The sequence below is a fragment of the Daucus carota genome, chromosome 3 (assembly GCF_001625215.2).
Source record: "Daucus carota subsp. sativus chromosome 3, DH1 v3.0, whole genome shotgun sequence".
In the NCBI taxonomy this organism is placed as follows: Eukaryota; Viridiplantae; Streptophyta; class Magnoliopsida; order Apiales; family Apiaceae; genus Daucus; species Daucus carota.
In genome coordinates, this window is record NC_030383.2 from 21,749,591 (window position 1) to 21,821,679 (window position 72,089).

Consider the following 72,089-nt stretch of genomic DNA (forward strand, 5'->3'; position numbering starts at 1 on the left):
ATGGAGCACTTCTTTAATAGATATCCAAATAACAGATTTGAAGGAAGTGATTTGGTAAAATGTTTATTTGCCTACTAACATATAAAAAAAAATGTTTAGTTAAAGAATAGATGATTATACGATTAGGACTATTTATGCATGACATTTCCAAAACTTCATGACTTGTAGCTGTTCTTCCCATATGCAAATAGACATTTTTACTTGGTCTGCTTCAACTTAAAGAAGCAAGCATTCGAAGTTATAGACAACATCCGCCAGGGGAAAAATGCAGCAAAATATTATGGGCCAAGAATTAGACTTTTGGTACGTTTTTTGTTTTTGCAACCACTTAGCTAATAATCATCACTATAATTACATTATACATTTTGTTTTTGATCATGTTCGAACTGCTCAGTGTACCATATATATCAACTATGCTTTTGACTGATAGATGATTGAGTAGACAACGGAAGCAAAATCAATTGTTTTAGTTTTACAAGTTACAATAATGATGCTTTTTCTACGAACCCGAATTAATTTTTTCTCTTGATGTCAGTTTAATGTAAGAAAACACAAGCTTAACTACATTGAACTAATCTGGTGATCAGTAGGTCTAGGGATCCAGCAGGTAATGTACTGGCAACATGATCACTGATGTTTTCTTACTGTCAAAAACTTTCTTTAACAGGTTTATGGTGTGTAAATTTAAATCACCACATAATCATCACATATGTGATGATTATGTGGTGGTTAAAATGTGCCAGATCTCTTTTCTCACTTTTGTAATTTGCAGTCACTTCTTCTTGGTTAAACGTATGTTGTACTGGCAACATGATCACTGATGTTTTCTTCCTGTCACAAACTTTCTTTAACAGGTTTACGGTGTATAAATTTTAATCACCACATAATCATCACACATATGTGATGATTATGTGGTGATTAAAATGTACCAGATCTCTTCCCATTTGGTTCTTGAACGTAAATGACTTCACCACATAGCAATATTCGTATTTGAGAGAAATTTATTAGATGACCACTAATCTTTGTTAGTGTTAGACTTTTGGAACATTTTTTTTTGTTTTTGCAAACACATAGCTAATAATCATCACTGTAATTGCATTATACATTTTAATGACAGTAAATATTTATATATTGCAGCGTCGACACTTTGAGAAATACTTCTTGGAGAACAACTTAAATTTGTTGGCTAATTTGGTGAATAATTTAAAACCATCTTACTTGGTAATGCTTTGGCAAACAATTAGAAATGACACGCATTGTGGATTGTTTTTGATGAGGCACATGGAGACCTAAATGGGGGATGCGAAGACCTGGACAAGTGATTTGAAACCCGAAAATGTGAGTAAACTTTAACATGTACTTTCACATAATCATGCTATATACTGTCATCTCTCTAATTCAATTTGAATGTGCCTTTTTTAATTACAGTATGGACAAACAGCACAGTTGGATAAGATTCGTGCAAAGTATTGTCATGCTATTTTGGCTTCTCCGCTGAATGAGATAAGACAAAAAATCCTCGATGAAGCAAAACTTTTATACAACAAGATGGCATCCGAGACAGTCATGAGTATAGTGATTGAAGCAAGTAAAGGCAAGGGTGCATGTTACATATTTGATGATGTCACAGGTATCTAACTTGTTTAGTGTGCAGAAGCAAATATCAGAGTTTAGCTGGAAATCAGAGTTTAACGACTGCCAGCTGGATCAGAGTTTATCGATGATCAGAGTTTGCAGGCGGCTGATTTTCAGGAGCGGATCTGGCTAAATAAGGAAGATAAAGATCAAGGGAGATTGTGCAAATTAGGACAGCAGAAGGATAGCTACTGATTAGATTATTTTAGGAAGTAGATAATTATAAATCAATCAGTAGATATCATGTAACTGTGTATATAAACACAGATTAGGGTTTACTCTATAAGAGTTAAAACATCGAGAACATTATTCTTGTAACCCAGCAGCTCTTAGTGATAAGTTATAAATCACTAAGAGAGTTTTTGTAACCTACTGAGTTTTGTGAATAAGAGTTTACTTTGTTAATTCTCTTATTTGAGTATTCTGTTATTGATTGTGTTCACTATATTAATTCATATAGTGATTAATTTTGGCCTAACAAGTGGTATCAGAGCGAGCTCTGTTGATATACCTACAGTGAGATCTTAATCACACAATCATGTCTGAAAAATCACAAGCTTCAAACAGTAGATATGAATCACTTAGGGTTCCAGTCCTCAGGGCATCTGAATATACTATCTGGAAGGTTAGGATGGTTATGTTTCTGGAATCCACAGATCCAGAGTACCTGGACGGGATTTATGATGGTCCACACATGCCAACAAAGCTCTCTGTTGCAGTTGGAGATGAACCCCAGAAGATGATCCCCAAAGAAAAGAAAGACTATACTCCTGAGGACATCTCATCAATCAGTAAGGATGCAAAAGTAAAACACTTGTTGCATAGTGCTTTAGACAATGCTATGTCAAATAGGGTGATTGGATGCAAAACTGCAAAAGAAATATGGGATGCTTTGGAAATCAGATGTCAAGGAACCAAAGCCATCAAAAAGAACAGAAGGACCATACTTACTCAAGAGTATGAACACTTTGATTCAAAAACTGGTGAATCATTGACTGATCTTTATGATAGGTTTGTCAAGCTGCTGAATGACTTATCTTTAGTGGACAAAGAATATGACTTGGAAGATTCAAATCTCAAATTCCTACTGGCTCTTCCTGAAAAATGGGATTTGAAAGTAACCACTATAAGAGACAATCATGATCTTAAAGAGATGTCTCTTGATGATATCTTTGGAAGATTGACAACCTATGAACTTAAGATGGAAAAGCAAGGGAAAAGCACATGTCACAAAGTCTGATGCTGAGTCATCAAACTCTGATGATGACTCAGACACTGATGACAGTGATACTGAGATGATGCAGCTGGCAGCATTGATGGTTAAAAGTTTCAAGAAGATGGCTTACAAGAACTTCAATAAAGGGAAGAAGTTCTCAAGGAAAGATAGAAACTCTGATAAGAAGGTCTTCAAAAGGAATGAAGGCAAAGAAGAAAAATTTGGAAAAGCTGATAAGTCTAAGTACACCTGCTTCAATTGTGGTGAGAAAGGTCATTTTGCAACTGAGTGCAAGAAAGCAAAGAAAGAAAAGGAACAAGCCTTTATCACTAAGAAAGAAAGCTGGGCAGACTCATCAGAATCAGAGGAAGAAGTCAACTATGCCTTGATGGCAAACATGGACAACAACACTGAGGCTGTTGAATCTAAGGTACCTCATTCCACTCTTGCTTTTGACACTGAAGATATAACTGAGTTAAGATTGTTTCTAAAAAATATGCATGTTAGTTATAGAGATCAAACTTTAGAAAATGAGAGACTAAAATCTGAGATCTTAGAAGTTAAGAAAAGGAATGATTATCTTGAGAAAGAACTAGTTCAGATGCTAGAAGTTCAGAAGGAAAGAGATGACTCTGTTTTTGTTAAAAATGAACTCTTAAAGAAAACTGCTTATCTTGAATCAGAACTTGCTAAGGAAAGAGAGATAATCAGAACTTGGACTAACTCAGGAAAGACCACTCAGAATATCTTAGAAAGTGGAAACTGGAAGAAAGGTTTAGGATACTCTGATAAAAATGAAGCTGAATCACAAAAACAAGAAACCATTAAAATTGAGAGACCTAAGGTAGCTCCAGTAAGATTTGTTGCAGAATCAAAGGCTCAGGACAAATCAAAGACTGATAAACCTAAACAGGTCAATATTAGTTTAATGACTCAGAAACAACTTAAGCATAAGCTCAAGGAGGTTAAGAAAGAAAACAGGATTAAGGAACCTAGGAAAAATAGAAATGGGAAGGTAGGAATAAACAAAAGCAATAATTATATGCCTATTCTAAATGCTCCTAGGAAAACTTGTCATAATTGTGGTAATCCTAATCATCTTGCTTCTTTTTGCAGGAAGAATAAGGACATAAATGCTATGTCTCCCAAATCAGAAGTTAAGACTAGGAATACTAGATTTAGACCAGAAAATCCTTGTTTTCATTGTGGTAGTTTATGGCATTCCATCTACACTTGTAAGGAATACCATAGTTTATACTATAATTATTATGAATTGAAACCTTCTTTGAAGAAAAAGATTGATTCTCCTGGTTTAAACTCTGTTAAAAAGTCTGATAGCACAAACTCTGATTTAAACTCTGATAAATCTTCTGCTGCTAGTGTTAACAAACTTAACAAGAACAAAGGATCCAAGCAAGTCTGGGTCCTTAAAACTAATCATTAGTTGTGTATGTGATTGCAGGGCAACAGGAAAAACATCCTAGTTCTGGACAGTGGATGCTCAGGACACATGACAGGAAATAAAGCCCTGCTACAGACTTTGTGGAGAAGGCTGGCCCAAATGTTTCTTATGGAGATGGCAACATAGGGAAAACTTTGGGATATGGCAATATCAATCTTGGAAATGTCATCATTCAATCTGTAGCTCTGGTCTCAGGACTTAAGCACAATTTGCTCAGCATAAGTCAAATCTGTGACAGAGGGTATCATGTTGATTTCTTTGAAGAACACTGTGAAGTGGTTAGCAAAAGCACTGGGAAAGTTGTTCTGAAAGGATATAGACATGGAAATATCTATGAATCCAAGCTCTCTTTAAACTCTGAAAGCTCTGCAATCGGTCTACTTGGCAGAGCTAGTATTGAAGAAAGCTGGAACCGGCACAAGAAACTATCTCACCTGAACTTCAACAATATAAATGAGTTAGTGAAGAAAGATCTTGTGAGAGGACTTCCCAAATCAGTTTTTACTCCAGATGGACTCTGTGACTCCTGTCAGAAGGCAAAACAGAGGAAATCCTCATTCAAAAGTAAAACTGAGTTCTCAATTCTTGAGCCATATCATCTGCTTCATGTTGATCTTTTTGGACCAGTAAATATAATGTCCATTGCAAAGAAAAGATATACTCTGGTCATTGTTGATGAATTTACAAGATATACTTGGGTATATTTTCTACGCAGCAAGGATGAGACATCATCTCTTTTAATTGAGCATGTCAGACAACTGGACAAAATTTCCAAAGATGCAGTCAAGATCATCAGAAGTGATAATGGCACTGAGTTCAAGAATTCTAAGATGGAAGAGTTCTATAAAGCAAATAGAATTAAGCAGGAATTTTCAGCACCTGGAACACCTCAGCAAAATGGTGTTGTGGAACGAAAGAACAGAACTCTGATTGAAGCTGCTAGAACCATGTTGGAGGAGGCAAAACTGCCAACTTACTTCTGGGCTGAAGCTGTGCAAACAGCTTGTTTCACACAGAATGCAACTCTGATAAATAAGCATGGGAAAACTCCATTTGAGATGGTCAAAGGCAGAAAACCAAATCTCAAATACTTCCACATATTTGGATGTAAATGCTTTGTTCTGAAAAATCATCCTAAACAGTTGACCAAATTTGATTTAAAAGCTGATGAAGGAATCTTTGTTGGCTATCCTCTGTCAACAAAAGCCTTCAGAGTTTACAATCTGAGAACAAAGGTAGTCATGGAATCCATTCATGTATCCTTTGATGACAAGAAAATTACTGGAATGGAAGATTTGGATGACCATGAGCAACTGAGATTTGAAGATGAAGATGCATTCTCTGACTCCATAAACTCTGACTCTGAGATCATATCAGAGTATGTCACTCCAACTCACCAACCTCAAGCACATGTTGAGGGGGAGCACTTTCACAATGAAAATCTGGATGAAAATGTTGAAGACTCAGCAGTAAACACAAACTCTGATACTGACTCCTCAAACTCTGATCATTCTACATCAGAGAATCATGAGAACACATCTTCAGGGGGAGCATCAGAAACTCAGAATACTCATGGAGATAACATGAATAATGGGGGAGAGGCATCAGAGAATCAGAATGACACTAGAAACAGCATGGATTATGGGGGAGGATCTAGTTCCAGAAGTCAACTGCCACATGAAAGGAAATGGACAAAGTCTCACACACCAGATCTGATAATTGGAGATCCAGATGCCGGAGTACAAACCAGAACTGCAACAACAAATGAATGCTTATTTCACTCATTTTTATCTCAGACAGAACCAAAGAAAGTTGAAGAGGCTCTTAAGGATGCTGATTGGGTAACAGCAATGTAGGAGGAGTTAAATGAATTTGAAAGAAATAAAGTCTGGACACTAGTACCAAGACCAAAGAACAGATCAATAGTTGGTATTAAATGGGTGTTCAGAAACAAGACAGACAGTGATGGAATAATCACCAGAAATAAAGCCAAACTGGTAGCCAAGGGATACTCTCAACAAGAAGGAATTGACTATGATGAGACCTTTGCCCCAGTTTCCAGATTAGAAGCAATCAGAATTTTCTTGGCCTATGCAGCACACAAGAAATTCAAGGTTTTTCAAATGGATGTGAAAAGTGCCTTTCTAAATGGAGAGCTGGAGGAAGAAGTATATGTTGAACAACCTCCAGGTTTTGTAGACACAAAATTTCCAGATCATGTCTACAGACTGGATAAGGCATTGTATGGACTAAAGCAAGCACCAAGAGCATGGTATGAAACTCTGGCTCAATTTCTCTTGGACAGTGGATTCAACAGAGGTACAATAGACAAAACTCTGTTTTATCTCAACCATGGTAATGACCTGCTTTTAGTTCAAGTTTATGTAGATGATATCATTTTTGGATCTACTAATCCTAAACTCTGTGAGAGATTCTCAAAGCTTATGCAATCTAGATATCAGATGAGCATGATGGGAGAGATGAGCTATTTTCTGGGACTACAAGTTAAGCAGACTGATGAGGGAATTTTCATTAATCAGTCTAAGTACACCAGAAACCTGCTAATGAAATTTGGTATGCAGGATAGTTCAGCTGCCACTACTCCAATGGCAACAGCCACTAAGTTAGATAAAAATACTGGATCACTAGTAGAAATTATTAACTACAGAGGTATGATAGGCTCACTTCTATATCTAACTGCTAGTAGACCTGATATCATGTTTGCTACATGTCTCTGTGCAAGATTTCAAGCAGATCCAAGAGAACCACATCTGATAACAGTCAAAAGGATTTTCAAATACCTCAAGGGTACAGTTGAGATGGGACTCTGGTATCCCAAAGAATCAGACTTTACACTGATTGGTTACTCTGATGCAGATTTTGCAGGGTGCAAAATAGACAGAAAAAGCACAAGTGGGAGTTGTCAATTTCTTGGAGGAAGACTGGTGTCTTGGTTCAGCAAGAAACAAAAATCAATTTCCACATCTACTGCAGAGGCAGAGTATATTGCTGCAGGAAGCTGCTGTGCTCAGATTTTATGGATGAAAAATCAACTGTTGGACTATGGGTTATCTCTTACTCAAATCCCTATTTACTGTGATAACCAAAGTGCTATTGCCATGACAGGAAATACAGTACAGCATTCCATGACCAAGCACATCAGCATAAGATATCATTTCATCAGAGAACATGTGATGGAAGGAACAGTAGAACTTCACTTTGTTCCAACAGATCAGCAGTTAGCAGATATCTTCACCAAACCTTTGGCTGAAGCAACATTTACAAGACTTGTAAACGAATTAGGGATGATATCTGGTCCTCTCTAAACTCTGCTATATTTCGTAATAAAATATCTGTTATTAATCACTTTTATATACCTGATCTACATCTGCATCTGTTATTCTCTGATCTAAACTCTGATGATTATGCTCTGATTTGACAAACTCTGATGTTTATACTCTGACCTGACAAACTCTGATGACATGAATTTTCACTGATAAGAGAATTTCCTGTGAAGAATATGTTGCAAATACTTGAATTAAGTCATGAACATCTCTAAAGTCTGATTTTTGTGATATTACATATGTGGAAATCTATGATACACAAAACATGATTTAAAGTTGTTACCTAGATTGCCTTACTTCTTAAATATTAGACATGTACTCAGTGAAGAATTTGCTTTACTCCCCTTATGAGCTAAGAGTGGATAAGTCTCAGATATGGATCAACAAAAATGTGTTTCTTCTCAAAAAAAAAAGGGTTATCTCAGGTACTCCTTTGAGATCTTATAAATTCTGTGAAAGGAAAGATCCAAGTGCACTGCTGGTATTAAGCAAAATGCATCAGAAAAATCGTATTTTTCTTGGAGACCTTTCGCATTCTCTGATTACTGGAGAAATACACTGAGAAATAAAAATCTGATGAAGGTTATGACTCACTTACCATGAGAAGTTTCCTTTCAAAAGATAAATGTCTTACAAAAGAGAAGAAAACTTATACTCTGATCCGTATTATGAGAAACTCGGCTTATGAGGTGGTTAAAACATTTTCAATTAATCTGATTCTTTCTAATGCTTCTTAAGAAATTTGTCAATCTCTGTGACAATAGAGGAATCATGTTAACACACACCTTTCACTCCGCATTTGTGATTAACAAATTTTATGACATCGAGTGATTTTTGATTAAATTCAAATAATCGTTTGGAAACTCTGAGGAAAAATTGTTATTCAGACTTTCAATGTCTATCTCTCATCAGTACGAAATTTCATGAACAATCTCTGATTTGTCTAATAGTCTGCCATTTAATTAAACTCTGGTCAATGGTCAAACATCTGATCAAAGTCGGAGTTTAAAATAAATGATTTTTGGTCAGGTGAATATTAGATTTAATTGTCAAACGGTACAAAATCCATTTGAATTCCTGAGTGGAGTAAAACACCGTAAATAATTGTATTTTCTCGGAACTTGTTCTGCAAACACAAGTTTACACGCCTCGTTAATTATTACCTCTCCACTATCTCCTTTTGTTACCGTTAGTCATATGCCACGTGTCCCATTACCTCTTTAAGTCAGTAAATCGTGTATATACATATATATATATATATATATCCGTTTTAAAAAGTTTTTCACTTTTTACACACGATTTTTACTGCTCTCTCTCACACGTTCTCCATTCTTTACTTTCACTTGTGCATTTCATCGAACATCTCACCTACACTACACATTTCTTGCATTTTTCACAGAAAATGTCTACTAAAGCCTTCGAGTCTGATGGTGCCAAGTTCGTCACCAACAACTATGCTGCCCTTCTATCCAATGATGATGCTCCACGTGAGTTTCATCTCATTCAGGATTATCTTGCACACAGTGATCTCATGTATGCTCTGACCCAGCCTGAAGTTTTATCACCTGTTCAAATTCTCACATTCTGGCGCTCGGCAAGATATAATGATGGAGGTGAACATGGATCCCCCTCGCTAACCTGTACCTATGAGGGTCAGGAGTATTTGGTAACGCCTGAAACAGTTAGAAAGGCGCTTCATCTTCCAGAGCATTCCAAGTTCTCCAGCTCTTTCTCCACTCAGACCCTCAAAGATATGATGCAATTCTTTGGCTATTCAGGTAACACTGATAAAATGGGGGAGCTCAAGCGTCCACATCTCTGCAAGGAGTGGAGCTTCTTCTACGATTGCATCACCAGGGCATTCGGCAACAAATGTAGCAACTTTGATGCCATCCCTATTTTCAGTCAACACATTGGGTACTCTCTTATTCATAATCTCAAGTTTGATATGGCTCCTTATATTTTGAGATTTATTGGAGATAGAAAATCAGAAGATGAGAATATTGTTTATTTTGCTCGTTTCTGTCAATTAATATTCTCCTATTGCCTTCCTAATGTACCCCTGCCTGACTCTGGTACTGAGTTACCTTTTAAGATCACTAAGCGTGCGTTTACTGATCTCATTAAAAAGGATAGCAAGAAACCCACTGCACCAGTGTTTGCTATTCCCGTAACAGTACAGGATAAGTTAAGGGTAGCTATGCCAGATAAGTATGGACCATTATTCTCTGATGAGAATATACCACAGCCTCCCTCTTCATCTGCTCAACCAGATGCTCATCCAACCTCTGATCCTTCTCAGCAAAGGCCAGTTGTAAAATCTGATCAAACCTTAACCTCTGGTCCTTCCCAAAAAGGGCCAGTTGAAACAACTTCACCAAAAAGGGTTCTCAGATCTTCAAAGTCTCCAAGTAAACCATCTCCTCCTCCAAGAAAAAGAAGATTCTTGCAGAAAATATCAGACTCTGACTCTGATGAAGCACCTCCACCTCCTCCACCAGCTAAGAAAAAGAGAAAGAAGATCAAGCCAACTGATATAACTGACCTGACTGTTGAGACACCTCAGTCAGAGGATCCCATACAGGCCTTGATCCAATTCTCTGATCAACCTTCAGGTGCAGAGCCAGTCATGATTGAACCTATTTCTGCAGTTCCACTTGAACCGTTGGAAGCTGACATTCACATGTCAGAATCAACATCAGAATTTAATGATCAACCAGCAGTGGCCAAATCAGATGAAGGGTTGAAGTTGAATCAGGAATCTCTGATTCAACATGAAGACATTAATGCAGCTGATACTCATGTGTCAGATAAAACTCCTGATATTCCGAACCAATCAGAAGATGCACATATAGAGGTTGTACTGCAACTGATTCAAGACTCTCTGATTCAAACTGAGGCTAATGTTGCAGCTCCTGTTCAGGAGGTTCCTACAGCTGAAATTTCTGATGCAGCCACAGAAGCTCTGGCATCTCATACTCTGAGTATATTTGTCAATGATGATGATGATGATACAACGGAGGTCACCTCTGTTCCAATTCTAGCTTCTGCTTCTCCAATCTCTGATCCAATCAGAGAATCAACTCCAGTTAGAATTGATTCTCTAGTACATACACTGTCACCAGTCAGAGAATCTACTCCTACTCTAGTTAATGCTTCTCCAATCCAACATCCCATTTCTGCACAGAGAAAAGTATGTCAAATGTCATATTTCAAGAGAATGTGCAGAGGTCCACCTCCATCTGTGGAAGACAGACTGACCTCTATTGAGGCCACCCAAACATCAATGCAGCATACTCTGGCTGATTTGAGCTCCTCTGTAGCTCAGCTGGTTCAATTTCTTACCTCTGCTGATGTCAAAAAGGGGGAGAAAATATCTAAAGACAAATGCAAATCTGACCAGCAAATGACAAAGAGAAGGCCAAATGGTGATGAAGAAGGTAATAGGGAGATGGCTGACAAGCAGCTAAAGCTGTTACAAATCAAAGAGAAGGAAAGGAGTAATAAGGAAGCAAACTCTGATAGACCCAGAGATTCTCAACAAAAACACAAGTCTATGGAGTTGACTGTTATGTCTCAAGTTCAGAGCATAAGTGAAGCAGTCAGAATTTCTGATGATATATCTAAAGAACTTGCAGTTGTGAACTCTGAGGTTGAGAAGAAGAAGAAAGAAGATCTGATTCCTGAATCAGATAAGTTGATTGAAGCTGGAGATCCTGAATCTCAGAAGTTCTGTCAAACTCTGAAGTTCAGAGGCAGAGAAACTACCCTATTCTACAAATCTCCTTCTTTGCAAGCTATTGATGAAGCTGTAGCAAGGAAAATATTTGAAAAATAAAATCCAGGAGTGGACATAGAAGCCATCAGACTTGAGGAAGAAAGACTAGCTGCTGAGAAGAGGAAGATCAGCAAGACAAAGTCCGATGAACAAAAACAAGTTATTGATCCCTCACAGATGCAGAAGAATCCAAAGCAAAAAGGGATAGTAATTAGTGAGGTAAACTACACTGATATCAACAGACCAAGAACCAGGTCTCAAACTCAATCTGAGTCTGATTCAAAAGACAAAGGAAAGAAAACTGTTGATGGAGTTCCTCCTATTCCTCCTGTGATCAAGAAATCAATTGTCAGAATAGCATCAGAGAATCCTTCTCAGAGGATGATAAAGCTAAGCAGGAATGCAAATATAATCACTGATGTCTCTGATCAAATTGAAGAGGAAGAAGCTGGATTAACCAGAAGAAGAATGGGTGAAGTGAAACAAATCTCTGATATAATTTTAACCTCTGACAATGCTCAAGTTAAAGCTCCAGTAACAGAAGAAAAGACTGAAGATGCTAAAGTCTCTTGGCTGAAGATAAACTCTGAGAAAACTCAAGATCAGAAAAAGAAGAGTCTCTTTGGAAGCCTTGGTACAAGTCTGTACAAGGAAAGCCCAACGCTCACCAGGATCAGAACTCATGGAACCAGAGGAAAGGAAGCTTATGATACTACTGGTCTAGGTCACAGAAAGGAGAAAATTCAAACAAGTTCAGCAACCACCTTTAGAGATCCCTATCCTCTGACTGAGAAAGTGGGGGAAGCTGTCACTCAAAAGGACTTAGATAAAGTAGAATCAGTGCAGATTCTCATGGATACATATTGATGGCCCAGGAGATAAAGAGAAGATTGCTATATTTCTGGAGTCTGGCAGAGTTTACAGAGTCACAGAAACTGATCTATTGCTGAAATCTCTGAGAGAGCTTGAACACTTTCACTATATGCTGGAAATCAAGAATGAAGCTACTCAGAGATGGTCTGATCTGATGAAGAGGACTATTAATGAGAAAAGAAGATTCTATGGGATAAAGTCTGATGAAGAATACATTCCAAAGATAGCTCAAGATGATGGTTCTGAAATATGTATGGAGAAGAATAGCTCTGTGATGGAGACTATTGCAAACACCAGAATCTTGGGTTACAACAATGATGCAGACATACCAAGGGTGATTCAGCTGGGAGAAGCAATGGAAAGAAGCAAGGTGAATGCCTTGAGAGCAGCTATCTATCAGACTTGGGATGAAACTGAAGAACTCAGAAATGTTAAAGCCCAGATGATACAGACCTTAAAGCTGAAGGAAGAAAATCTGATCAACCAGTTTGTCAGAGAAAGCTATGGATATAGGTTGATTTGATAGATAGTTCTGCTGGTTCTGTAAGTTGTAATTAATTATGTAAATTGATTATCTTATGCATTTGTCCTTGATAGTTTTTGACATCATCAGTACATATATATATATATATATATATATATATAACTTGTTCATTCTGTCTAATGTACAAATTGGGGGAGATTGTTACATATTTGATGATGTCACGGGTATCTAACTTGTTTAGTGTGCAGAAGCAAATATCAGAGTTTAGCTGGAAATCAGAGTTTAACGACTGCCAGCTGGATCGGAGTTTATCGATGATCAGAGTTTGCAGGCGGCTGATTTTCAGGAGCGGATCTGGCTAAATAAGGAAGACAAAGATCAAGGGAGATTGTGCAAATCAGGACAGCAGAAGGATAGCTACTGATTAGATTATTTTAAGAAGCAGATAATTATAAATCAATCAGTAGATATCATGTAACTGTGTATATAAACACAGATTAGGGTTTACTCTATAAGAGTTAGAACATCGAGAACATTATTCTTGTAACCCAGCAGCTCTTAGTGATAAGTTATAAATCACTAAGAGAGTTTTTGTAACCTACTGAGTTTTGTGAATAAGAGTTTACTTTGTTAATTCTCTTATTTGAGTATTCTGTTATTGATTGTGTTCACTATATTAATTCATATAGTGATTAATTTCGGCCTAACAAACGTGTCAATGGGAAAAAGATGATCAAAGGAAGGGTTTTATTCGAGGAAGACTGAAAAGATTATGTAGGCAATAAAATCAAGAATATAACAGGAGTTTTTTGGCAAATGCCGAAACAGTTATGAGCTTTAGTTCTTATTCTTTTTTCAAATGTATGTAAAAGAAACGCGGTATTGGCTTGGATCATATCTAAAGCAGCTGAAAACTGTTACTCCTTATTAACTAATCTAGTGATACATTGCCTTGGAATTTTTATAACTTAGATCTCTCATATATTTTCCAGTCATCAGTGGGAAGAAAATTTTATTTGGAAATTGGTAGTGTACCAGGTTAATCAAAAAAATATTAAATTAAAATAAGTAGCAAAGGTTCTAATGAAAGAAGATAGGAAGATGCAATAAATACGACTGAGAATTGAAATTGGTTGGATTAAATGGAAACAAAAGATAAAGACATCATTAACAAATAAAGTTTAAGAAAAGTTCAAAAGGATGAAAAGAAAAATATAATCACCAGTTGGGGAATGTAAAAATCACCACTGGAGCATAAATAAAATCACCACTAGGGAATGTGAAATTTTATTTTTTACTTTATAAGTAAGAGTGGGTCACTTATTTGGAAGCAAAATCACCACACATAGAAGCAAAATCACCACTACAGCATAAATAAAATCAACTGAATCATAAAATGTGAAATTTTATTTTTTACTTTATAAGTAAGAGTGGGTCACTTATTTGGAAGCAAAATCACCACACATGGAAGCAAAATCACCACATACATATGAATTAAAGATTCTAACTCAACATCCAAGTATTTTGAAAAAATCAGATGAAAACATTATAGAATTGACTAGTACTAGTATATACATCTTCAGAGACCAAAAACACTTTAACATCACCTTTATGCAACTTTCTTCTTGGTAGAGTATGTCCTTTGGTCATGGAAAGTTGAGGAGCATAATTTGCACTTCCTGGCCTTTTTCTTGACTTGATTTATTGCTTTCTCCCTTTCACCAACAATCCTTTTCAAACCAAAACCTTTGTTTTTACATTGCAATGGAGGCTGGATACTAATGTCTCCAGTAGGCCTTTTGCCTATCAAGTTCGCCATAAAATCTTGCTTTGTAAATCCACCACTCGCATCACCAAGTTCAGAATCTAAGCCTTGGATTGACTTATTAACCTGCTTGAGTTTATCAAGGTCATTTCCTGCTTTAGTCACACATTTATTAAAATTAAACCACAAGTTTGTCAATTCTTTTGAGACGGCTCCATGATTTCCAAATCATCGGTTACACCAAACATTTTCAACATAGCCTTATTTTCAGCATTCTTCATCCAGCGATTAAGAACAAGCCGCCTAGGTATCTTCACCACTTCAAAGTGATTAAGTGCATAGAATGCGTGCCTACATAAAAGGCCGCACAGAAGAAACTTCTTACAAGAGCAATTAGCATGGCTCTTATTGACTTTTACCTATAAAAATTAACAGGTAATTGAATAAGATTAGAAAAATAGGAATACTCACCATAGAAAAAAGATACATGATATCACCAAAATAGGACTACTAAGAAATTACAAATACACTAAGATTACCTGAAACAGAACATCTTTCATTTTAACATCCTTCATTTCATAAGTTAAAATGCCATTTGTTTCTGGCCCGATACTTTGAATTCGCATGTCATCACGAGCTGCCAAGATCTCTTCCTGCACTTTATAAATAAGTGAACGAGTGTACAACTCAGAAGCATCATCTTCAAGATAGAGTTTTGAAACTAGAGCGGGTTTTCCAGATCTACACTCGTGATTCAACCTTTTTGTTTCTGACCGCTGCTTATCCATTGCACTTTCAAATTGAATGTAAAACTGACACAAACTACTGCCACTTTGATGAAAATGACTGAAAAAAAAGTTTTCACTTTCAGATCTCGATGTCGTCCGAATTAGTCCATACATTGGTTTATCACGAAAATATGCAGGGATCCACGACTCTCTCATATCATACATATCTGTCAGCTAACGATTATCTTCTAACTTGAATTCTTTTATAACTGATTTCCACCCTTCCTCAAACTCAGCAGCCTCTATATTTGAAGACCATATAACATTCTTCATTTTCCCCATAAATTCAGTTTCTTTGCACAAAAAGTTGCCAAGCTGCACATGATGAAAAAACACACATTAACAAAACTAATAGTAAATACAAATCACCAAATGATATTAAACATGGTATACCTTGGCAGGGAATTTTTCGGTTATATGTCACATGCACAAACGGTGCCTAGTGGCAGGAAAATCATCAGTTTCTTTAAAACAAATAGGTACAGCCTGCTTCATAGCTGGACATTGGTCGGTCACTATACAAATAGGATTCCTACCCATAGCTTTCAATAGTGCTTTAAATGCCCAACTAAAATGTTCAACATCTTCTTTCGAAAGAAGGGTCGAGGCAAACGTGACACATTTGTTATGTTTGTCCACTCCGGTAAATGGAGCAAAAATCATACACTACGCCATATTTGGCCTATTGCAAGCCCCAAATGATTAATATTGCATAAAGTGTTGCTATAGACTCAAAATTTTCAACTCTACTGTAACATTTTACAATGTGTTGCAACAGACAAAAAAATATTGCACCGATCATAAACATTTTTTGAAGAAATTACAAAATCATGGCAGTTGCAATATTTTTAAAAAAGTGTTGCAAGAGAGTTTATACTTTGGTCAACTTGACCGAATTTTATATTTAAGCGGGATTATTATGTTTCATTGGGCGGGTGCTTTTTAGTACCAAAATCTTTTTCTAACACCAAAACTCGCTCATTTCTTTCACTTCTTCTTTTCAGTCGACTCTCTCTCAATCTCAGGTATCGCATCTCTCTCTCGTCTCTCATCTCTCTTATTTCTCTCGTCTCTCCCATCTCTCTCAAGCATCTGTCTCAATTAAGGTTCATCTCTCTAAATTAGGGTTCATTACTCACATACACATCTTTTAGTTTATGCAGATTAAGCTTGAAGATTCTATTGAGCTTGAAGGTTAAAGATTCTCACATTAAGCCGGCTATGTACTCAATTGGGGTAAATAAAGAGTATATGCTTTTGATTATATGTGTATTTGTTTGTTGGGTTATATGTATATTTGCTCAATTGGAGTATTACCCTGTTATTCTTCTTTTCTGTAGTTTCAGTGATATTTATTAATTTTATTTTACATTATTAATGGATTATGGAATCCGAGATAATGAAAATGGGATCTTGAAACCTCACACGCCTTTTGTCTGAGTTTCAAGCAATTAGCAAAATACACAAGCTTAAACTTGAAGATTCTGCCTTTGTCCAATTGCTCAACTCTACACGGGTGTGGATTAGTTAAACTTTTGGTTGTTTTACAAAAATCTTAGGAACATATTAGCTGATGAAATCGATTTGTGTCTGTAAATAGGAAGCCATATTTTGTTCTCCCTGTGTAGCACTGGCTATCCGGCTCAGACCTAGTGTGTGGGAATATGTAAGACTTAATGTCCATCAGCTTGTTGTTGAGGAACTGACTGTGCCAGATTATCTTTGCCTTAAAGATGTTAGGGTTATACTGAAATATTCGTTTGAAGTATATAACAATTATTTGAGAATCTTGAATGCATGTTTTCACATTGTCTGTATATTAGATATTATAGACAATCTAGTATCAAATGGGATAGCAGAAGATTAGATTGTCGAACTCCTTATATAATATAATAAAGGTTCACAGTCTAAATGGTGTTAGACAAACCATTGGAACGACTGAAGTATTATTTGGAAATAGTTTATCTTGGCTATTGAATAATACTTATATACTTTGTGTATATTGAACGGGATCAAAATAGTAGAATAATTGCTTCTTTAATTCTGACAATAAAAAACTAAGATTCTATGATGTTATTAATGCTTAAGTTCTTAATCCGGATATAGTGATTGACACTTGTATTTAATGCACATGCCTTGACTCATATCTTAAGTAATTTATTTTAAATTACGAATTTATGTATTGGGCAATGACATTATATACAGAGTGGGTTATTGACTATAGAAGGAAACCGTGTCCGAAAAATATATTCGGGTGATGATGTCCTCTTGAAAGCTCATAAAGATAATTATGCTTTAGTCCTGCATGCAGATTTGTTCTTGCATAATTATAAGGTTGAGTGGATGATCAAAGATAAAAGATATTGATTAAATTAATTGTCAGAAATTAATTTATTTAATGGACATGCGATATCTTAAACATGGGGAATTTATAAGAAATTAATATGGGAGCCGAATTAAATAATTAATTTACGGAATTAGGATAGGTAGTGCAAATATTAATTCTTTACTGGATTGAATTAATATTTAATGACATTGGGCCTGGTCCGGAATGTCATTGGAAGGCCTGACCTAATGGTTCATGATCCCCACTGTAGCCTATATATATTCTCGTTCTCCTAAAGCTGAAAGACACACCAAAACGAATTCATCCTAGAGTTTGAGAGAGGCAGACGTTTTTCTCAAGGAGACAGCTAGGGTTTTGGGTTTTCGGAGCTTTAAGGAGAGGCACACCTTGGGAGATCGAAGGCCACACTTCGTCCAAGGAGAATCAGGGAATACAGTAGAAGATGTGGATTTGAATCGTTTGCGCCGTAGCGATTAAGGTTAATATTCTGTTCGAACTTTTAATTAGTATCATAAAACGCTGGGCCAAGGTCCGATTGTTCCTACAGTTTTTGATAGTGGCTATTGACTACTTTACCAAGTGGATTGCGGTTAAACCCCTGGCCAAAATAACCACGAAGCAAGTTGCTCAGTTCTTCTAAGAAAACATCATATGCAGGTATGGCATACCCCGAGTCTTGGTTACTGACAATGGAGCCCAGTTCAACAATCCAGAGTTTGTAGGATACTGTAACGACTATAACATTGAGCTACGATTCACTTCGGTTGCCCATCCTCAAGCCAATGGGCAAGCTGAAGTATCCAACAGGATAATCCTTGATGGACTAAAGAAAAGAGTCGAGAAAGCGCATGGGTCTTGGGCTGAAGAGATTTGAATCACTTGCGCCGTGCTGTGACGACTCAAAAATTTATATAATTGTTTATTAGTTGTTATTAATTTTCTAAAAAGGTGAGGAATAAAATTTTATATTTTATTTCAATTTAGTGGGTTTTCAAAAATAATTTTTTGAGTTGCTGCAATTATTTGATTAATTGATTTAATTGTTGTGCGTACTAATTGTGCATTATATTTGCTTATTTTTTATCGGAGTGGGGAGTAGAAATTTGATTTGATTTATTGTTTTTGATAAATCAAAATTATTTTGGTTTTCGAAATTAAAAATTGTTTTATTTGGGCCCAAAGATTTGTCTGATTAAATTACCAAAATATTCAAATCTTGGTATTTTTATCTTCAGCCGGATTCAAAAATATTTGAAAGTGTGCAGGTGATTATTTTAATTATTTGGGATTAAGAAATTATTTTGAGTATTATTTGTGAAAATAGAGAAAAGCTTTTAAAATATTATTTTTACAAATATTGTGTATTCAAGATTTTATATTTTTTTTTATACATAACTTAAATTTGGGAATAGTTTAAAACCCCAAATTGTTAAAAAGCTTTTACTAAAATGGGTGAGTATGATTTTAGTATAGTATATATACAATTTTGTTGATTAAAAATAGAAAGGTAGTAGTAGGCGTGATGTCTACACGACTACACGGACCCTGCGTATCATTTAGTTCTTATACTTATAATAAAAAGAAAAGCAGAGGACTCAGTTTGTACACACAGCATCGAGGAAGAAGAAATGAATTAGGGGAAACACAAGGCGGCTAGGGTTTGATTTTTCTCTTCACTTTCAATCTGAATTCATGCCTAATTACAAGGTGCGGATATGTATATATGTTAGTCTGTGTACGTGTGTATCACATATATATATGTTGTGTTGAGGCCTTGGAGGTTGTTGATGGGAGTTGAAGATGAGGACAGAACTGGTGGTTGTGTTTGTCGTGGAGAAATAAGGGGGCTGAGTAGGGGCTTGATGGAGGTCAACAGCGGGGAGTTGTAGTTGAGGTCGTGGCTTATGAAGGACGAGGGGATGCGAGGTGGGTGTGTACAGAGCGGCGGTGATGGGGTTGTATTGTATAGGCGACAGGTGTAGTGGTCGATTGGGGGTCCGAAAACAAGGATTGGTGTTGCTGTAGAAGTCGGAGGCGAAGATGAATTTGCCGGAATTGATTACAGCGGAGACAGAAGGTGAACATGTAAAGCATAATGTAACGTAAATGTAATTACGATAACTCAACACAACGAAAGACAGGAAACAATACGTAAGTATAATACAGGAATCTACAGGTTGGAGATTCGATACGAACAGACAAAGACAATCAATATATCTGAGACAAGCATCCGTCCACTGGAAGAAGTTCATTTACATGTTCAAGCCTCAGTGAAGAATAAAGCGTAATCAGTTTCTGCTATCAAGTTTGCCTGAATATCAAGTATCAAAGACCAGAAGATTCCAGTACATCTATTTTGATTATTTATAATCAAATTTATCGAAGCAACATCTAACCCGGAATGACTGATCAAGTATATTATCAAGCAAAGGATTCAAAGAATTATTTTCAGTTCGAGTCGTTCGTGAACCAGACCAGTGCACAGGACGTCAGGACGTACGAAAGTATTCAGTGGATTCGATCAACGAATTGATTGATCAAGTCAATCGAGCTATTTCTGAAAAGGGCTTAAAGGAATTTATATATATATATATATATATATATATATATATATATTTATATATATCATTAATTGATAATCACTTGAATCAAGAATTAATTCAAGTAATTAATAAATCAATTAATAATATATATATATATAAATATACATGTGTATATTAATATTACGGAGAAATTCCAAGTCAACTCTCAGTCAACTGAGAGATAACAAGGAATCACTCAAGAGGCGCAAGTTTGTATGTTTCAGTATTTCTTCTAAGTCCTCTTCACTGTGTACTCCAAGGAGGCGCAAACTTTGACTAAAAGTCAAAGCGCAACTCTCCTTCACTTAGTTTTTTCTAAGTACTCATCCACTGTATGCAGTTGTGGCGCAAGTTCATCAAAGCGCAACCTTTGACTAGAAAAGTCAAAGGCGCAACTTCATGTATGAGTGAAGAATTGGCTAAGTCTCTTCACAGTGAGTTCAAGGCGCAACTTCCAGTCAGCGCAACCTTTGACCAGGACTCCAGGCGCAACTATTGACTAAAATTACTCAGATTTATTCTAAGTAATTATCTCACAGTGGTAACACTCCATGAGCGCAAGGTTTGACTGGGAAGTCAAGCGCAAGTTTTGACTTCCCATTGTATAAACCCTTGGCGCCATGTTTGACTGGTGACTATGTTATACATATATATACATATGTATATATGTATATGCATTTGGCGCCTGTTATTGTGTATAGTGGAGTTAGATTTATTTTGGTCAAGTTAACTCGTCCAGGACGAACTCAAGTCGTCCAGGACGAACTCGTTAACCATGGTTAGATCTTGAAAGCCTATAAATAGAGCTTTGTAGTTTCATTTGAAACTAACTACACACTTTGTAAGTGCACACACTATACACATTCTCGAGAGTTAAATTAGAAGATCGTTTTTATCGAGAGTTTGTAATAGAGTGATTGTAGTCTATGCAGCCGACACTTGTGTTGGAATTTGTAGCACCCGAGGATTATTTCTAATACAAGAATATTCCCCGACTTGCTGGAGTTATTTATTTACGATTGATTTAACATGGACTGAAACAAGATTATCCGCAATTAAATTAAATCGAAGAAATTGGTACGACGTATTCAACCCCCCCCCCCCCTTCTACGTCTGATTGGACCTAACAATTGGTATCAGAGCTTAGCTGATCAATTTACAGATCTGAGATCCGTAACCAATCTGAAAAGCTAGCTGTCCGTACAATCGTAATTTTATCTGATAACAATGTCGACACACAAGTTAGGAATCAAAGTACCTCCATTTGACAAGGATGACTACAACAACTGGAAGATGAAGATGTTGCTGTACATCAGAGTTGCTAATCCCATGTTCATTGGGATTCTGGAAAATGGTCCGTTTGTGCCTATGAAGATTATTCCTGAATCTGTTGAAAATGGTGTTCGTATTCCACAAAAGTCTGTTCCCAAAGAGAAAAGTGAATACACTGACACTGATAAGGAATATATTGCACATGACCATAATGAGCAACTCATAATTGTTGAATCAATGACCAAGACTATGACACATCTGATACTAAGTCTGAAAACTTCAAAGCAGATGTGGGACACTATAGAGGCATTGATGGAGGGATCTGAAGAAGTCAGGGAAAATAGATACGATATGCTAATTGCCAGATATGAAGCATTTCAGGCAATACCTGGAGAGAACATTTCTCAAATCTATGAAAGATTCATGCTGTTGTTGAATGAACTCACCCTGCATGGAAAGACTTATCCACAGAAAGAGATTAACAGAAAGTTCTCATTTGTGATGCCACCCCATCTAGTTGTAAAGACAGAGACCATCCGGGAAAGAAGCGACTTCAGAACTATGACTTTGGAAAAGCTGTTTGGAAAACTGAAGACGTTTGAGATGGAACTTGAACAAAGAAAGATTATATATGGTGGTGGATCAACAGAATCCAAGAGTATAGCCTTACAGAAGACCACTGCACTTATTGCTGATCAACCATACTTTGGTTATCAACAATTAGTTGAATATGGTATCAATGATCACACTGTTGCTCAGAGTGATTGTTCATCCATCAAAGCTGACTATCCTTCTACCAATACTGAGATTGTAGAAGCTGAAATTGGTGAAGTTTCTGGAGAACCGTAGGATGAGTTCTACACTCAGGAAGAGCTGGAGCAGCTGGAAGATAAGTCAATGGCTTATATGGCTGCAAGGTTCAAGCATATCAAGTTCAGGAAGAACCCCCGGTACAAGAAAGCTTCAGGGAACAAGTTTCAGGGTAAAGGAGGATACTCAGGGTCAGGGTCAAAGAGTACTGGCAGTTTCAAACCAAACATGTATGACAAGAGCAAGGTCAGATGCTATGACTGCAATGACTTAGGACACTTTGCAACAGAGTGCAGGAAACCCAAAGCGGCTCCTGTCAGAAGCAACTCATATGATAAGAAGAATTCTTATGAGGATCTGAAGAAAGAGAATGAGAAGCTAAAAGCTAAGTTGGAAGCAATGGTGGCCAAGCACAAAGGAAGGGCTTACATTGCTGAGGGAAAAAGCTGAGATGACACAGATTCTGATGATGAACCTGTTCAGAGCAATTATGCATTTGCATTAATGGCTGACACTGTCGAGGAATCTCCATCTCAGGTATCTCCTGAAATTTCTGTTGATGACATGACTACTGCTGATTATAAAAAGACTATAAATGAACTAGGTCAAGAGATGTATAACTTGCACACTAGTTTATTAGCTTCAGAATCAGATAACTGTAGTCTTTCTCTAAAGATAGCTAAACTTGAAGAAAGAGTAGATGAAATAGCTTTAGAGAAACTCATGAACACTAACCTTAAAATAGAATTGAATATCTAGAGAATAAGGAGAAGTGTAGTGCAGAAATTGAGGAGTCCCTCAGGTCTCAAATTGCCGACCTAGAAACTAAGCTTAAGGCCTATCAGAATTCTGCTTTTCTACAGAAAGAGATCTTGGATAGTCAAAGGGTTGATAAGAAGATTGCTATTGGCCTTGACTATAGTTCTTTGGAAAGTTCTAAAAGAAAGAAGAGAAAAGAGAATGAAGGCATATTTGTTTCAGCGGGAACTGAGAATGCTCCTGAAGGAACAAATGTACCTAAAATTCTGAAGAACACCAAGACCCCTATCTTTAGAAAGGCACAAACAGAACCTCTGATAGAAGAAGACCTTGTCATCAAGGAAGAGTTGAAAAATGAGGAAGTTGTTAAGCCTCAAGTAAAACAGGAATCACATGATGTACCTTCTAATTCCCAAGTCAGAGATGACTCAGATAAAACTGGATTAGGAAGTACTAGTTCCAACAAAAAGTAGAACAACAGGAATGGCAAGTTAGATCCTAAGAACACCAATTCTAGGAATTCTAATGCTAGAAAGGTTTGTAATAATTGCAATTCTACTAATCATCTTACTCATGCATGTAAAGTGATTAAAGTAGATAATTCTGTTTCTAGCATGCCTATTACTGTTAACATGAATGCTGTTCATTTGCCATGTGGTAGAGTAGGTTGCATGCTATGTGCTATGAATATGATGTCTGCATGTTTTACCATGTTGAATGCATCTCTTTCTGCACCATCTGCCATGAATATGAATATGCCTGCACCTTCTGTTGCTCCTGTGGCAAAGACTGCTAGTCCTTCTAAGAAGAAGGAAACTCCCAACTCCAAGTCTAAAAGCACTTCTGCTAAGACTAAAAAGGAGAAGAGTCCAGTCACCCCTGAACAAGCACATGTTAAACCAGTTTCTGTTGATAATCCTGTTTCTACTAAACCACCTGGACCCAAGAATGTCTGGGTACCAAAGAAAGTTTAATCCATTTGTGAATGCAGGGCACAGGAAGGAAAAGTAAAGTTGTGTGGGTTCTTGATAGTGGTTGTTCAAGACACATGACTGGAGAAAAGTCCCTGCTCACAGATGTGGTGATGAGAACCGGCCCAATTGTAATCTTTGGAGATGACAGCAAAGGATTTACAACGGGATATGGTAAGCTGAAAGTTGGAAATGTCATCATTGAAGATATCTCTCTGGTGGAAGGACTCAAGCACAACTTACTGAGTATCAGTCAGTTCTGTGACAAAGGATACGACGTAATCTTTCAAAAGGAAGTTTGCTTAATCCAGAACCGGAAGAACAAGGATCTTACACTCCGTGGTGTAAGAAAATCAAGTTTGTTTATAGCCGACATAGACTCAGCAAGTAAGGGGGAGGTCAAGTGTTTCTACACCAAGGCCTCTGCTGATGATAGTTGGTTATGGCATCGGAAGCTCTCACACTTGAACTTTAAGACTATGAACTCTTTAGTCAAAAGAGAACTTGTGAGAGGACTGCCACAGAAAGAATTCTGTCAAGAAGGACTCTGTGATGCATGTGAAAAAGGAAAGTCAAAGAAAGCATCACACAGGAGCAAAGGCATGACTGACATTGGTTCACCCCTTCAACTGATTCATATGGATCTGTTTGGACCAGTCAACATTCCTTCTATATCAAGGAAAAGATATGCTCTTGTGATCGTCGATGACTACTCAAAATACACATGGGTATTATTCTTACATTCAAAGGATGAAGCAGCACTCGTCATCATTGATCATATTAAAAAGATTGAAAAGGAAGCAAATCTGCCAGTAAGGGCAATCAGATCAGATAATGGAACAGAATTTCGTAATGCTGTTCTTAATGACTTCTGTACTGATAAGGGCATCTCTCGTCAGTATTCAGCTCCAAGGACTCCACAACAAAATGGTGTCGTAGAAAGGAAGAACAGAACCTTGATTGAAGCAGCAAGGACTATGATTAGTCAATCAAGACTTCCAATCTATTTCTGGGCTGAAGCTGTAAGCACTGCTTGCTACACTCAAAATCGTACCCTGATTAACAAGGATTTGGATAAGACTCCTTATGAAGTAATGGCCAACAGAAAACCATCACTGATTTACTTTCATGTGTTTGGTGCAAAATGCTTTGTGTTAAAAGAAGAGCATCTGGGAAAGTTTGATGCCAAAGCTGAAGAAGGCATATTTCTGGGTTATTCTTTGGAGTCTAAGGCCTACAGGGTTTATCTGATCAATGACGACAAACTGATTGAAAGCATCAATGTAAGATTTGATGATACCAAACTCCCAAGTCTCCAAAAAGAAAATGAATCTGATTCTCTGGAATTTGAGAATTTAGAAGATATCTATTTAGGAGAAGATCAACCTGAAGCTGATATAAGGGAACCTAATACAAATGAAGGAAATGCTGATCCTGAACCATCTGGAGGAAGTATTGGCAACAATACAAATGATCATCATGGTCACAGTGGTCAAAGTGGAGGATCATCAAATAGAATCTACATCAGCTCAGGGGGAGTAAGTCAAAGTGGATCTACTAGTCATCACACTCAACACAACTATGATTTTGGTGAATCATCAAGATTGAATCTGCCAAGACAAAGGGTATGGAGTAGAGACCATCCTGTTGAACAAATCATTGGTGATCCAGACACAAGAGTGCAGACTAGAAGAGCAACTCAGAATGAATGCAACTTTGCTGGATTCTTGTCTCAGACAGAACCAAAGAAAGTTGAAGAGGCTCTAAGTGATCCAGATTGGGTATCTGCAATGCAGGAAGAACTCAATCAATTCGAAAGGCAGAAAGTTTGGAAGCTGGTGCCAAGACCTAAAGGAAAATCTATAGTTGGCACTAGATGGGTTTTTAGAAACAAACTGGATGAAGATGGTATTGTTACGAGGAATAAGGCAAGACTGGTTGCAAAGGGTTATTCACAAGAAGAAGGAATTGATTATGATGAAACCTATGATCCAGTTGCTAGGCTTGAAGCAATCAGGATGTTCTTAGCATTTGCAGCACACTCCAACTTCAAAGTATATCAGATGGATGTGAAAAGTGCTTTCCTGAATGGTGATCTAGAAGAGGAAGTCTATGTTGAACAACCCCCTGGGTTTGAAGACAAAGAATTTGAAGACTTCGTATACTTTCTCTTCAAAGCACTCTATGGCCTGAAGCAAGCCCCTCGAACCTGGTATGACACTCTTTCCAAGTTCTTACTTGAAAATGGTTTCACCAGAGGTATCATCGATAAAACTCTTTTCCATAAAAAGCATAAGGATGATATGATTCTTGTACAAGTATATGTCGACGACATTATATTTGGTTCTACTAATGATCTTTTGTGCGAGAGATTTGCTAAGTTAATGCAGAGCAAGTATGAGATGAGCATGATGGGAGAATTGTCCTTCTTCCTAGGACTTCAAGTCATTCAGAAGCCTGACGGTATTTTTATCTGCCAATCTAAATACATCAAGGATCTTCTGAAGAAATATGGAATGGAAGAAGCATCTCCTGCCAAAACCCCTATGCCAACTGCTGTCAAACTTGATCAGGACAAATCTGGTAAGTCAGTTGACATCACGAAGTATCGAGGTATGATTGGCTCTCTCTTATACTTAACTGCTAGTAGACCAGATATCATGTTCGCAACTTGTTTATGTGCTAGATTCCAGGCTGATCCTAAAGAGTCACATCTTATAGCTGTTAAGCGTATTTTTAGGTATCTTATGGGAACCCCCAATCTAGGGATCTGGTACCCTAAAGATATAGGTTTTAATCTGATTGGCTATACAGATTCTGACTTTGCAGGATGTAAGATTGATAGGAAAAGTACTTCAGGAAGCTGTCAGTTTCTTGGACGAAGGTTGGTGTCATGGTATAGCAAGAAGCAACACTCCGTGTCTACGTCTACAGCCGAAGCTGAATACATAACTGCTGGAAGTTGTTGTGCTCAAATCTTGTGGATGAGGAATCAACTACAAGATTATGGACTCATGTTGGATAAAATTCCGATTCTGTGTGATAACACGAGTGCCATTGCCATTGCCAACAATCCTGTTCAACACTCCAGGACAAAGAATATTGATATCAGGTATCATTTCCTTCGCGAGCATGTCATGAATGGAACAGTAGAGTTACACTTTGTACCTACTGATCAACAAATTGCAGACATCTTCACTAAACCATTAGACGAATCCACTTTCTGTAGACTAGTTGGTGAACTTGGGATGTTAAATATGTCTATTTAATTAGACAAGAAATAACTGCAATTTGTTCGTAAGTTCACAAGTTTTAAAATGTACATATTTTTAGGACTTGTGAATTTACAAAGTGCATCCAGTATTTTACATCATTTTCTGATAATTAGTTTTAATTATTTGCCATGATTTATGTGATTTGCATGACTTTATGTGATTATGTGATTAATTGCTAAATGGAAGATATTTAGAATTAATTTTCTTGAATTATTAAGTGCTTATATTCAATTAATGAATATTAGTGTTTATTTAATTCACATTTTAATTATATTTGATTAATGGATTTGAAGCAATTCAAAGTATTTTAAGTTGTCCATTAATTAAATTTTAATCAAAATACTTGCAGCATAATTAATTTAAATATTGGTTGACTAACCTTAATTTAGTTTAACCTTATTTAGATTAATTGTGATTTATTCAAAATTATTTATTAAATTATTTTGTTTCGAACAAAAATAATTCAATAAACAAATTTGAATTTTTTTTGTACTGTATCCAAGCGCAAGCTTTGACTTAGTCAAAACTTGCGCCCAGGATCAGTTCTAAGTCTTGGCTGTTGCTACTTAGACTTATTTTTCTATGTTCGAGAGAGAGTTGTTGCAACTGAGCGCAACATTTGACTAAAGTCAAATGTTGCGCCCCTAATACATATACTGTATACATAACCCCTCGACTTAGTGTTTTTGCCTAAGTCATGAGTTCGCGCCTCTATACTGTCATGTATAGAGGGCATTATGGTAATATCACTTGTTGCGCCTCATCTCTTTCACTGTGTATAGTATGAGGGGCAACTTGGTCTTTTACCAAGTTGCGCCTCAGTTCTGTGAGTGTATATGTACGTTCACTTGTGTTTTTTTATTATTCATTTTCAGCCGATATACACAGCCTATACATACACAGACGCAAGAACCTCTCCTTTTTCATTCAAACTGCCGAGTTCTTGTTATTTCAATCGAACTAAAACACACTCAAATCTTGTCCATTTTGTGATCTGTGACCGGTTTTAGAACCACTGAGACGAGAGCTTTCTTTGAATATCAACCTTTTCACGATCCGTCACCGTTTTTCGAAAGGGTTTCTTGAAGCTTTTCGACTTCTAGGACAGATTTTTACGTGATTTTTGTGTCGAAAATTTGCGAAACCGATACCATTATTCTTAGAATTTCAAGAAGTACAACATACTTTAATTTCATCGAAATCTGAAATTCTTCAATTTAGGGTTTTACGGAGCGTTATTAATTAATTATTTTCGTGACATAAGTTGAAATTTGTTCGTTATTATTCGTGAAACGAAATTTATAATCATTTTTAATTCTAATTAAAAATGGCTGCAAATTTTGAGTTTCCGAAAACAAATTTCACAATTGTTGAAAATAATAATTTAATTACGCAAGCGAATTATCGACGCTGGGTTCGATATATGTCTGAATTCTCGTATGCTAGATTTGATATGACCGAGTCAGTTTATCTTAACAAATCTCTTCTACGAGATTTCTTGTCTTCTATTTCTGTTGTGAATGCAGGACAGGTACTTGGTATTACTTGTCAAATTCAGGGACGAACACTGTCAATTACTGAGAACACCCTGAACACTGCTCTGCAACTTCCAACAGAGAACTTTGAAGCTGTTCCAGACAGGGCTGAAAGAACAAACTTTTTCTTTGCTATTCACTTCCAGAGGGAGAATGGTGATCTTCCAGGAAAGATGTACGTCAAGCATTTACCTCGAGAATGGAATTTCTTCTTTAATTCCATTTCTCATGTATTTGCACCAAAAACTGGAGGGTTCCATGGGATTACTAATTTCAACCAGGAAATTGGGATTGCAATAGCACAGAATACAAGAATAAATCTGGGACATTTAATCATGGGAGCATTTCAGGACTCCTTAAGGAAGAACAGGAATGTGCTTCTCTATCCTCGGTTCTTCCAGGTAGTGCTGAACCAACTGCTGACTCCTGCTGAAAGAGCTGTCTACCCTAATATAGACAATGTCATATGCTCCTTCATGACTATAAGGGTGATATCTATGCTGGAGAACCATCAGAACTACACCAACAATGAGGATGTGGTTCTTACAGAGGCAATGCAAGAATTCTTAAACAACCAGAACCTGCCTCCACCACAATATCAGAATGTTGCTGATCCAGTAGTTCAGGAAGAGGAGGCCCCTGAAACACAAGCTGAAGAAGTCACTGAGCCATCTCATCAAGCCAACATCCCTGAGACTCAAACTTCTCAACTGGAAGAGGAAGTGATAGTGGAAGATGCAGAGACATCCTCAGATGACAATGCTCAATTTGAAGGAGAGGATTCATTGCAAGACAATTCCACTGATTCTGAAGATGAAGTGGATAGCCCTGCTCAAACCACTGCAGCTGCACCTTCTAATGATGTAATGGTGGATGTTGATGAGCTTTTCTCTAACACTTACAACCCACTGCTACAGTCAGGTATCCCTTCTGACTCTGACAACTTGTCTTTCAGTGCACCTGATTGGGTTCAGAATCTTTTGGATTCCAATCAGCTTTCACCACCTATCACAAGTGCTAATGAATTTGAAATCCCCCAAATTCATAACCAAGGCACCACTTCACATACACCTGAAGCAGAAACTACTCTACCCCTCAGCCAACCACTTATTATTTCTGAGAGAGAGGGAGAAAGTGCCTTAAGTGCACCACAAAAGGAGATCATTTCTGAAACTGCAGCTCTGTCTCCAAGTAAGGAAAGGAGAATAGAACCTGAGACAACTGCAGATATGTCTATTTCTTCACCACCTCAGCCACATGATATTACAATGCACAGTGAGGTTGCACACACAGTTGAAGAATTGACGGTTGCTAACACTTTGTCGTCCATGTCAGGGATAGACACTGTTGTTTCTGATCCTATTCAGGGTCAAATGCCTTCACAGGCTTTTGGGGGAAACTTGGATGAATTGCCAAATTCTCCATCCTTGTCTACCCCCCTGGGAGGAACATTCCCAGATCCCTTAAGGGACTCTTCACCTCTCGAAGGTGAACGGCAATCTGTTTCTGAGCCCTTCATATCAGGAAGTGTGCCAGTTATAGAGGACTTGTCACAAAGTCATTCGCCGTCAAAGGCAGTTGTGGGAAACCAGGGTGCTTCGCCTCTTCAAGGATCACATCCTTCGAGCCCTGTGTCTACCCACCCTGAGATTCCAACTCAGGATCCAACCAAGGACTCACTACCTTCGAGTAGTTGGCAACTTGTTTCTAATGACTCAGATTCATCTGACGAGGAAACTGAGGACGAAGGCTTACGAACCTTCATTGCACCTTCTGTGACCTCTCTAGAAGAGGCTAAGAAGATTTCTTCTGCAGGTACATCTAAGGCTGCTGGAACTTCTTTGAGTGAGAGGGAAACACCAACAGAACTTGATATACAGAAACCCTCTGACCCACTGAGTGTTCTAGCTTTGAGTGAAACGAGAGAAACACCTACAGAACGAACAAGTGAGAACCCAACAGCCCAACCTACACTAATTCCAACTGTATCTGTGACAGAATTTGAAGCTCTGAAATTCAAAGTTCAACATCTTGAAGCTGAAAATCTTGTTCTACGGGAGGAGTTGGTGGAGATTAAGTCTACTATGGAGCAAAGGTTGGCTGCTCTTGAAGCTAAGTTGCTGGCATCTCAAACTTCCAGAGAGGATCACTCAACTGAGGGGGAGAGAGCAGCAGAAAAAGCAAAGGGAAAAGGGTGATCACAGGGGTGTTTGAAGAATTGATTGATTCTGCTCTTAAACATCAATTCAGTTACAGTCATGATGAATACATCCCTGAGTTTGTGGATGACAGAGTAATAAGGATGGTTGGTGCTGAGAATGAAGATCTTGAAGAAGGAGAAATCCCAGACAATGAAGTCTTTGCTGATGAACTTGCATATCACAATGACATCTTCCCTCCTGAAGAGTTTGAAATTGCAAATCCACAAGATATTGCTGATGTTTCTAGGGATTATGCTGAGCAAAGGAGAGCAAGGGAGAAGTTAGAAAATCAAAGACAAATTCGAAGGGAAAGGAGACTTGCCAACTTGCATTAAGATGGAGCTGAATGGGACATTGCTAGATCTGTGTTTGATTTCCCAGAGGTCACTCAAGAAAACAATGATGACGAAGTGAAAGATATCTTTGACTCCTTCAGGAACAATTACAAGGATTTACATGATTATCACGAGGTGTTAAATGATATCATTTCTACTGTGTCTGTTGCTGTTCTTCCCAGGAGAAGATGGATGGTAAACATATCATTTGAGCTACAGAGAGAAGGCCATGGACTCAAGCATGTGTCAAGTCAGTTTCTCAGAGATCTCTCTTTAACTGAGCTGTTTGTGGTAAGAAATAAGATCATCTCAACCGGCAGAAAGCATAATGAAATATTCAGAGATATGGTGGAAGAATGGATATCTGATATTGGAGTTGAAGTTCATGACAAGCCTTCAGTTATCAAGTATTTCAAGGATGGTATGATTCAGAGTATTGGACTCACTGATGAAGCATTGTCAACATACAATCCTCGTATACTGAAATATCTGGAAGCTCAAGTCAGGGAGAAGTGCTCAAGGACTAGCAAGGGAAGACTAACTGCTGAACTGCTATATGCCTATCGTCTGAACTTTGCTGCTCTGAGAGACATAGACTTATTAGCCATCAATCGTCAACCACCATATCCACTGCCTCCACTCAACCCTGAAATTCCTGAAAATCCAAATGCTCCTGTTGTCACTTACAATCCTACTTCTGTGATATTCAAAAAGAAGAAAGACTCTGAGGCCACTGCTATACCACTGACAGAAATTGGAAAATTCTCTTCCAAAAGAATTATTCGTGCTGTTGCTGCTGTCAAGTTATCAGTTGTGAAAGAAGACAAGAGTGTGCTCAAAGATTTGATTGATCTTCTAGAGATAAGAAAAGCTGTAGAGACTGTCCATAACACTTCAAGGGTTCGTGCTCATCCATCAAGAATCATCATGAAAATTGAAGGAATGGAGATGAATGTCACCTTTAAGAAGTTGAAGAAAATGGTTCATGTCCAAACATTAGAGAAGATGAAGAAGAATCTAGAGCAACCTCCACCTGAGAACACACTGGAGCAAGTGGCACTGAGTACCATCACTGCTAGGATTGAAGAAATTGAGAACAAACTCACTCAGAAGAAAGAGGAGGAAGCTGCAAAGAGAAGAGCAGAGCAAAAGCTGATTAATGCAAGAGCCAAGAAACCAAGAAGAGATTAGTTCAGGCTAGAGGAACAATGGCTGCTTGTATTTACCTTTGATTTCTAGAAAATGTAAGATATAATCCAGACTGTACTTAGTATTATTTCCTGTTTAAAATAGTATGCTTTTTCATTGTGTCAGTTGAGTTATCCTCTTAAAGGATTTGCTTGTCGAACTCTAACAATCAAATAGGGGGAGATTGTAAAGCATAATGTAACGTAAATGTAACTACGATAACTCAACACAACGAAAAACAGGAAACAATACGTAAGTATAATACAGGAATCTACAGGTTGGAGATTCGATACGAATAGACAAAGACAATCAAGATATCTGAGACAAGCATCCGTCCACTGGAAGAAGTTCATTTACATGTTCAAGCCTCAGTGAAGAATAAATCGTAATCAGTTTCTGCTATCAAGTTTGCCTGAATATCAAGTATCAAAGACCAGAAGATTCCAGTACATCTAACCCGGAATGACTGATCAAGTATATTATCAAGCAAAGGATTCAAAGAATTATTTTCAGTTCGAGTCGTTCGTGAACCAGACCAGTGCACAGGACGTCAGGACGTACGAAAGTATTCAGTGGATTCGATCAACGAATTGATTGATCAAGTCAATCGAGCTATTTCTGAAAAGGGCTTAAAGGAATTTATATATATATATATTTATATTTATATATATCATTAATTGATAATCACTTGAATCAAGAATTAATTCAAGTAATTAATAAATCAATTAATAATATATATATATAAATATACATGTGTATATTAATATTACGGAGAAATTCCAAGTCAACTCTCAGTCAACTGAGAGATAACAAGGAATCACTCAAGAGGCGCAAGTTTGTATGTTTCAGTATTTCTTCTAAGTCCTCTTCACTGTGTACTCCAAGGAGGCGCAAACTTTGACTAAAAGTCAAAGCGCAACTCTCCTTCACTTAGTTTTTTCTAAGTACTCATCCACTGTATGCAGTTGTGGCGCAAGTTCATCAAAGCGCAACCTTTGACTAGAAAAGTCAAAGGCGCAACTTCATGTATGAGTGAAGAATTGGCTAAGTCTCTTCACAGTGAGTTCAAGGCGCAACTTCCAGTCAGCGCAACCTTTGACCAGGACTCCAGGCGCAACTATTGACTAAAATTACTCAGATTTATTCTAAGTAATTATCTCACAGTGGTAACACTCCATGAGCGCAAGGTTTGACTGGGAAGTCAAGCGCAAGTTTTGACTTCCCATTGTATAAACCTGTTAGGTCCAGATATGATTGTAGAAGGGGGGGGGGGTGAATACAATCAGTACCAAATCGTCGCGGAAGTGAATCTGATTGAATATGATTTGTTAATCAGATTATAATTAATTAATATAACAATGTTTGACGTCGTTATATAATTAAAATGGTTCAGTTTTAATGTCCACTAAAGTTCGTAGAATAAATTCGACAGGGTATATTCTAGATTTAGTGATTAAAACAACCGGGTTATCAAAGCACAGAAAACTGTGGATATAACGATCAAGCAAGTTACAAACAACTTGAAAGCTTTACAAATGCTTTGAATACAAAGTGAATGAACACTAAAAATGAAGGATGCAATGCCATATTTATAGGCAAAGCATTTGTACTTGTAAGACAATTGAAAAACAAGACAATTGTGAGTAGCAAAGACAAAGTAGAAGGGGCAAGACAATTTCAGATTGCCTTGCAAGCACAAGACACAGCAGAAAGACAATTTTAGAGCTCGTAAGACAATTTAGAGCTTCGGTAAGACAATCTTCATTCGGTCAGACAATCAAGAACTTCGGTAAGACAATTGCAATTGTCTTGCAGAAGCCATTCGGCCAGACAATCTTGGATTGTCTTGGCAGAAGACATTCGGCCAGACAATTTAAGATTGTCTTGCAAGCATCACAACGCTTCGGTCAGACAATCTAATTGTCTTGGCACAAAGCATTCGGTAAGACAAATTGAATGTCTTGCAGACTTTCTAAACCATTCGGTAAGACAAAGAGTTTGTCTTGGCAGTTGTCTTCACCTTCGGTAAGACAAACAATATTTGTCTTGTAGTCATTCAATGAGATTCGGTAAGACAATTCCAATTGTCTTGCTGAGCTTGAGTAGGTGATTGAATGTAATATGTAGATTATATTTAAATAGAAAATTATCCACTTAATTAATTTAATCATATAAATTCATAAATTAAATTAATTCGAAAGTGAATTAATTTAACAAATAAATTACATAATTAATTTAATTATTTGAGAAGTGAAATAATAATCTATTAAATATTAAATCACCCCTTCTTCAGAAGAATAGCTTCCCGTCTTCTTTAAACATAAATAACTCCGTCTTGATCAGTCGAACGAACGAACCACCAACTCTGCTTGACTTCAAATATTCAATTTGAATAACTGATACACAGATGTACTGTCTGGTTCATCTGTATCTAGTTAAATCAAATATTCTTTGTCAAATAAACATTTAAGAATTTGATTTGTTCGTCGAGTCTTCGTCTTGTAAGTACTTCTTCATTAAATGGAATCTTCTGATAAAATAAAGTATAGAAACTTTATATCTTCTGAACTCCTGGACGTGCCACAAAAGATTATTTGTGCACTGAGGCTTGAACATATTAATGAACTTCTTTCAGTGGTGTGCAGCAGCATCCTGGAATTTATCTGACATATAATTCCCATAAATCATTTGACTTTCTTCGTACGGATTCCGTTGACTTGCTATTTACTGAGCTTTCTTATCTGAGTTGAGTTGTACCTCTTTAAATACAAATAGGCTGAACATATGCCTTTCAATCTCCCCCTATTTGTTTGTTAACATAACATGCAAATTTCCTAGAGGATAACTCAACTAACAGATAAGACAAAGATTTAAACGAAGGAATGTAAATAGCAAAAGTTTATGGCTTGCATTAAACATTAAACCATGATCTTAGATAGATTACAAAAGGATGTTCCTTGAACATATCTAACAAAATATCCTAATCAATCTATTCACTCAGAACGAGTGACTTCTCCTTCTTCAGCATCTGAACAGTGAATAATTGGAGTAGAAGGCTCATTCTGAGTAGGCTCTTCAGCTGCAGTGGATTCTCCACGCTTCTTTCTTTCACGAGCCAAAGAGAGATAATATTGAACTTCAATATCCACAGGGTCTTCGATGAAATCTGCTGGCTGAGATTGGTTGATATACTTCATCTTCCTGAAGTATTGTTGAATGTTTCTCCTTGTGCAGTAGTTTACAATCTCAGTATCAGCATCAGCTTTGGCCTTAGTAGCGAAGCCCTTGGTACGTAGAATTGTAGATACAAGAACCAACTGACTCACATCATACTTAAGAAGATGTTGGTGGTCCAGGTAGAAGGTTCCAAATTTTCTCTCGTGAATGAACTTGACACAGTAAGGCTTTCTGACAACTTGTGGACTGTTATGAATAGCACAATCCATAAGTCTGTCACGAAGGAGTTCATTCAGATTTGAACTGCGTCTGATCTTGTTACGAATCACCCAGATTTCAGTTAGAGATAGAAACTTGAATAAATCAATTGAAACCCTGAATGTTCCGTTTCTCTGAGTAGAAATAATGATCTCCCATTCATTGAGAAGATTCTTGACACCAATAGTTATATATTCTAACTCGAGAGCAAGAGCACGCATAAACATATCTTCATTAGGGTTAGCCTCTCTCAGGTCATAAATGAAGGATTTGAATTTACCATCATTGAAAGGTTCCCTTTGAGGTCCAGAGAGGATTTGCCTTGCAATATCCCAGCTTTCACCAACTTTTCTGGAGATATCCTCTCTCTTTTCCTTGCACTTGGCATCCCATAGTTTCTGTTTCTCCAGCTTGACCAACTCATCAGTTGTCCTCTTCTCATCTACCAGTTTCTGCAGTTCCTGAAGCTTTGCTTTGCTAGCTTCATGTTGAGCTTTGAACATCTTGACCTTTTCCATGTGCTCAGGATCTACAGACTGATCTTCATTGAAAAGAAAGCCTTCCTCGAAACGACCTTCTTCCTCAGCTTCAAAATATGCAGAGTCAAATGCATCATCATCATCAACATCTTCAGGAATGTTGTCATAATCCTGATTAGTGAAGATGTTCTCAGTTTCAGGCATTTTGCCTTTAGATTTGCTAGCTGCAGAAGAGTCTTTTTCACTTGCTCCTTCTCCACCCTTATCACTCCTATCAGTATCACCAGTATCACCACCCTTGTCACCACCCTTATCACTCCTGTCACCAGCACCAGCATTGCTGTCATCCTTATCTTTGTCATCCTTATCCTTCTCCCCCTTAGTTGAGGGATCCTCTGGAGTAGACTGAGATGTTGACGGATTGATCTTTAAGTGTTGAACAACTTGAGCCAAAGTTTGCTCCAAGTTGTCTAGCTTCGTCAGACAGAGCTCCTGAGTTGTATCAAATTTTTCCATCCGAGAGTGAATACCCTTGACATGAGCATCTAATTCCTGTTTGAGGGAAGAAAATGAAGGATCAACAACCTTTTCTTGTAGAGTCACCAACTCTCCACTTCTGAATCTTGCATTCTCAGCGTTCAACCTTTCTATCTCAGCCCTGAGAGCAGCCATTTGTTCCTGTAACAGATCTGTGTTGGTGTGTGCACTCACCTCACGAACACTCAAAGATTTTTCACTATCCTCTCGTGCATGTGTTTCGCTCGGTGTTTGCCTGATTTCACTCGTGTTTGTCACACAGTCACCAGTACCTGTATATACAACCATAGTTCCCTGAGATGGAACTGTAGGTTGTGAAGGAACAAATTGTCCTCCGAATGCCTGTGAAGGCGGATGTACTTGCAGGTTGCCAAGTAGATCCTGATCCAAAAAGAAAGAGTGATCAGAAAGATTTTCATATAACATGTTTTGAAATTCTGTGCTCTCTCTAAGTGAAGAATCAAAAGACACAGGTTCAGTGTTTACTAGCGTGAGTGCTAGTTGTGTGCTTGACTCTTTACAGGATACCGCGGTCGGACGGCCAATTTCAATAAATGCATTCTGTGGAGAGAATGAATCTAGAGACTGTATATTTACCGTTTCAGAGTCCAAATCCTTTTGGGAGGAAATGGATGCAGCTGCAGTTGTCTCTGGTTCTGCCACCCTTTGCTTCTTATGAGACAGAGCTGCGGGATCTCGTAAAAGTGCACTCCCACTCCGTTTCCGGGCTACCTTTCTAACAACAGGGGTTGAAGTAGTGTTGTTTGAAGTGTTTGAAGAAGAATCAGTAGTTGAAGCGGAAACATCAGCTTGGATATGAACCTGGGTGTTTTCAGGTTCAATGCTGGGAGTCTGGAAATCAAATCCAATATCACAATCAAAATCTGCAATATCAATATTAAAGGTATCAGTGAGATTAGAAAGTACCTGAGCTACCTGTAAATCTGTCCTGAAGTCCTGTAGCTCTGGATTGATAGCAGAATCAGCAGGCAGAGGCTGAGAAGTGGATTGTGGTTGAGGAATGGTATGTGTATGTGTAGGTGAAGGTATTGGTTCAGATTGAGAGGGAAGAATGGAGGCTTGTTGGTCTGGGAAGAAGTTGTATTGTGGAGGGGATTGATGTTGAGATTGGTGAGGAGAATTGTAATCTGATTGGTGAGGTGATTGTTGTGGTGAATTGTAAGGAGGGTTGTAGGGAGAGTAATGTGAGGATTGGCTGGATGATTGGTAGTCTTGGAGGAGTTGAAGTGGTTGATTGATACGTGGAGGTGATTGTTGTTGTTCAGGATTAGCTGGTTGTTGTTGTTGTTGTTGTTGTTGATATTGTTGCTGTTGTAGTGGTTCTGGAACTTGTACAGGCTGAAAAGGAACACTGAATTGCTCGAGCATGAATGGAGTCACCACCAGTGGTACATTGTCATGCTTTTTCTTGTTGACCAGCCTAGTTTGGATCTTGGCACAAGTCCTCTGAATAGGAACAACAGGAGAATCGACGTACATGTGCCTATCATCAGCATTCATCTTATCATTCATAAACAACATCAGGAATCTGGGGTAGAAGCATTCAACTTTGTCATTTCTTTGAATTGATCTCTGTGCAACAGACCCCATCTTCCTGATAATCTCCCTCAGCAATATCTTCCCAAAATTGATTCGACGGTTATAAGCTATGCTGAATCCAAAGATTTGCAGCATTGAAGATATATTCCCAAAGTTCTTTCGATTAGTGGGAGCAAACACCTTAGCAAGGGTGTCAAAGAACACATCCCGTTCAGCTTTCAGATTTCCCTTTGACATCTTTGGGAGAAAAATCTGACCTTGATAGTGAATATCCTGAAAGAACTGTCTCAATTCATCCTCGGAGGGATCTGGCTCAAAATTGTCCCTAGGAAGTCCTAAGATCCGGTTCACATCATCGACAGTGATTACAATACGTTTCCTATTAGGCAGATCCCCTATGATCTTGTAATTCTCCAGAGTTGTAGAATTGACAGCATTTGAGTAGAAGTCAAAAAGAGGTTGCAGCTTAATCGGAATATCTGCAGTCAGTGCCGTACTGACTAAACTCTGTCGCGAAAGAAATCTAACCCAAGTCCGGAATCTATCAGAACAGTCATCGGGGTTAAGGCTGGCACAGTAGTTAGTCTCAGCTCCACGAATTCTCCGGCCATTTTTAATAATTAAAAATTGAATTAAGCGAGAATTTTTCAAATTTAAAAGTGAATTCTCAAATATCTCGCAAATTTCAACTAATAATTAAAGCTTAATTAATTAATTAATAATTCGAAATATTTGGATAATATCGAATTAAAAGTTAATTAACTTAAATGGCACTAATCAATTAAACTCCACAAACTAGACTTCCAAACACGGCCTTAAGTTGAAAATCCCCAATTAATCAAAACAATTCAAGCCAAACAGCCCCTTAGGATCAAAAACCCCAAAAACAAATAACAACACGCCAAACGCAGCCTTAAATCCAATTATCCCCTAAACACTCCAAGAACCCTAGCCTTCAAAATAACCCAAACGAAAACTTTGATCCAGACACACGAATGAATGCAGAGTGTCGTAAACTTAAGAACACGCCGAAACCGATCAAAAACTTCGCACGAATCAGTCGAAAAATGGACAGCAGTTCGAGAGGAAATCGAGTAAATCAATGTAACCAGCAAGCAGAGATGCTTGAAATCGAAACCACAGCAAGTTTTTAAAGATAAAACTTGAAAAACCGAACTGAAATCGTGTGTGTATATATGCAGTCGTGTGTATATGCGAGGTTAGAGATGAAGATGAGTGGGCAAGACAAAAGAGATTGTCTTGAGGGTTTTGAATGACTAAGTTAGAAAGACAAACGAGTTTGTCTTAAACGGGGTTGACAGGGAACCAGTAAGACAATCGGTAGCGATTGTCTTACCGAACAGCAACGAGGGGTGAAAGCAAAGCTCGGAGCGACAATCAGTAAGACAATTCAAAATAAATTGTCTTACCGAGTGTGACAGAGAGAGAGCTAGCAAGACAAACAAATAACGGTTCATCAAGACAAATAAGATTGTCTTGCCGAACAACAAAAAAAACTTTGTCTTGCCGAAAAAAAAAAAAATAATAATATGATTTATGATTAATTTAAAAGATATAACATTTTGCAATTTAAAATCAAAAATCTATAATAAAAACAATACTATATATATTACACAAATATTTTGTAAATTTCAACTTTAATTGAATATAAATACTTATGACTTTAACTTTTAATTCAAAAAGATGAATTAACTTAAAATCAAATATTTATGCTTAATTAATTTTGAAAAATACAAAATAATTACAAATAATTATCTAAATGCTTAGGGAATATTACAGGAGAGTGTATGAGCACTTAGAAAATTACAGACTAATATACAAACATGCATAATTACTCAGAATATTATCAGATAACATACAGAAAATCATATAAAATCTAATAATATAGATATAATTATACAGAAAATTCACAAAAATATAAAAACATATAATGCATATGAAAAATATATACAAGAGAACTATGTCATATTTAACATCCCTAATTCACAAACCAGCTTAGAGAAAGTGGATTCATCCAGTGGTTTCGTGAAGATGTCAGCAATTTGCTCAGTCGTGGGTACAAAATGTAACACCACTGTACCATTCATGACATGTTCTCGAATGAAATGATACCTGATATCAATGTGCTTGGTTCTTGAATGTTGAACCGGATTGTTGGTAATGGCTATGGCACTTGTATTATCACAAAATATGGGAATTTTGTTTACTACAACACCATAATCATTCAGTTGGTTCTTGATCCACAAGATCTGAGCACAGCAGCTACCGGCAGCTATATACTCAGCTTCAGCAATAGAGGTAGACACTGAGTGCTGCTTCTTGCTATACCAGGAAACCAACCGACGTCGTAGAAATTGACAGCTTCCAGACGTACTCTTCCTATCAATCCTGCATCCTGCATAATCAGAATCTGTATAGCCGGTTAAGTCAAAACCAGTATTCTTAGGGTACCAAATACCTAAACCAGGTGTACCCTTAAGATATCTAAAGATTCTTTTGACGGCTATAAGATGTGATTCCTTAGGATCAGCTTGGAACCTAGCACACAAACATGTTGCAAACATGATATCTGGTCTACTTGCAGTAAGATAAAGTAGAGAGCCAATCATACCTCGATAGCTTGTGATATCGACTTTCTTACCAGATTTATCCTGGTCAAGCTTTGTGGCAGTGGCCATGGGTGTCTTTGCTGGTGAAGAGTCTTCTAGATTGAACTTTCGAAGAAGATCTCTGACATACTTGGATTGGCAAATGAATATTCCATCTTCCTTTTGGCTTACTTGAAGACCAAGGAAGTAGGACAGTTCACCCATCATACTCATCTCATAGTTACTCTGCATCAACTTAGCAAATCTCTTGCACAAGTTATCGTTAGTAGAACCAAATATAATATCGTCAACATATATTTGTACAAATATCATATCCTTATCATGCAATTTGTAAAAGAGAGTTTTGTCTATGACACCTCTAGTAAAATTGTTTTCAATTAAAAACTCAGAGAGAGTGTCATACCATGTCCTTGGTGACTGCTTGAGTCCATAGACAGCTTTGAATAGGAAGTATACAAAATCAGCAAATTCTGGATTTTCAAAGCCAGGGGGCTGTTCCAGATATACTTCTTCTTCTAGCTTTCCATTCAGAAATGCACTTTTCACATCCATTTGATATACCTTGAAGTTGGAGTGTGCAGCAAATGCAAGAAATATTCTGATGGCTTCAAGACGAGCAACTGGAGCATAGGTTTCATCGTAATCAATTCCTTCTTCTTGTGAATAACCTTTTGCAACCAGTCTGGCTTTGTTTCTTACAACAATGCCATCACCATCTAACTTGTTACGGAAGACCCATCTAGCTCCAATTGTAGATTTTCCTTTTGGTCTTGGAACCAGGGCCCAGACTTCTTGTCTCTCAAATTGATTGAGTTCTTCTTGCATGGCAAGAACCCAATCAGGATCAGCAAGTGCTTCTTCTATTTTCTTTGGTTCTAGTTGAGATAGAAACCCAGAGAATAGGCATTCATTTGTCGTAGCACTTCTAGTCCTTACACCAACATCAGGATCACCAATAATCAGATCAAAGGGATGATCTCTGCTCCAAATCCTTTCCCTTGGAAGATGTGTCCTTGATAATTCAGCAGTATTATCATTATGCTGAAATGTGTGACTAGTTGATCCATCAGCTCCCCCTGAGTTGTTGCCAGGTTGACTTGATGATCCACCACTGGCATCAGTGGAATCTCCAGCATTATTACCATTTCCTCCACCATTGCCTGGATCATTATCATTGTTGTCATCTCCTGTTGCAACCTCAGGTGGAATATCATCATCTGAATCAGAGTCTGGATAGTTGTCAAACTTCAGAGACTCAGATGGATCAGCAGATTGTATACTTGGAAGTTTAGTGTCATCAAATGTAACATTGACACTAACTTTCACTGACAGAGTATCAATTATAAAAACTCTATAAGCATTATTTGTATAACCAACAAAAATTGCTTCATAAGCCTTTGGCTCAAACTTGTTCAAGTTCTCTTCACCATCCTTGAGAACATAACACTTGGCTCCAAAGACATGAAGATGTTTGACATAAGGTTTCTTGTTGTTGTACAGATGAAATGGAGTTTTCATATGATCCTTGTTGATCAAAGTTCTATTCTGGGTATAGCAGGCAGTAGACACAGCTTCAGCCCAAAAGTACAGAGGAAGCTTTGCTTCAGCAATCATAGTCCTTGCAGCTTCGATCAGTGTACGATTCTTTCTTTCGACGACTCCATTCTGCTGAGGAGTCCTTGGTGCTGAATACTGCCTTCTAATTCCCTTTTCAGAATAAAAGTTGATTAGAGTTTGATTCTTGAATTCAGTTCCATTGTCTGATCTTACAGCTTTTACAGGAACACCTTTTTCCAACTCAACCAATTTGATATGATCAATTACTGTCAGGGGAGTTTCATCCTTAGAAGATAGGAAGTAAACCCAAGTAAATTTCGAGAAGTCATCCACAATGACTAAGGCATATCTTCCTCCATCAATAGATGCAACATTCACGGGGCCAAACAAATCCATATGCAACAAATGAAGTGGATCTGTAATGGTATTGATGGTTTTGCCTTTGTGAGATGCTCTCTTCGCTTTTCCTTTCTGACAAGCTTCACAGAGATCATCAGATGAGAATTCCAGGGAAGGAAAACCTCTCACTAGATCTCTCTTGACTAGAGAGTTCATGGTTTTGAAGTTGAGGTGTGAGAGTTTCTTATGCCATAACCAACTATCTTCAGCAGATGCTTTGGCGTAGAAGCAGTGAACTTCGTTTCCAGGTCCTGAAGACAAATCAGCTACGAATATATTGCCTTTCCTTATGCCACATAGTGAAGGACGCTTATCCTTGATATATTTAATGATACATATCTCCTTTTCAAAATGAACATAATATCCTTTGTCACAGAATTGACTGACACTCAGGAGATTATGTTGAAGTCCTTCAACTATTGCAATATCTTCTATGATAATCCTTCCAATTTTATACTTGCCATATCCCACAGTACGACCTTTGCTATTATCAGCAAAACTGACTGTAGGGCCAGCTCCTTCTCTTATGTCCTCTAGCAGGGATTTATTGCCAGTCATGTGCATTGACGCTCCACTGTCAAGCACCCAGGTAACACAAACAACTCCACTGGCACCCTGCAAAAGACAACTTGATTAGACAGTCTTTGGGACCCACACTTGATTGGGCCCTGCAGTCTTAAAGAACTGATTTCTATTAGGTAATACAACAGAGCCTCTTGGACTGATACTTGGTTCAGACTTGACTGAACTTACTTCCTTAACAACAGCCTTATAAACCTTAGTTTTAGGCTTTGGAACATAAGTCTCCTTCCTAACATGAGTAGGACTAGCAGTCTTTGATCTAGCATGCTTGTTGTTTGTGTGTTGTCTAGGTGATGTGTTTTCATTTTTAGCATGCAAATTTTTAAAATAAGCAGACATCAAATTGAAAGCACAAGTCATACAATTATCAACACTACAAGATTTATGACATGCATCAAAAGCAGAAACAACAGAAGTATCAGTCATAGTAGTAGGAACATCAATAGATTCTACTCTAACCTTGTTATCAGTTTTAAAGTTTTCAGTAGAATGACACCTATTGTTCTTGTTCTTACTATTAACAAAATTATTGGGCTTGTTGAATTTAGTTCTCTCAGAGTTGACACCTAAACCAGCTTTAGGCAACCTAACATTGCCTTTCACTTTGATTGGTTTCAGGTTTGTCAGAATCTCATCTCTCATCTCATTACTCTCTTTCATTTTAAGGTCTTCCTGTTTTAGTTCATATCTAATGACAACAGGAGTCTCTAAAAGAGGTTCAGCTTCTGAGGTTTTAAACAAAGGTTTAAGGGAATCTTTCAAAACAAAAGGAATCCCTCTCTCTTCAGCACTCTTCTTAAAAGGAGTAATGTTACTAGCCTTACCTACAGATTTGTTATAGTCAAAGCCTATTCCAACAGTTCTCTTGATCTCTTGTTTATCATTAAGTTCTTTGACTATCAAGGAGGCATCCTTAAAGGCTTTACATTTCACTTTCTCTTCGTCTAGCTGAAGTCTTAAAGCAATCTCACCTTTCTCTAGAACTTTGACTTTAGCACATTGTAATCCTAAGTCCATAGTCAATTGTTCTATTTTAGGTTTTAATACTTTCATCTCATTCATTTTATAAGCATGAATTTCTAAGACTAAAGTATCAATTTTAAGATTAGCAGCTTTCATCCTTTTAATAGCATCATCTCTTTCAAGTCCTAATTGCATAAACAGTTTAGGGCATGTAGGATCTACCTGAAAGCTTCCAGCAGGAGGAGGTGAAGATGATCCAGTATTAGCCATGAAAGCAACATTCCCTAGCTGCTCCTCTTCATCACTATCTGTATCATCCCAGCTTTTGCCTTCTGCCAGATAAGATTTGCTTTTGAAACTTTGACTTCCAGAAGTACCATGATGCTTTCTAACCAGTGCATCATACTTCTGCTTCAGCTCATCATACGAATCTTTTCTTTTTCCTTGAACCTTGGGCTGTTTGCATTCAGTTGCAAAGTGTCCAGGTTCACCACAATTGAAGCATTTGAACTTGCTTCTGTCCATCATCCCAGTCTTGTATCCTCCTTTGCTTGTAGAAGATGAATAGCCTCCCTTCTAAAACTTACTAACAGTAGGTTTGTATTTATAGGAAGGGTTCTTCCGGAATCTCATGTTTCCAAACTTCTTGGCAAACAGTGATAGAGATTGATCTTCTAACTGTTCAAGCTCTTCCATTGTATAGAACTCTTCGTCACCACTGGAAGAAGCAGTTTGACCAATCTCAGGTACAACAAATTCCTGAGTAGTCTTAGAAGGAACAACAACATCCTTCTTCTTTTCTTCCAGTACAGGTGACTCAACAACTAGAGCTCTCGAATGGTTTTGTGTTTTACCCCAGCCATATCTCTGTTTACTCTGAACTTGCTCCAGTTCATAAGTTTTCAAAACTCCGTAGAGTCTTTCCAGAGAAATCTCATTCAGATCTCTGCTTTCCCTGATGGCAGTGATTCTGTGTTCCAGATGTTCAGGAAGGGTTAAGAGAAACTTCATGTTGACCTCTTTCTTGTCGTAGAATTTCCCATTCAGATTTAAATTATTTATCAAATTATTAAGTCTGATAAATACTTCTGAAATTCCTTCACCGGGATGGGAACCAAACTGTTCATACTGAGCCATCAGTATCTCTTTCTTGTTTTCCCTAACTTCCTCTGAGCCTTCATTGATAATCTCTAACGTATCCCAGATTTGCTTGGCGTTTTTACAATTTACAACAGCATTGTACATCACTGGATCTAGAGATTCAACCAAAATTAGTTGAAGAGCATCATCTAAATTCATCTGTTCACTCTCTTCATCTGTGTACTCAGAAAGTTCTTTCGGAATGACCTGATGAGGTATCAACACACCATCCTCTTCGTGTGCTAATATGACCTTCATAGGAGTAGTAACACTTTTGTCTAAAATCCCAATGTATTTTCTGTTCGCTGTTCGAAGGAATAGGAACATGTGCCTTTTCCATAGGCCAAAGTGTTCCTGGCTGAACGGTGGGATTTTAATGCTACTGATCTTTTGCGTACTCATTTTTTAGGAATTTAAGGTGAATAGTGTTTGGATGAGATTTGGATTTTTGAAAGAAAAATATTTTTAATCAAAATTAATTTTTGGAATAAAATTAATTCGAATAAAAAATATTTGGACGTTATAGAGTGTGTATGGGATCTGATACGGAAAAATGGTATCAACCGCTCTGATGCCAATTGTTAGGTCCAGATATGATTGTAGAAGGGGGGGGTTGAATACAATCAGTACCAAATCATCGCGGAAGTGAATCTGATTGAATATGATTTGTTAATCAGATTATAATTAATTAATATAACAATGTTTGACGTCGTTATATAATTAAAATGGTTCAGTTTTAATGTCCACTAAAGTTCGTAGAATAAATCCGACAGGGTATATTCTAGATTTAGTGATTAAAACAACCGGGTTATCAAAGCACAGAAAACTGTGGATATAACGATCAAGCAAGTTACAAACAACTTGAAAGCTTTACAAATGCTTTGAATACAAAGTGAATGAACACTAAAAATGAAGGATGCAATGCCATATTTATAGGCAAAGCATTTGTACTTGTAAGACAATTGAAAGACAAGACAATTGTGAGTAGCAAAGACAAAGTAGAAGGGGCAAGACAATTTCAGATTGCCTTGCAAGCACAAGACACAGCAGAAAGACAATTTTAGAGCTCGTAAGACAATTTAGAGCTTCGGTAAGACAATCTTCATTCGGTCAGACAATCAAGAACTTCGGTAAGACAATTGCAATTGTCTTGCAGAAGCCATTCGGCCAGACAATCTTGGATTGTCTTGGCAGAAGACATTCGGCCAGACAATTTAAGATTGTCTTGCAAGCATCACAAGGCTTCGGTCAGACAATCTAATTGTCTTGGCACAAAGCATTCGGTAAGACAAATTGAATGTCTTGCAGACTTTCTAAACCATTCGGTAAGACAAAGAGTTTGTCTTGGCAGTTGTCTTCACCTTCGGTAAGACAAACAATATTTGTCTTGCAGTCATTCAATGAGATTCGGTAAGACAATTCCAATTGTCTTGCTGAGCTTGAGTAGGTGATTGAATGTAATATGTAGATTATATTTAAATAGAAAATTATCCACTTAATTAATTTAATCATATAAATTCATAAATTAAATTAATTCGAAAGTGAATTAATTTAACAAATAAATTACATAATTAATTTAATTATTTGAGAAGTGAAATAATAATCTATTAAATATTAAATCACCCCTTCTTCAGAAGAATAGCTTCCCGTCTTCTTTAAACATAAATAACTCCGTCTTGATCAGTCGAACGAACGAACCACCAACTCTGCTTGACTTCAAATATTCAATTTGAATAACTGATACACAGATGTACTGTCTGTTTCATCTGTATCTAGTTAAATCAAATATTCTTTGTCAAATAAACATTTAAGAATTTGATTTGTTCGTCGAGTCTTCGTCTTGTAAGTACTTCTTCATTAAATGGAATCTTCTGATAAAATAAAGTATAGAAACTTTATATCTTCTGAACTCCTGGACGTGCCACAAAAGATTATTTGTGCACTGAGGCTTGAACATATTAATGAACTTCTTTCAGTGGTGTGCAGCAGCATCCTGGAATTTATCTGACATATAATTCCCATAAATCATTTGACGTTCTTCGTACGGATTCCGTTGACTTGCTATTTACTGAGCTTTCTTATCTGAGTTGAGTTGTACCTCTTTAAATACAAATAGGCTAAACATATGCCTTTCAAAACCCTTGGCGCCATGTTTGACTGGTGACTATGTTATACATATATATACATATGTATATATGTATATGCATTTGGCGCCTGTTATTGTGTATAAATAGAGCTTTGTAGTTTCATTTGAAACTAACTACACACTTTGTACGTGCACACACTCTACACATTCTCGAGAGTTAAATTAGAAGATCGTTTTTATCGAGAGTTTGTAATAGAGTGATTGTAGTCTCTGCAGCCGACACTTATGTTGGAATTTGTAGCACCCGAGGATTATTTCTAATACAAGAATATTCCCCGACTTGCTGGAGTTATTTATTTACGATTGATTTAACATGGACTGAAACAAGATTATCCGCAATTAAATTAAATCGAAGAAATTGGTACGACGTATTCAACCCCCCCCCCCTTCTACGTCTGATTGGACCTAACAGAACAGAGTTGGCTGGGTTTTGTACGAGGGAAAGTCTGAGCAAGGTGGTGTGAGGCTGCTGGAGGTGTTAACGGAGTGGCAGAAATTCCGATAACGGACAGCGGTGGTCTCGGTTGCTGTGGGCTGTTGAATCATAAATGGTGTGGGGAGGTATTTTTGAAGCATCGGCCTCTGGAAATTGAGGAGGAAACAGAGGTCTTACCTCAGTTTTATGGCTGCGTCTTTAGTCTTAGCTGGGGTTTTGTGTTGTATTTATGTATGTACTACGTGTATGAACATGAGTAAAAGTTCTGAAAGTGGCTGTTGCTTGTGGTCACCACTGATCGAGAGTGCTGTAGTGCGAGAATGGAGGTGAGAGGAAGAGAGGTTGGACACCGGTGTTGCCGCAATTGGCAAGGTGAAGAAAGAAGATGCCAGTGATGTGCCTCGAAGGTTGTAGCGGTTGAAAATTCGACTGACCTGGTTGGAGGTCTGGTGGCCTGAGAAAGAGAGGCATAGTGGCGTCACTGAAGAGCAGAGGAGAGGGCAACAGATGGTTGTGATGTGTGTAGGCTGGTGTGATGGAGGGGGGTTGTGGTATGTGAATAAGTGTGGAGGTTAAAGAATAAAGGGAGTTATGTAGGAAATTTTGAAGGTTTAGAGGCATGTTCCAAGAAGTGTTGCAAAAGCTTGTCCGCAAGGGTGGTGTGAAGTCTGGACTGCTGTCCAGGCAGTACAGAGTTGGCTGGGGAGAAGTGAGTAGATATTGTGGGAAAGAAACTGTAGGGGAATGGAGGTGAAGTTGTAGGAAGTGCAAACGCAACATTTGGTTAAGCAATTCAGAGATATAATGGAATGAATATTAATTAATTATAGATTATGTAATATTAATTATTATTATTACTATTATTATTATTATCAATTCTTTTGATAAGAATAATGATAATTAATAATTTTAATAATGTTAATAATCAATAATTGATTAACTTAAATTCTATTTCTATTCCGGTTAATTGTGAGTAAGGTCTTTGCTGATCGTGAACTATTTAAATTTCATGTGGTATCTGATTTTGAAATTGTTATCGATGAATAACTTGTGTTTTGAGATTAATCGGATTTGGTTATAGGTATTATTGCAAGGACTTTGCATATATATTTTATATTCGAATATTTCAGAATTGAATTGAGATAATAATATATTATCTTATTTTGATAGAGATTGTTGTGTTATTGATTTGAGATGTGACCGAATTACAAGTGGATTTGTAATTCGAAAGACTTGATTTATATTTTTGGATTTGGATTATATCCAGGAGTGTATTATCGACGTGGTAGTTGTTTGTAATATAATTTGACATGAGATTATATACAAGTATCACTGGATTATATATTAATATTAATATAAATATTAGAGCATGTGAATTAAATGCTACGTGCTGACGTGATTACTTGTTTAACTATGTAATGCTATGTTATATATTATTTGTATATAATATATATTTATATTACGAAGGGTAGTAGTATAATTTTGATTATGCGAATAGACGATGTTCTTGATTGTTCATCAACTCAAGTATTGCTTTACTATTATATATAGTCGATCGAGATGCGTGCATCAAAGACTTTCAGAAGCAAGCAGATAGTGTTGCAAGACAAGTTGGAAATAGTTTGATAAAGCAATATTGTGCCGTGAGATAGGCCAATAGAGTGTAGTGATTGTAGAGTTAGCAATTGAGGCCAGCCTAGAATTTTGAGTAGTGTGACTGTGTGTCACATGTTTTCTATCAAAGGCAAGTATTCCTATTCTTCTCTTTTATTTAAAGAGCAAGTAATTCAATTCCTCTTTTCATAAAGTAGGTTTTATAATTATGACTTGTATTTCTGCAAGCAGGCATACTTTTATACTGTGATTTAAATTATCGAATATTTTTAGTTCGATCCTATTCTAGTGTGATATGCACAATGATAACATTCTTTGAAAAGTATACTGATCAAGAATTAATCAGTTTTTTGAAAGATTATTGTCTGAGTTACTTTACAGTTGGAACTACTGATGACTCTATAACAGTCATATTTCAAAATTACAATATATGCTTGGTCTTCTGTCCCAGACTTAAACCTTGGATTTTAAATATCAAAAATAACTCTGTTGATTCCTTTACACCGTATTGTGGTGGAGTTAAAAATATACTCAGACTTTAATGAAATTATTTTTGACAGTATTTTGAGTTTGAAAACTAAAGAGTTTTCAGAAAAGTTATGAAAGGATGATTTTATGGCATAAGGGGTATTTAATACTCCAGCCAGATAGACCAGCAAAATATTGTTTTCAAAATAGATGATTAGTCATCTGCTTCTGGAAGAAATCGGAAGATTTCTTTGTTTTTGCGTAAGAGACCGAGACGGCGGTCCAGCGGAGGGCTATTTGGGTATTATTGAAATATTATAATACTTTTCTGCCAATGGACAATGTGTTGCCTTGTATTGGTACCTATTTTGAGGCATGTTTCCATGAAACATGTCCGGTATTATCACACGGTCTGATCAGCTGTGATAGTACGCCGTTGTTTAAAACCTGGTCATTATTGTTTAAGCTTGTGATAGCTTTTGTTTACTGTCAAATATATTCTGTGAATTTACAAGCATATGGATTTATATGTTTGATAAAATTTTGAGTTACACAACTGTTATGATTTACTTCAAAAGTTTGCTTTATTTCAAATACTCTAATTTAATTAAAAAGAAATCATATCTTGTGGCTCTTGCCTTTCATATTACTTTGCTGAGCATTTTCGCTCACCCTTGCTATTTTTTTCTAACCCTTTCAGCTAGGGATTAAGATGATCACTTGTGTAAGCTGCGCGTAAGATTGATGCTAGGCGAGATTGCCAGGGAGATGTTTACAAGAGTAGTTCTGGTTAGAATTGTTTCATTTCAGTTTAGTTGTAAATAGATTTATTTATTTGGTTATCAGTTACTCTTCTTATCGAGGTTTAACTGATAATGTAGTTTAAGTTGTAATAAGATTGTAAGTTTTGGTTTCTGATTTCAATGCTCTAACCTATTAGCGATCCTGTTTTTAGGGGGTCAAAGTGATTTTGATTTAAAAATCTCTTAAAGTGTTCAGATTTTCAAATATCTATTTTACTTTTTTCCACAAATACAGGTTTTTAAATGATTTTTGTTTTAGTGGCACCAAATCCAGACCCCCGGATTTGAGGGCTGTCACAGTAGCGATTAAGGTTAATATCTTGTTCGAACTTTTAATTAATATCATAAAACGCAGGGCCAAGGTCCGATTGTTCCTACAAAAGGGGAACTCGTCAATGCATCGTATGTTTGATTCTTATATAATGTTTATGTTTTATCAAAATTATGTTTCAAGTGAGCATAAAAATGATATTTAGTGATGATACTTTTGATATGTTCAGAAGCAATGGAAACTAAGACTACAACACAGGATAAATTTTCTTATTGAAAGCATAGTGTTCTGAATATATAAAGAAAATGGTAATTTTATGATTCTTGGAGCGCTCTTCTTTCCTCAGCTTCTAAACGATACCAATCTTCTCTATAATATCGATCTGGTGAGCTCGAATTATCCTAAATCTGGATTTTTTTAAAGTTTGTTGTGTCGATTTTTTGTGATATATGAGGTGAATGTTTTGATTTTTATGTAGCTTTGTTCATGGGGTTTGAAGAAATCGAGGCAGATGATGATATTAGGGATGATTATCCCTGCCCATTTTTTTCCGGATATTTCGATATTGTGGGCTTGTGTTGTTATATTGATGATAAGCATCCTGTATGTAGAGGCGAAAAATGGGGTACTTCAGTTTGATTTTTGAGTTGTTTGTGCTGATCATCACTTTATGACTTGATAGATTCCAAAAGTTTTAGTTAGTAGATTCGAATTTAATCACCTCAGAGTATATATATGTTATATTTGAAGAAAACCGAATAGAATAACTAAATTTTAATCTGTATGCTTGTTTTCTTGCGGGTGACTAGAATACATAGTTGAAAGAAAAATGTTTGGGCTGTTTTGCCTGCTTTTCTATCCCCTAAATTCAATTAATTGTTCGACCTATAGTTAGCCTGTGTATTATGTCGCTTTCTTCGGGAATAGTTAGCATTACATGGGGTTTACATGATATTTAAGTTAGTGCGAATATTTAACACCATCCTATAAAATTCTTCCCGTAGAGACATTTCTGAGCTTACCTGATTGTAGAATTCATTTCTCTCTGAAAGAGAGAAGCTATTTAATGTGTCTAAAGTTATGTGGTACTTCTTTGTAATGCAAATATCTCTAATACTGAAATTCAGTATTGAGGGACATAGAGAATACTAGATATTGCCACAGGTGGATACGTGCATGCTTGTACACACACTGATCATTAGAGCATTTTGAAATACTTTTAATTAATTTTGGTTAGGTTGTCTTTAACTAATTATAAATGAATTTATTAATTTAAAATCTTTGGGATAAAAGTATAAAAGTCTAATATGCTCAGCACATCAAGAATTAGCTTTACACTAATAGGTTCTTGTGTTTTGGACTGTGACTAACAGGTATGTCCGGTTTGTGCAATGAGGGTGGGAGTCGACATGGTAGTGCATATAACATTGCAACATGGAAATATTTTAAGATATCCTCTTCTGCTCATTTTTTTTTCTTATTTCTTTTTTTCATTTTGCGTGCATTCTATATCTTCGTTTATTGCCCAACTAAACATATTAGTATGTTTGTGCTTATGTCAGATATTAAAGGTGTACGATTTTCGGGATGTTGCCAAGCCAGATTTGATCATTGGTAACTAAAGTGAGGGGAATCTTGTTGCATGATTGCTAGCAAATAAATTAGGTGCAACCTAGGTATGAGCCCAGATTTATGTGTTTGGAATGGAATCACATGTTTGCTTGAATCTTGTCTCATGTTAGTATTACTTGTCACAGTGTACTATTGAGCATGCTCTAGAGAAAACAAAATACCATGATTCTGACATTCATTGAGAAAAATTTGATTAAAAGTAGCACCTCTCTAGTCATTTTACAGCTGATCTTATCGCAATGAATCATACTGATTTCATCATCACCAATACATTCCAGGAGATAGGTGGAAGGTAATAAACGAGTCCTTATGATATATTAAATTCATCTATAAATGCGCTTTTAACCCTGTGTGTTTTGCTAAATTTTGTGGATTGTTTTCTATCTTTGTACCAAGGATACCATTGGACAATATGAGAGTCGTACTATCACCACGTGCAGATACATCTGTCTACTACCCTACACCGAAAAGAAAAGGAGGTTGACAACAATTCATCCTGAAATCGAAGACCTCCTTTTTAGTTCAGTTGAAAATAAAGAGCATATGTAATTCTCTTTTTACTCAATACTCATCAATAAATAATTTCCCTACATTGGATAGAATCTGATGTCAACACTCTCTTTTTGTCTCTTAAAAGACCGGTATAAACCTATACTTTTCAATATGGCAAGGTTGGATAATGTGAAAAATTGGACGGAAATTGTTTTAGTGGTATGCTAAAAATCCTAAGCTACGTGCATTGGTCAACTTAGTAGTTGTTGGTGGAGACCGAAAGAAGGAACCAAAGGATTTGGAAGAACAAGCACACATGAAGAAAATGTATGGACTAATTGACACCTACAAGTTGAATGGTCAATTTAGATGGATATCTGCTCAGAAGAACCACGTGAGGAATGGTGAACTTTATCATTGCATAGCTAAATCAAGGGTTAATTTTGACTTTTAATGGTTGTATGATATGTTAGTTTGGACTTCAAAGTTGATTTTGACTTGTTCTTTAGTATTTTAATTCTTAATGGTTGATTTTTGAGGAATAGGTGGTATTATAATATGCAGATAAAATGTTGTCAAAAAATTAAAAAATATATATTGTAATATAGACTTTAAAATGTTGTATCTAAATGTTGCAATTCATTAATATAAGAATATTAAAATGGGCATAAAATATTTTTAAAAAAATGCTAATTAAAAGAATCAAATAAGTGTTGCACACAAGTGTTGCATGGAAAACTATGAGACATGGTAAAAAATCAAATAAAGTGTTGCAACAAAATGTTACAATAGGCTATTGAAATATTTAAAAAGTGTTACTCAAAGGGCTAAATATGTTACAATATCAGGCTAATGCAAGATCTTTAGAAGTGTTGCAATACAAGTAAAAGTGTTACATTTGATGACCTATTGCAACGGCCACAAACGCAAGCCCTAATGTTTGGTCAAATTTTACAATATACTATGTCGTAACACTTTTAGGCTATTACACAATATTTTTCCGGGCTTGCAATAGGCCAAATATGGTGTAGTGATATTGTACCTGCCAAGAATGATTACATATAACGTGACAGCTAGAAATAATCACCATGAAGACAATTAAAAATCACCATCTAATAGTATCACAATTTTGCTTTATACTCCGAGTGCTTATGAAATTCTTGTTAACTCAAGTAACAAGCAGATAGTTCAAATTCACAACACACTATGTTAACAAAGCACATGTATTAATAAAAAAGAGAACTAAACCGATTTTAAAGCACTTGGTAATATATGATACCAAAAATAATGAGTCCTAAACAACAAACATCAAATAGTCCAATGCTAAAAACTACACATCATAGATATTTTATAATTGAACTCACTTGTTTGTGTTGAATGTTGCATCAAAAGATACAGCATCACCGTAGAGCTCATAATTTCTTCGCGCCGTGGCATCAGCCCAAAACAGTTTGGTCTGGTGACCATTGTCATCAACCTCATAATCATAGAAAAAAGAGGGATTTGCTTCTTGATTAACTTTAAATTTTTTAATAACCATTTGACCATCATATTCGCCAACAAATCCTTTTAGATCTCTATCAAAATTCCTATAATCTCTTGACGTGGCTCCAACATTCTCATATCCCCCAACCATCTCTTTCATCAATCTAAATGCCTTGCTTGCACCATTAACTTTACTAGCATCAAACACAAAATTCATAGAACACGTAGACATTTGACGATTCCCTCTTAAGAACTGCCTACAATCTTCGGAAACCAAGGGGTGATTGTGTGCTTCAACAAAGCGAAAAATAAAATATATCTGACCAGGTGCAAATTTTAAAACAAGTTTCGCATCACATCCACACCTACCAGACATAGTCCTCCTCCTCTTACCCAACCGAGTTGTACTTCCCTCAGAACTACTATTATTTTCACTATTACCAGCCCTACTACAAACCAATACTTGCTTATTATGGTACCATCATCGTGTTTCTTCTCAGCACTACGACGAATATCAAATCCACACAATCGTGCATACTCCTTAAAAAAAGCAATACCAGCAAATGACTTGTTCAAACACGGATTCAGATTCTCATCATCATCAGTATAAGGAACATAATACTTATGTCCACCAGGACTAACCGTACAACCAGAATCAACTTCTTCAATGTCATTTGAAGAGTAACTGTCCGTCTCCATATCACGTAAATCATCAGCAAATCCAATACCTATAACAAAAGAAAGTCAAAGTTAAAACTAACTGAATTCAGAAAAGCTATTACATAAAACAATCACTGCCAATGCAAACAAAAATCACCACATCAAATTATTGAACAAAATCAAAAATCCTATAAATCAAATTATTATACAACTCAGAGTAAGTGAATTATATAACAATTCACTACAAATCACAACAGAAAATCACCGAATCAAGTTATCGAGCAAAATAAAAAATAATTACTATAAATCAAATTCTTAAGCAACTGATAATCTGTATATTCTACACAACTTCACAACAGTTTCCAACAACAAATCACCTCATCATATTATCAAAAAAATTAAAAAAAAAATCCTATATAATCATGTTGTTATGCAGCTCAGAACACTTTAACTGTTAACAAAATCAATACACTTTACAACAAAAAATCACCTCATCGAGCAAGTATAAAACTCAGTTACAAAAATACATCTACAGTGACCTTTACACCAAATCAATGCTCAACTAAAACAACACCGTCTTTACATCACCTAGAATATGCTCCAACACAGGCTCAAAAACTGAATTACAGATCTTCGAACAATATCGAAACACAAACTATAGTAAATTATCCAAACTATAAAGAAACTACCTTGATTTGAACTTATCTTCAGCAAATCTTCAGTAATCATGATGAAAGCAACGTAATTGACGCGGTGTTTGAGCGAAGATAACGAGATAGGTAGAGCGATTTTGAGGAGAGAGAAAGAGGTTAAGTTTAGAGAGATAACTACTAACCGAAAAAAATACAGAAAAGACTGAAAAGAAACGGGTTTTATATTTTTATTATTATTAAAAATCAACGTCTCAGATTAAATATGGTTTGTAATATTTGTAGGGCTGAGATTAAATCTCATATCTCATATAATTCGGAGTTCTCATGTGAGCACAAGCCTATATATATATATATATATATATATATATATATATATATATATATATATATATATATATATATATATATATATATATATATATATATATATATATAGTGAGGTTCGAGAGAAAACCCTCTTATCAAGAAAACCGAGAAACCCTCTTAGATGCCTTTGATTAATAAAATAGAATATATAATTAAATTTGAAATTAGGAGGGGCAATCTTGACAATAATCTTATTTGTATATATTGCATATCTTTTATTTTTGGTATCTTGCACAACTCAATATATCAAATTAATATCAATCATATTATATCCAAATCGGGACAATCTTGTACAAAATCTTGTTTAAATATTTGCATATCTCATATCTTAGGTATCTTGCACAACTCAATATACCAATTAAAATTACAATTTAATCAGAATCGTAATTACTTTATATCTTTTTATTTTTGGTATCTAATAATACATTTAATTACGATTCCAATAACTGTTCACTTAAATTTTTGGTAATTTAATCAGAATCGTAATTACTTTATATCTTCTATTTTTGGTATCTAATAATACACTTAGTTGAATATTGTAATATTATGAGATTCCAATAACTGTTCACTCAAATTCGTAGAATAATATATAGTAGAATCTTTAAATTAATATTTTAATAAAATTTATATTACTTTAAAAGATTCCCACAAATATATTTTTTATAAGCAAAAGATTCGCTCAAATATAATAGAATAATATATAGTAAAATATTCGCTTAACAAATCTACTATATCTATTATACGAGAACAACCTTTTCTCCAGAGCAAATTTATTCAGGTTAGGAGGCTCAAACCTGTTTCCGAACCTCAATCTAAAACTTAAAAGATGTTCCGTCACCGTGGGCTCCGTTCATGCGATTTGACTCCTACCGCTGGTTTGGACCAAACCAGTGGGAGGCTCTGCTCCACTTTTCCCCTCTCCACCATCAATCCGTCCTTGCCTGCACTGCACAGTCTGAGTTCGTGATTAATTTAGGGCCAGCCTATGTTGGACAGGGAGCTGGTATATTCTTATCTCCCAATTTCACTTCGAGGCTTTGTACAATTACCCTCGTCTTCACGCTGATAACCCTGTCAAGCATCAAATTCATTTCATTACACGGCTATTCTGATGTCATTGATATGAGCCAGTCTACATAGAATCGGGTATGTCATTGCTACATGTTTGATAAAAACTCTGAATCAATTTTATTTTTTTATGTTATAAAAAGGTTGTCTCTTAATTGTTTAAGATTACGAAGGATTCTCTTAATTTTAGAATTTCATGTCAATTATAATTTTGTTATTCTTGTGTTTATATATGTAGTTCTCAGTGATCTCATTTGTAATTTTCGTAACTTTTGTTCTTATTAAAACATTTGTTTTATGATGTAACCTCCCTTCTTTGGACAAGGTGCATACAAGTTTAATATTTATGAATGCTCAGTATGGTCCGGATATATTTCTTCCAGCAGATCAACATTTGTATTTCTTATATATTTGAATTTCACAACAAAACTTATCCGGGAGTTATAAAACATTCTTATCTGGTTCTCATAATAAAAAAGTCTCTTATGATACTGTCCATTGTTTGCGTGCAATATCTTTGTTTTCCCATTAACACACGTAAAATATATACAGCTTCACAGATCACCTACAATATCAGATGGATTTATGCTCTTATGCAATTTCAGACTGCAGCATTGTTGACTTAACCGTTGCCTCACGTTAATTTGTACATGTTTAGGCTTATACAAAGATATGAGTTTCAGTTGCATTAGGGTATAGCGCATACTCTCTGTTCTTTTACATGAGAAATTTGTAGGATTTTTACCTTTAAATTTTTTTGACCGTCTCCACTCATCTAAAGTTTATCCAAAAAATAATAAAAAAACTCCATACCAAAGAGATAAGACTACAGGCTGATTACAAAATTAATTATACAAGACATCACATTACTTGCAAGCTTGAATGTAGACTGATGTAATGACTCAGACCTAGCCTAGGATTGTACTAATTTTATATTTTGCAGATCTTAATTTATTTGACCTTGAGCCTTGAAAGATTTCTTATATTTCATTTAAATTTCGATCAATCATCATATTAGTTACTGTGTATGCATATGTTAGTGATAACCCTTTAAAAAGATTAATGTGTTGATAGAAGCCCCTAATTGGAACTTATATATATCATATGTTATTAGAACTTTATTGTTACTGCATTCCTTTACTAACTGAGAAGTAAATCCCCCCAGCAAACCTTGTAAATTTATGTTACTTTCTAATCTAAACACCCGCCAAACCTTGTAAATCTGTCTTGGTTTCTAATCTCTTTAAACTCTTTGGCTCTTGAGCATAAGACTTCATTGTTTCATCCAAAGAGTCACGATTTGGTTTATTAACAAAATTCCAGCACTATATATTAAGTGCTGATTTATGGACAAGAAAACGATTCGAGGAGGGCCTCAGTTATTAACCATATATGCCAAATACCAGTTCAAGGCAACAAATCTCCTTACTCACTCTGATGATTACATTGTTCCCCGTCACTCGCTTTCTTCTTTGCCTATGTTTGAGAATATGATAGTGTTTGTGATCTATATATAGAGTTTTCATTGCCAAGAGTAATCCCAAATATATTCCAGAAATCTCTCAATTATGTTGTGTGGTTTGTGTTACATGGTGGAGATCTAGAATTTGACTTGGATTCAGGTTCACACTTGGAACAATAATCTGCAACTGTGTTTTTTAGTTGCAGGTAAATTAGTTCTGGTATCATTATTTGTAAGTGTTGTACTAGGTGTATACCATACTATTAGATTAATTTTGTTGGTTGCATTTCATGTTTATAGTTGATATAGAAATATAAAAGATTGTAAGCCTTATAGAAGCATTTAAGTTTTGGTTGCATTATGGTACAATGCACACTACTCGTTCTTCTTATAAATGTGACATCTACAGATTTTGTGCTCTAAATTTGTTGCATAAATATGCAGATTACTGCCAATGACTTGATATACTTTTTATTATATGTTAAGTTTCCTACATATTAAGCTGGTGTATTATCTTTAACAGGTTGACCAAAGGTCTGTGAAAGAGTAAGCCATTGAAGATTGGCTTCCCATAACATCGTCGAGACAAACAAAATGGTGGTACTCTGTATGTCACAATGTCACTGCTAGGGTTGGAGCTAGAGTTCTTTATTATGATATTTGCCTCTCATTTTGTCATCTGCCATCTCCTCAACTTCAATTCCATTCATGGGTGTCGTTGGTTGCAACAATTATGTCCTTAAGGTATCATATAATTTCTAAAATGATTACCTCAATAATTAGTTATAAATAGCGATGAAGTCACTTAATTGCTCTACAATTCAAAGATCACATACTTATGCTTCCTTTGAACCAAAATTCAAGAAGAGCTATAGAATATGCTTCGAAAAGTTTTGTAAACAGAGCACACCAAGTAGGAAACTGATTTAACAACATGATAAACAGTTGTAATCCTATCTGACCTAATAATTCATTTGAATTACTAGAGCCTGTTTGTCTTGGCTTTAAGCCGGGACTTAAAGCTATATTCACTTGAGCTAAAAAATAACTGTTTGTATGATAAGTTAGAAGACGGCTTAAAGTCAGAAGTAAGCCAGAAGCTGACTTAAAGCCAGAAGTTAGTTTGAGGTACTTTTTCCACCAAGTTTTGCCCCGCGCTTTGTTTCAGTTTTCAACAAACTTATACGTTGGTAAGTGACATGGTGATATACTTGCAAACCTGATAATTCATTTAAATTTTAATTATGATATTTTTTGTTGTCAGCTTTTACCATGTTTATTGGCATTTGTTTCCCTTTCTTCGGTGGACTACCTTTCTCAGTACCAAAGGATTTTTGTCTTTAAAATAAGAATTTTATTTCTGATTCTAAAAAAATTGTTCTTTGTATAGCTCTCTTGTGTTATGTGGCTGGCTATCTAGGAACCGAGGAGATTTAGCCTCTCTTGGATTGCCAACTGGGTATGTTCAATTCAGTATATTATAAGTGTACAACATCGTCATAGGATTCTTCGTTTTTCAATATGCCATGAATTTAAAACTAATTTCTTTTAATGCCTTAATATCAGAATTGCACTATCATGAGAGACTTGCTAATGAATTTATTACCTATTGGAGGGCTTAGGCAGATCATAATTCAGGCCAAGACCTTAAAATTTCCTCATAAGTTTTTCTGGGCATGAGGAGAAAACTAATGTCGTCATGGCAGTGCTTAGAATATTCTTAAAATTATCAGTCTACCGATGATTACAACGAAAAATCAAAACCACGATTCAAGTAAAAGAAGTAACAGGGAACAATTATTAGTGTGTACAATTAGAAATCCGAAAATATTTGATATTTAAGGTTTTCTATCTAAACTGGTCTTTATCAAGCTGGTGCCTTTTGCTGTTTGTGTTTACAGTTACCTTACGATATTGTGTATGCAACTAAATATACGATTTCTCTGTTTGTGCAATGTAAGCAGCGTGTTTCACTGATTAAGTTAGATTTGTTTTTATTTTAACGATGTATTTTTAAATTGCATGTCTTTTGTATGTATGATTACAGTGCATTTGTGATTTATTGTTGAATGTTTAACCTATGAGCCATAAATAACACATGATGCCATTTGTTTCTATGATTTATTACCTATTGAACTATTAAAGGCCTAAGGTAGATCATATTTCAGGCAAAGTCATATGTATTTTTCTCATGAATGTCTTTGGCATCAGAAGTCAGGTCACGTTATAAAAATGCTACCGTGAGATAACCCCCAAGAAGATCAGGATGATAACCAAGTGAACGAAGCAACGGGTAATACAGGTGGAATTGCAGAGTGTATTAGTCGAATGTTTGGCATGCCATTTTCTTTCTCAACAGAACATTGAGTTGTATACAGATGGTATTTCTATCCAACTGTATATTAGTTCTTGCCATTATTATGTGTGCGTACACTAAGATATATATGGCCGCTTCTAGCTTTTGCATAGACTAGAAACAAACAGATGACACCGTTAGTAGGCATACTGCAACTAGCAAGAACATAATTTCAATGTATAATTTGTTATTTTGTCATGTCCTAATCAGCTCATCTCATGGCAGATGTTCAGCGTCTTCCTATATGACATTTTACCTGTTTGGCTGGGTTTTTTAAACCCGGTTAAGTTAGAATCAGTTTATTCATGTCGTTTGTGTAAAAAAAATTTAAGTCAATTTATGATTTATAAGCCGAAATGTAAGAAGTTGAAAAAACCTAACTTTTTTTGGTGATTTCTTTTAATTTTTGAAATTTAACTTTACAAAAATGTATAAAATCACTTTAAAAAATAATTTATAATATTGATTATTGTATATTAATAAGTTTTATACTTAATAAATTATAAATATTAGAAACAATATCCAAATACATAAATTAAAAATTACATTACGGTGTAAGTAACTTCTCAGTTATAAATAAGTACTCTTTTTAAAAGGTAAACCAAACTGTCCGTTACTAAAACATAAATTACTTCTCAATTGTAAGTAACTTCCACTTATAATCAGTAAGTACTTTGTTTCTAAAATTAAGTCAAACGACCCGTTACTAAAATGATTTCCAGTTGTTCACTCTACACGTTACGGTTGTGCCTACCTCGAATCACATGAGATTTATACGAGGCCCGTGCCTTGCACGGGCATTCATGCTAGTTTTTCTATAAAACATCATATGTGAAAACCTCCATTATTTTTTAAAGATTCTTTTGAATATTGTATATGAGTTGGGCTCAATGGAGACCAAAAATTTTGGAGTCAGTAGAGACTACAAGATCTATCGTTAAATAATATGGCAATTAATGGACATGATTAAATATTTTTTGTCCTGCATTTCTTGTCCTGCATTTCCAGTTTTGTAATATTAATAATTTACACTATTCTTGTCCTGCATTTCTAGTAATGTATTATTAATATTCTTGTCCTGCATTTCTTGTTTTTAGTTTTAATTCAAAACTATGTTTGTAATTTACACTATTCTTGTCCTGCATTTCTAGTAATGTAATATTAATAATTTGTCCCGCATATTTGTGATATATCTAAGTGTTATTTTGTCTTGCAACAAATTCAATTCGTTGTAGGACAATGACAATGAGTTCAGTGCCAATCATAGCAGTGTCCAACTACATCTTTGTTTTGTATGCAATTATTATTTTTATTTGTTAGGATTTCGGTGATTGAACACCAATATTATGGGATTATTATTTTATGTTATGCAAGATTTAGAAGTACTGCTTGTTGTTCATCGATTTAGAAGTGCAGGACAGGATAGGGAGAGAAAACAAACGTGCAGGACAAAATATACGCAGCCGTTGGATGTTTAATGATTGGATGGCCAGGATTAGGTCTCTACAGTCTCCAAATAATCCAGTCTCCATATATATATTCACAGAAATTCGTTGGACATTAAAAAAAATTCTGTTGAGCAAGTTTCCATTTTCGACAATACATATACATGATTTCATTAACATAATTAGAAGGACATGTTATTAATTGATTTCCTTTTTTTATATTTTCCATATCTTTAATCAATCAATCAAAGAATTTAGTGTATATTAAATTTGAATTTCAAATTTCAAATTTCAAAAGATCATATAAAAATGATTTAGATTTCAAATTCATAAATTTTATCTAGATCAGTTTGTAGAATATCTTTATGAATCTTATCTTGTATATTTAGTTTCGTGTTTATAAATGAATTTAATTGATCATACTTAATCACACACTAAAACACTTATATGAATCCAAAATAAAATGATTAATTAAATTCTAATAATCGTTCATCACATCTATTTGAACATGGATATTAATAAAATAGCAAACTAAATTTAATTTGTCATATATTGTATTTTACACAGGAACACTAATTTTAATAATTTTATAAATTATAATTTTGGTAGTTAATTTGATATATATAATGGAATTCGAATTATAATAACAGATCTTACATAAGAATACTTCTTTGAATATTACATACTATAATAAGTCATATTAAAATACTTAAGAGAACTGATAATGGGAATGATTATTGAAAAGTATGTTCGTAAAAATACATGAATAAGTTCTCAATTAAGTAATTAATTCTATTTCTATTTTAAGTTTTGATCATTTGTTTTGGTAGAAATGAAAATACATAGTCGAATCTAAAATATAAGTAAAAAATATTATATTAATATTTATTTAAAGCATTTGTTTTTTAGATTTTTAACAAAAAGACATATCTGATAATTTTTGATTAGAAGAACTCCTAACATATAATAAAAACACGTAGTAGAATCTTGTAATAATAATCATAAAAAATATGTTGAAATTAGTTAGTAGAAAAAATACCTACCATATAATAAAAACACATAGTAAATTAGTTAGTAGAATCCTTAGTTAAGCAAATAATTCTATTTCTATTTTAAGTTTTGATTATTTGTTTTGGTAGAATTTAAAACACATAGTCGAATCTAAAAATATAAGTAAAAGGTATTATATTAATATATATTTAAAGCATTTATTTTTTAAATTTTTAACGTATAATAAAAACACGTAGTAAAATTTTGTAATATTAATTAACAAAAATATGCTGAAATTAGTTAGTAGAAAAAAACACCTATCATATAATAAAAACACGTACTAGAATCCTTAATTTAATCAAAACATGCTAAAATTTATCAAACGCCCACTTGATTAAAAAATATATTAAATTTCAATAAAATATTTAGTAAGATCTATTATGACAAAATATTTATTTTCAGTTTATTATTTTAAATATCTTGATTATATTAGGCAAAAACATAGAGCAGAATCTACAACTCCGACTATAATTTAAAAATTCTTTCGAGTATTTTTTAAATGATATTTTTAAACTTTTCTCTATTTTATTCTGAAGAGTACCATGGAGATACCGTGTGGAACTTTGAAAAGTCTTAAAGACTCTCGATAATTTTAACGAACCAGTTTGAGAATTCTTAGCAATTTATTATATAATCTTATTTTGAATTTTAATTTTTCATAAAATACCATATTTCTTAAAATTTAATTACTATGTTACTTATTAATTTTTAAAAAATCACCTAGTAGAATCTAGGAATTTTTTTGAGTATTTTCGAATAATATTTTCAAACTTTTATCTATTTCATTCTGAAGAGTACCCTGTAGAACTTTAAAAAATCTTAAAGACTCTCGATAATTTTAATGAACAAGTTTGAGATTTCTTAACAATTTATTATATAATCTTATTTAACGAATTTATTTTTTTCTAATTTTATTCAACATTATATTATGAAATCTGATAAGTCTTTTTTATCGAAACCTTTTAATATACTAATCACACATTAAACAAGCAAATCATTATAAGTGACATAAATAAAAAAATTAATAAAGAAATTTTGAAATTTAAAATCATGAGATGGAGTGTAGAAAACGAAATGCATACATCATTAATGAGTATATATGTACGAGATTCTTTAAGATATATTATTATTTTTAATAATAAATATTCGTGCCATGCAAGATTCCCTTAAAATTTGAGAATTTTTTTTGTATAAATTATTTATCGTATGATATTCTATTGACTTTTTTAATATTTTTAATTATTATCATGTTGAAGAATCTCAAACCAATTATAATATAAAAGAATCCTAATACAAAACTTATAATAATGTCTAAAGGAACACTTTAAGAAACCTCCTACGTCAAAAAATCATAAATAAAAATAAATGCTATAATAATGTTATCAAATCTTTTCTATTTGTGCGAATCTTCTGAAATTTAAAATTTAATATATACTAAAAATACTAGGAGTGATTGCTTGAGATATGAATAATATAAACAAGGAAATCAGTATATTGAAGCTTGAATACTCAAATATGGATTATGCGTGAATATTGAAACAAGATCTTTCATAAATATTTTTGGAGAAAGAAATATATTGATTGAATGCATTAAATATATGCACTGAATGAATGCATTAAATATGCGTAGAAGATTACTATATTATCCCTGGTAAACTAGATTTTATTGATTTTCTGATAAATTACAATTTTGAATATTATGATAAGATCAACGGTGATTAGGTGGGTTTCTCGGTTTTCTTAATAAGCTGGGTTTTCTTAGGATCTTCCTCATATATATATATATATATATGAAAGGACATCTTCGACAAAAAGATTATTTTGATATTTGCATAACTTACATAAAATTTAAATTCACTTAGAATCCTCTCCAATAGGACATTTTATTTAATTGATTCCGTCAAAAGTCAAATGGTCAAACTAACTCAAAAAGATTATCCAAAATTATATTTATATTACATAAATATAAATGATACTCCTTGTTTACAAAAAGATTTTCAATATTTTTCTAAGGAGTATTCACAGTTTTTATACCGCAATTTATCGGACGAGAAATATCGATTAATGATATCTTCTTGTTTTACAATTGCGAGAGCAAAGTACAAAAGAAGCTTGAACAAGGAATATACATTCATTATATTCTTTAGAACACTCTTTTGACATTTATTCTAAAAGACAAAATCTTACTATTCAACTCTTTTATTTTTAAAGTAATTTATTCCCAATTATTCAATTTATTAATTTACGGAATAAATTATTTTAAACTCTCAAAATATTTCCTTCAAAATTTAAAATATTTTATGTTCAAGGAAATATATTTCAAAGTGTTTACTCAAGTCAAAATATTAGCCAAAGTTCTGTTCAAACTCGCAAATGGCTAATCGTATTTTATTCAAACCCGCAGACTGACTTCTATCGTTTTAAATCCAAATAAAATATTTTTACTTGGTAGAATTACTTGAAACTTGAGATGAATCATTTGAATAATGTTTTTGGTGCATAGTAAAAGTTTCGTAATTTTCTAAGAAGTTTGGTCCGGACGCTATTTTTAGGGGCTGACTGGGATCTTTGACTGGACGTTTGACCAAGTCAACATTGACCAAAATTGACCAAAATTTCCAGATCACCATTTTCCAATATTCTATGATTTATCATATTTTTGGTGTAATTTATTGGAGGTTTCGAAAAATCGTCGCATTTAATAACGATACAAATTTACGTTATTAATCAATTCTCGGGAAGCGTGTTTGTCTTTTAGTGACACAACTCAGCTGAGATTTCTCCCATAAAGTTGTTTGTCTTCTTGTGCAAGTGGCCAACAAACACAACAAAACCACAATCCACACCTTTTCAATCTCCACCCTTTATTTTCTTTTAATCTCAACCATTCACTCCACCCACTTCCCTCTATAAATACCCACCTCCCACAAACCAAATACTCCCAAGCTAAGAGCCAAGAAAGTGCTGAGATTTTTAGAAGTGTTCAAGATTTTCAAGTTTATACTCTCTCTCTCTTTAATACTTCATCTCCAAAACCTTCTCTTTCTTAAATATATATTCATATATACAAGGTTTTGATTCTCAAGCTCTAACCCAACAAGTTAGCTCTTCCACAACCACTTCCAAGCCTCCGTAGGGGCTGCCCAAGTTCGTCCAAGTGCCCAAAATCCGACCGAACCTCCGGCGAACTTTTCCGGTCATCTCCCGTAAGTGGTTATTTCTTAGCTTCTTATTTGTGTCTTAACCGACCATTTTGTTTCAGGACATTGTACTTAAACTCTCTTCATCTTACAAGTTCTTCAACAAGGTTCTCTAAACGATACCAAAAGATCCGGATTTGTTCATGATATAAAAGATATATATCTTTCTCTTTTTAAAGGGAACAAAGAAAGAACATCCGAGGAAGCACTCGATCTCTTCAAAGAGACAAAAGATTTGAACATAGTTTCAAGAGTACTCAATCTCTACAAGAGATTTGTGATAAAAGCATCATCGTCCTTCCATCTATCACCTTAGTGTTGTGTGGAAGAAAGATTTACGACAAAAGAGCTTTTAATCACTATAGCTTCAAAAACAAAGTTTAGCAACTTATTTGTTGTTATTATCTTGGCTAAACTTTGAGAAGCTAGAGAAAGCATATTCGATCCCACACTAACTTAACTTTATTATCTCGGGAAAAATCGAATATTCCGAACCATCGTTCGAGGAAGCTTTCTATATCCAAAACTTCAAAGAGCACAACTCAAAGAGGCTAGCCACCCACATATCATTTATCACGGCTTTATCAAGTTGTGCAAGAAGTTAAAGAAAGGATATTTTACAATCTCTGAGATCTCTCATTATATCTCTAAACGGAGTTTTGTGAACCAAGTATTCTTTGATCAACATTTTGAATCAAAAGAAAAGAATACTTATGTAGCCTTAAGCATATTTTGCTTAAAAGAAAAGGCTTGATTAATTACTCCCAACTTAACTATACTTGGAGTAATTAAACGTATACTTGATCTTATATTATAGATCCAAATAAAGTATACTATACTTGACTATAATATTTATAACTTGAATATTATTGTCATCTCCGAACTAGTACAGTAACATACTAGTTCGAAACACATCTTTTATAACTTGTTTGTTTCGTAGATATTGTGTTCTAACTTTTGCAGTGAGGTGAAGTGAAGTGAGGTGATTCTTGTTCTAAGACCCAAGTCCTATACGCACTAACGGGGAGTTAGTCGTCTTCGCACCGTGAAGAAAATAAAAGACCCAAGATCTAAGACCTAAGATCCAAGACCCGCAAAAGCTTAGGAATACAAAGACTACACCAAGGTTCTACACCGACTTTGAAGAAGTAACGGGGAGTTACGTTCTAAGATAAGTCAAGTGGAGGTTTTACATTTATTGTGAGATTGTAACGGGTAGTTACGAACCAAGATAAATATTTGTAAGTTTAGATTGTAAAGGCTTCTCCGCCGGCTATAAGGAGTACATCTTTCTTATAGTGAAAAATCTCGAGTCCTACAACAATCTCAATGATTATCACATCGACAACCTCTTCGGAAATCTTCGTGCTTACGAGGAAGACAATGTTCCGGATATCGTCGTTCCTAAGGTGGAAGAAAAGAAGAAAAATATGGCACTCAAGGCCATATTAATCGATGATGATGACAACGACGAAGCGTTGAACGAGGAACTCAGAAATCTTGATGAAGGCGAAATCGCTTTATTGACAAGACAACTTCGTCGTGTGCTCCAAAGCAAAGCTCAAAGATATGGAAAAGGCTTCCTCAAATCAAACAATCAACAAAAAGTTTTCAACTCTAATGGAAGGCCAAATTACTCTCAAAATTACGCTCCTAACTACAAGAGTAATTTTCCTACTTCGGGCTACAACAAAGGCAAAGTAATTCAAAACTCAAATTCGAATTCCTACAACAATGCAAACAACAACAACATCAACAACAACAACTATACTCCTCCTAAGCCTAAAGAGCCTGTTCAAGAGGAGACACAAGATGTTTGTTTTGAATGCAAACAACCGGGTCACTACAAAAGGGAATGTCCTAAGCTAGCCAAAGGACGTGTTATCGTAGTAGAAAACGGTTGAGATCTAAGTGAGGATGAAGAAGCCTCTGAAGCAAGCGAAGAAATGGTTAATCTATGCTTAATGGCTTCAGATGATGCATCTACTTCTACGGAAGATTCCACTACGAACCAAGAAGTGTTCCTTGCTGCTAAAACAGACATGTGGTACCTTGACAGTGGTTGTTCGAGGCATATGACTGGAAACAAGTCACTCTTAAACAACATTAAAAAGGTTGCTGCTGGAGATGTCACATTTGGAGATAGTAGCAAAGGTCGCATCATTGGAATTGGGGACATTGGAAATGATCGAGTCAAAATATCAAATGTTCAACTAGTCATCAGGCTGAAATACAATCTTCTTTCAATCAGTCAACTTTGTGACAACGAATACAAAGTGATCTTCTATCCTACTCATTGTTCTATCTTGAACAAGGATGGAAAGTTGGTTCTTACTTGCCCTCGCAACAAAAATGTCTACACTTGTGACATGGGCAAAATCAAGAATGTGTGCCTAATCACTACAAATGATGATCCATGGCTATGGCATCGAAGATTGGGGCATGCAAACATGAAGCTGATCAAGAATCTTTCCGCAAAAGATCATGTTCGAGGGATACCAAAGCTAAACTATCAAAAATATCACATCTGTGATGCTTGTGAGATATGTAAGCAAATTCGGGCGACTCACAAAGCAAAGTCTATGATATCTACTTCAAGGCCTCTCGAGCTTCTACATATGGACTTAATTGGACCTGTTCCGGTTCAAAGTCTCGGAGGAAATTCTTATACACTGGTGATAGTTGATGATTATTCAAGATATACATGGACGAAATTTCTCAAAGCTAAAAGTGGTGCTTTTGAATCTTTCTCCGCTTTATGCAAAAAGATTCAAAATCAACAAAACAATAACATTGTCTATATAAGGACAGACCATGGTAAGGAATTTGAAACTTCTAGCTTCACAACATTCTGTGATGATAATGGAATCACTCATAACTTTTCGGCTCCCTACACTCCTCAATCAAATGGAGTTGTCGAAAGGAAGAATCGGACGTTGCAAGAAATGGCGAATACAATGCTAAATAAATATCGTCGTCCTAAGTACTTTTAGGCCGAAGCAATGTGCTTGCCATATTCTAAATCGGGTGTTACTCCGACCGATAAAGTTGCAAACTGCATACGAGCTTTATTTTGGCAAGACTCCGAAGCTGAGCTACTTCAAAGTTTTCGGAAGCAAATGCTATATTTTGAATACCAAGGATTATCTCACAAAGTTCGATCCGAAGTCAAGTGAAGGCATTTTTCTCGGCTATTCGAAGAACAACAAATCCTATCGTGTATTCAATCTCAAGACTCTTGTGGTGGAAGAACTAATGAATGTAGCTGTTACATATTTGATGATGTCACAGGTATTTAACTTGTTTAGTGTGCAGAAATGAATATCAGAGTTTAATCTAGAATCAGAGTTTAACGACTGCCAGCTGGATCAGAGTTTGTATGATGATCAGAGTTTGCAGGCGGCTGATTTCTAGGAGAAGATCTGGATAAGCAAGGAAAGAGAATATCAAGGAAGATATGCATATCAGAACAGGAAAAGGATAGCTACTGATTAGATTATTTTAGGAAGCAGATAATTATAAATCAATCAGTAGATATCATGTAACTGTGTATATAAACACAGCTTAGGGTTTACTCTAGATGAGTTGATAATTGAATATTATTCGTGTAACCTAGCAGCTCTTAGTGATAACATATAAATCACTAAGAGATTATTTGTAAGCTACTGTGATTTGTGAATAAGAGATTAGTTGGTTTATTCTCTTATACTTGAGTTTTGTTATTAATTGTGATCACTATATACACTAATATAGTGAATAAATTCGGCCTAACAAGTGGTATCAGAGCCAACTCTGTTGATATACCTACAGTGAGATCTTAATCACACAATCATGTCTGAGAAATCACAAACCAGTAGATATGAGTCACTTAGGGTTCCGATCCTCAAGGCATCTGAGTATCCTATCTGGAAGGTCAGAATGACTATGTTTTTGGAATCTACAGATCCAGAATACCTGGACAGGATTTATGATGGTCCACACATGCCAACAAAGCTCTCTGTTGTAGTTGGAGATGAACCTCAGAAGATGATCCCCAAAGAGAAGAACGACTATACTCCTGAGGACATCTTATCAATCAGTAAAGATGCAAAAGTGAAGCACTTGTTGCACAGTGCTCTTGATAATGCTATGTCAAATAGGGTGATTGGCTGTAAAACTGCAAAAGAAATATGGGATGCTTTGGAAGTCAGATGTCAGGGAACCAAAGCCATCAAGAAAAACAGAAGAACCATACTTACTCAAGAGTATGAACACTTTGATGCAAAATCTGGTGAATCACTGACTGATCTTTATGACAGATTTGTCAAGCTGCTGAATGATCTGTCTCTAGTGGATAAAGAGTATGATTTAGAAGATTCAAATCTCAAATTTCTGCTTGCTCTTCCTGAAAAGTGGGATTTAAAAGTAACCACTATAAGAGACAATCATGATCTTGAAGATATGTCTCTGGATGATATCTTTGGAAGACTGAAAACTTATGAACTTGAAATGGAGCAAAGGAACAAACGACATGGTGGGAAACCCAAACCAGTTGCTCTAAAAGTTCAAGAAGAAACAGCTGTGAAAAGCAAGGGAAAAGC

General features: G+C 35.7%; 1 protein-coding gene and 1 pseudogene across 1 annotated transcript; one reads left to right on the top strand and one right to left on the bottom strand.

The window, feature by feature from the left end:
• Positions 1 to 14,401: 14,401 nt before the first annotated feature.
• Positions 14,402 to 15,345, bottom strand: LOC108198217 (protein FAR1-RELATED SEQUENCE 5-like). Its single transcript, XM_017365981.2, has 3 exons — positions 15,097 to 15,345; positions 14,799 to 14,976; positions 14,402 to 14,709 (listed from the first exon to the last, which is right to left on the bottom strand). The coding sequence occupies exons 1-3, from the start codon at positions 15,343 to 15,345 to the stop codon at positions 14,402 to 14,404; spliced, it is 735 nt and encodes a 244-aa protein (XP_017221470.2).
• Positions 15,346 to 29,231: 13,886 nt separating this feature from the next.
• LOC135151420 (uncharacterized) lies at positions 29,232 to 54,218 on the top strand (annotated as a pseudogene).
• Positions 54,219 to 72,089: the final 17,871 nt, after the last annotated feature.

What these genes read in the sequence shown, in the direction of transcription:
- LOC108198217 (XM_017365981.2), bottom strand. Translation starts at nt 15,345, where the DNA reads ATGGATAAGCAGCGGTCAGAAACAAAAAGGTTGAATCACGAGTGTAGA. An exon ending in TGAAAGATGTTCTGTTTCAG is followed by an intron (nt 14,977 to 15,096) that starts GTAATCTTAGTG and finishes TAATTTTTATAG; the next exon opens with GTAAAAGTCAATAAGAGCCA. An exon ending in GGCTATGTTGAAAATGTTTG is followed by an intron (nt 14,710 to 14,798) that starts GTGTAACCGATG and finishes TGACTAAAGCAG; the next exon opens with GAAATGACCTTGATAAACTC.